A 72,089-nucleotide genomic window follows, 5' to 3' on the forward strand; every position below is an offset into this window, starting at 1 on the left:
GTTAATAAAAAAAACAAAAAAAAAAACATGGTTAATAAGAAGTAGATACAATAAAATAACTTAAATATGATATTTTATTAAAAAAAATATATGATATTAGACCATTCAGTTCGGACATAAAAGAACTTTTTGAATGTTTTTATTTAGTGAAAATAATATATATATATATATATATATATATATATATATATATATAGGGTAATTCTATTTATAATCCTCCATATCTAATAGTTATCCCCATTAATGAGTTAAGACTTAATTTATGTCTTCGTGTATGCATCCTTGAATCTATGAGATGTTAAGACCTTTGAGTATAAGCATATGAATGAAATAAGAGTTATTTGAGCATGATTAGAAATGGTTAAGACATATTATATACACATTATATAGGGTTATTTTATCATTATCTTCGTTAATATTCATCATGGCTATAGAAGGTTTATATGTGGCAGTGGACGATGTTACAGTTGCTTACATGTTTAAAGGCGTTGAGGTTGGTTCTAGTAATTCATTTTTTTCTCATATGTTATGTTGATGATGCGTTACTTGTTGGGGAATGGTCTTGTGATGACATCTCAAACATTATTAGTATGTTGAGATACTTGGTTTCTAGCTTGAAATGGAACTTAGATATATCTAATTCATATGGCATTGGTTTTTAGGTTGATGGCGTGGAGGAGTTTGAAATTTTCACAGGGTGTCAAGCATAAGAATTTGTGTATCTTGGTATTCTGATTGGAAACAATATGGAGAGGTTGCAAAGTTTGCAAGTTGTTATTGATAGATTTTAGAATAAATTGTGTAAATAGAAAGTGAAAATGTTTTCTATTAGTGGTAGATTAATTATTCTAAAATTAGTTTTTGTCCTCTTGCTATTTATTATGTCTTTAGTTTTGTGTCAGACGATATTAATAATTTATTGGGATCTTTACAAGATAGATTTTTCTAAGATGGAGATGAGTTTAATCGGAAAATCCCTTTTGTTAAGTGGAATTTGATCCATGCTTCTAAAGAAAAGGGTGGCCATGACATTGGGAGCTTGAAGGATTTTAACCAAGCGCTTATTCAGAAATGAAGATGATGTTATTTGACTAAAGAAAAAGTTATGTTAGTGAACTTTATCACAGTTATTCATGGTGAATGGGATGCCTTTCAAGTGAGAGAGCATGAATCGCCTCATTTGTTGTATAAGGAATTTTCATGGGTGATACAAAATTTATTCTCACTCGGTTATTTCAATGTGTAGGTGGATGAGGTTGCTTCTGAAACTAGATGTAGCATCTAAACTAGACCTAGGAGTTTAACCCTTTTGATAAGAAATTAAAATTTTGGAAATAAATTAAATTAAAAATAATTAAAATTGAATAAATAATAACTTAATTAATAAATAGTTATTAAAATAAATTTAATGAAGGTTTAAAATATAAATGTTGAGACTTAAAATAAAATAAGTTATTTAGACCGTAGTTGTAAAGGAGTATAGTTAACAGACTAAAACTTTCATATTTTTTAACTTAGAAGTGAGGAATGTATCATAATTTGCCCAAATGTTAAAATAGCTAGAAATTAGGGCTTAAGTGTGAAATTAAATAAGTCATATTAATATATAGTAATTATTGGTGCCCATTTGAGAAAAATATACACTTAAAGGACTAATTGTGGCAATTGAGCAACGTTGTCGCTAGTTAGGTGGTATATTCCTCGATTTGAGTAAAGAATACAATTCTATAGAGGAAAAGAGTAACATATGGCGATTTTGATGAAGAATTAGGTGCTGTTTTTTTTTTTTTTTTAAAGAATGTTTGTAGTATGATGATCGTATCTGTAGACCTCTGTAGTAGAAGAGGTGAACCAAACGTCTGCAGTCTGAAAAAAAAGAGTGTTTGTTTTTTAACATCTGCGGTCTACTAAAATTGTGACAACCCAAGTTGTTCCGTTACATTTCTCCGTTACCGTTAACGGAATATTCTAGTTTATAAAGTTCCGTTAATTGAGGTCGTCAAATTTAATAAACATTCCATTTGTTTACATTTAATATGCCGTTAAGTCGTGATAAAAAGAAATAAAAACACATAACACCAATTTCCATTTATTTGGAAAATGTTAAGTTTTATTGTTACAATCCCTAAATCGGGTGCGACCAAAAGCCCCGTTTAACGACAGTATTGGGTAGAATTCCACTGAGCTCCAACTCCCACCCATATATAAAGGGGAGTAAACTCCATTTGGAGCTTTTCCACCCTCTCTCTCTATACTCTCTCTCTAGACCCGTTTTCGCCCCAAATCCGCAACCAAACGCTTCCAAATCGTAAGTCCACTTACCCTAGCTTATTCTAAACATTATGATTTGTGTTTATAGCCCAAAAATCGTCCAAGAAGGCATGGAATAAGGGGTTTACGGCCCCGGAACACTCTAGGGCCGTAAACCCCTAATATGGTGCCAAACATGCCTTAAAACTCATCCTTAAGCTTAGAAACTATTAGGGGATTTAGCCTAGAAGTGTTTGCTCATTTAAAACAATCAAAATGAGGCATAAAAGAGAGTTTACGGCCCAAGCACATGCTTAGGCCGTAAACACCTCTAAACCTTATCAAAATGCCCCAAAAACACTCCCAAATCACCCTAGGGCTTAACACATGAATTAAGGGCTTATCCTCTTGGGTTTAGATCACTTAAACATAAAAGATTGGGGGTGTAAAATGGTGTTTACGGCCCAGGCTTTTGTCAAGGCCGTAAACACCTCACAAACATGCAAAAGTGCCCCTAACTCACTCCTAAAACACCCTTAGGCTTCATACACAATTTAGGGACTTAGTATTTGGGGTTTGGACCAATTAAACACAACAAAATGAAGGGTCAAAAGGAGTTTACGGCCCAGACATATACTAGGGGCGTAAACACCCTTAAACATCCCCAAAACATTAATCTTGTCCCCCAAATGGCCTTAGACTATTACCAAAATGCTTAGGAAATTACCCTCTACCACTTAAGCCTTTAAAAACACCAAAAGAAGGTATGTATAGGAGCTTACGGCCGTAAGCTCCCTTGCTTATGGCCGTAAACTCCTCAAAGGGGCCATTTCATGCCTTAAACCCATTTACACAATTGATATTTGAGCCTAGCATAAATCTACCATGGATATGAGACACTTTAGCACACTAGATACCCTCACCGTGAGTTTACGGCCGTAAACTCATGGTGAGTAGTCCCTGGGCCGTAAAAGAAGTATTAAGGGTTTACTCTCGGAGAGTAAACTCCGTTCCTAGGTCATACACACCCTTAAACGCTACCCGGGACACCCAAACACTTAACCAAAGTGTTTTCCGCTCCTGCGAGTGCGTATATTTGTTTAATTAGTATTAAATATACTAATTGTATGTGAACATATGTTATCATATGTTAATTAGGTCATTGTGTGTGTTCAAGTCCTTGCGTGACACCGAACGCCCACACGACACCTTCGTCGGACCTACTTACACCAGGTGAGTTCATACCCCTGAATGAACCTTTTAAATGTTTTTACATGTTTTATAGGGGGGAATACAAGTTAAACATGCCGGTTATCATATCAATCACATGTGACTGGTAACCCGCATGCACAAGATTTTACCATACTTTATACTGTTTTACCGAGTAGGACACTATAATGATTTTCTAAAAGGTTTTCATTCGTTTCAAAACTCTTACTTATACTGTTTTGTCTAAATTCATTCTAAACTGATTTATGAAAGATTTCCAAAGGTTTTCAAACACGTTTTTACAAAAGAATACAAATTGTGATTTTCTCTGAATATAAAGGTTTTTCATCAAAGTTTCTCTTTCACGACGTATACTTTTACTTATTAGATACTGTTGCTTCGCTTATACTTATTTTATACTCCTACTTAGTAACGCTTTCACTTATACTTGTAGTCGCTTATACCGATAGACGCTCTTACTTCACTTATTGTCGTCTCTACTTCGTGATACGCTTATACTTATTCGACACTCATACTTCACTTGCGACCGCTTCTACTTCACTTGTTCGACACTCCTACTTCACTTGCGACCGCTCCTACTTCACTTATTAGACACTCCTACTTCACAAGAATCACTTCTACTTGATACACACTCAGTCGTAGTTAGATGTATGTATGTGCTTGTATAGATGCATATAAATAATGATTGAAGGACTTAGGAAGGCTTGTCCGCCCTATTTCCTTTTCTTCGTTGAGATGTGGTTTGGTGGGATCGAATGTCCATCCGAAGGTCGTTTGATTCATTACTTATATTATGTACACAAGCATAGACATACGGGTTTACTTCAGTCAATTCAATTAAGAGTCTCTACTTCTAGTTCAACACTTACATTAGAAACCCACTAGTTAGAAGTCTCTACCCACTATTTGGGATGCATCTTCAGGACACGGCCTTCTCCGTCGTCTAGTTGGTAACCAGAGTCTCTTGTAGGGAGAGCGGACATTGTGTGTATAGATCTATACGGGATTGACAACCCCGCACCCAGACTGCTAGCTACAGTCCCGGCCTACCAAGCCAACGGGTGACAAATGTCACATTTTAGACGCTTGTAGGGCGTCTGGTACTCTAGTCAGTATGGTTACGAGTATCCCGGGTTACCTTATAATTCATTGGCTTTAAGGTAACGGTATTTCTCCGGCAATTTACACTGTATGCTGGTAACTCATGTTCAGAGTCACACTGTTTTGACCTTACAAGACATATCTTTCATTTGATACTGTCTGGGGTCTGTTATCTCTGTTTTGACCTTACAAGACGTATCTTTCATTTGATACTGTCTGGGGTCTGTCTTTCACTGTTTTGACCTTACAAGACGTATCTTTCATTTGATACTGTCTGGGGTCTGTTATCTCTGTTTTGACCTTACAAGACGTATCTTTCATTTGATACTGTCTAGGGTCTGTTATCTCTGTTTTGACCTTACAAGACGTATCTTTCATTTGATACTGTCTGGGGTCTGTCTTTCACTGTTTTTGACCTTACAAAACGTATCTTTCATTTGATACTGTCTGGGGTCTGTCTTTCACTGTTTTGGACCTTACCAGCTGTACCTTTCATTTGGTACCTTCTGGGGTTTGTGTCTCTATTTGTTAGACTGAACCAGGCGTGTCGTTCGTTCGATACTCTCCTGGAGTCTATGATTCCTTTGCCTTAGCCAGCAGTCCTCACTGCTGAGGCATATGTTATTTCCCTGTTGTCTTTTGATTTCTTTAATAATCAAATTCAGTATTTTGATAATGATAGCAATTAAGGGAAAACCACTTTTTATCACATAACACTGACCAGTCTTGGTAGAAGGCTGCTCTGATTAAAGAAAATATAAGATTTTCTGGAAAGAACTCTAATACACTGTAAACACTTAAACTATTACTTTATAAAGTTATTTGAATGAAATGTCACTAAATACTTATGAACTCACCAGCATTTGTAAAAATGCTGATACTCGCTTTTCAAATAACTTGTATTCTCAGGTTAGCATTAGACAGGTACATCTCGGAGCTGTTGATGAAGATAGCTTAGTATTATGTTGTATCTATTCTATTACTTGTATTACTTTGGGGTTTTGTAATGTAACCATGTAAAATTATTACTATTAATGCAATGTTTTGTTGTACTTTGATTACTATAATGCATGTGTTGTGATACTTGACATGACGTCATCCACCCCAGAACGTTTCCGCCGTTCCGGTTTTGGGGTGTGACAAAAATAAACTAAAATCTAAATAAATTTCAAAATGATTGTTTTATATTTTTATGACTTTGTTATAAATAATTAAGGAATCTAGATCAACTTTTATGTATTATTGTATAAAAAATAAAAATAAAAATGATATGAATTAACGTATATATTTGATAAAAACTTGATAAAAACCAACAACTTTGGTTGCAAAGTTATAACTAAACATTATAATTAGTGATCAAAGAATTTGATACATAAATGGATGGAAATAAACTTTGATTTTTCAATTAAATCCATTAAAAACGTACCATAAATATTTTCTCGAGAAATTTACGATACTGTATTAAATAATGTTTTACAAAATTTGGCAAAAAAATATAAGAATATATTATGATTTTTTTTCATATTTATATAAACAACTACGACTATTATTGTAATAAATTTTTATTTATAAATTTGTTAAAAATATCATGTTTGTATCGTCGAACGTTTTTTTAGGTTTTGTAATTTTTTTTCAATTTGTTTATCATTAAAAAAGTTGGAAAAAATATAAATTAAAAAAAAAACTTCAAAAAAAATAAAGATACATATGTTTTTTTAAGCTAGAAGATGTCTGAAGATGTTAGAAGACTCTGGTCCACTTCTGCGCCAAGAAGATGGCGCGCATACATTTTTAGGTCTACAGTCTTCAAAAAAACAAACAGTCTGCGAAGGCTAACGTCTGCGCGTGGTCTGCGCGGCGCAGACAAAGAGGCCACGCAGATCTGCAGACAAAAAACAAACACTACCTTAGTGAAACTGAGAAGAGTTTTGGAAGAATTGAAAGTAAAGTGGTGAGATTGTAGAAGTACAAGCTTGGAAATGTATTTCTCTTCATTGGTTCTTCCCTTTCTTCATTGGTGTTAGAATTAAGGTTTGTATTGCCCACAAAATCGGAGATTTGAACTCAATCATGGAGTATTATTTTTTGTTTAGGGTGTAATCAAACATTGGATCAATTCCTAACATTTCATTTTGCATTTTAGAGTTTGTATCATCCTTTCGATGAAGATTTAGGTATCAAACCCCTAGATCCAAGTAAGATTCCGAGTTTACACCATTGAGATAATAAATTACATATAAATTGGTGTTAGTATTATGTAGAGAATGACTACACTCTTGGCCTTCATTAAATCAATTTCCATTTGATCCTAATAAAGCTTTTGTTGAGATTAGGGATGAGCATTAGGACCGTCACAACTGGAACTGGAACTGGTAACAAGGTCCGGTTACCGGTTCTCCATTTTTATGAAAACCGGAACCGGTGTAACGTGTAACGCCCGTGTTTCTAGGCTAGACATTAATGTTGATGTAACAGTCTAGGTTAACCTTTGTAAACTGTTTTGAAATAATAAAAATGTATTATTTGAGTATTATGTGTTTCATGCTTAATTGTTGTGATTTAAATGAATCAAAAATAGATATGAGTGTTAAAATAAAATATTAGATAAGCCCAATATCTATACTCAAAGAGGTAGTGGTCATGAGAAGGATTTCGGATATATAAAGAATGCCAAAATCCGAGTTATAACGAAGAAGTTAAGATCTGTTGAAGTTTCGCGACAGAACCAGTATGACACCGCGTGACGTAAATAGTGAATTTACGATAGAGCGATATTTAGCCTTAGTGATCTAAACGAAAGTCATAGAATACGTTAAACCGAGAGCGTGCACAAAAAGAACGTCTAAATCTGACTTCATATGAGGAAGTTATGATTTTTCTGAGTTTCGACTTAACGGTATGCAGCCCAAAGTTCGAATATGAGATCGAGTGATTTCTAACCGAAACAATCTAAACGAGAATCAGAGATCTCGTCGATAGTAGTGCAACGGTAGAAAGACAGACGAAAACGGACGTCAGATAAAGAAGCTATAAATTTTTAACGGAGTTTTCCTGTCCCGACCTACTAAAAATAATATAATAAAAATAAAGTCAAAATTAGCCGACATAGTCTAAATGAAAGTTGTAGAGCATAATCTCACCTACGCGTGGATATAAAGAACGTCGAGAACGGAGCCCGTATGTGAAATATATGAATTTATGAAGTTTGGGGTACAAACTTCAACACTTGTCAGTACTCACGTCGTGAGTAAGGTGTTCACGACGTGAATAGGCTGATTGACACCTTCCAGAGCAAAGGGACAGATGACGAACGTCATGAGCAGAGCATGACCAAACTCACGACGTGAATATAGGATTTCCACCCTATAAATAGAAACCGAAGGGCAACCGAATTTGGTTGCTAATTCTCTCATTCTCTCACTCTCTATACCCTCTCTAGCCATCTTTTAACCCCCCCCCCCCCCCCCCGAAGTCCCGGTATCATCTCGAAACCCGAAGCGAGTCCCGAGAAAAAGAGTTTTCGAGCTGAAGCTCTGCCCGCGAGAAGCCCGGTTTTTGGAGAAAACATCCCGGTTTCATCGAAGAATATTACTTTAAGAGTCGTACTGCTGTCCGAGCATCGTCTTATCAAGTTAGTGCATAGTCCCTTTCATAAACACAATTTTAATATAAGTATTGTTTGAATGTATTAAATATATGTTTTGTGTGAGTATACGTTCATTTTCTTCTAACACATAAATACAAAGTATTCTCTATAAAATACGTGTTATGTGTTTATATATTATTTGTTTATTTGAGATAAGTGTTGAATGAATGTTTTATACTGGTTTTAAGCTGTATATGTATTTTCTATCTATAATTATGTTGGGTGAAACATGGGTAGATAGTGGATGTGTCATTAAATAAAATGATGAGAAGCCTCGATGTTGTTGCTGATTCAGTCATCTAACAAAGTTTAGATGACGACCACAGACTCTTCTAGACAGTCTGGTGGAACGATGGCAGGCTCGCCACCTGTAGGTGTTATTGGACTTGGGTGCTCAATTGTTGTACTCCATCCCCCACATGGTTGCCTTGTTTGACATATATTGTTGAGGAACCCCCGAAGCATGTGTTGTCGCCCCGATGAAAATTCCTTAAACTAGGTCCATTGTGATTGTTGTTTAGGGACGTAAAGTGAGGATAACGGGAATCAGTAATTGGGTTATTGTTGATTGATGAAATTAATATAATTATTTATTGTGGGTTGAAATCGCTATATGCTCACCAGGCTCCCAAGCCTGACCCACTCAGTTTTTCTTTGTATTACAAGTAGTCGTTGGATGACTTATCAAGATATTTTGGATTTATAGGCCAGTAGTTGTAAATAACTGTTGCAAGGTTTATAATATGTCGTTTATGCTTTTGGTCTGTATCGAAACATGACATCCCAATATTTTGTTATATAATGAAAATACATTTTTTTAAAGAAATGCTTTGATAAATTTTTATCATATTTTGTTTTGGGAACAAATTCGGCAACTCTTTTAATCAAAGGATTAGTCTGATTTTATTTTAAAAACATAAATTAAACTGGTCTTTCTGGCCGTGAAATTGAGGATGTCACAGCTGGTATCAGAGTATTAGTTGAAGCGAACTAGGAATTTGTAGGATTTCTAGACTTAAACTTAGGATGCTAAGTAAAGATTGTGAGATGAGTGTCTGTTGTATTTTAGACACGAGCACTAGTATATTTTAGGAAAGATGCCTAAAATGCTTTTATGTGCTAAATGTTATATGGTTGCCATGTATTATGTTAATTGTTCGGATCTACGGTTTGTTGCCAACCGGATCTGGAAACATTATGTGTTTAGGATTCTAAATGTAGGATTATGGTATTAGACCTAGCATGTAAACGTTTCGGAGTGAGTTGGATAATTTAAATATCTATCATGAATGAGGATCTAAACTCACCTTATTCGGTGTATAGATCAAGAATGGCAAGAACTAGAAGTGGAGTTGGAAACGTGAACGAAAACAGGAATCAACCACCTGTAATTGAGCAAGAACCTGTTGTAGTAACAACACCTGAGCCAATGACAATGGCTGGTGTACAAGTGATGATTCAAACAATGTTGGATCGTCAAATGGAAGAAGCTAGACATCTGCTTCAGTAAACTCGTGAAGAACTTTCAATGCCGATTGAACAGCCCGAGTTGAATGAAGGGCAGTCAGAAGGAGGTAACTTCAGTGGGATTGTTGGTCAAGCCAACCCACCGATAGTTAGAAAAAATAACCAAGATGGAGGAAATGATGGAATTGGATGCAAGTACAAAGATTTTCTGACTTGCAACCCATCGACCTTCACCGGAAAGGAAGATCCGATCAGAGTCATGGATTGGATCTCGAAGATGGATCTAGCCTTCATGACGTGTGGTTGCAGAGGAAAGTTGCAGACCATGTTCGCAGTACGTCAGTTCATAGGTGTCTCTTTTCGTTGTTAGAACACTCTGGGGAAGACCCTAAGCCCTAATGAGCCACTACAACTGACTTGGGCAGAGTTCTTGGTGCAATTCAAGAGCAAGTTCTGCTCTGCCCAAAATCTGCTGGAGTTGGAGAACAAATTTATGAGATTGAAGAAAGACATCATCTCAGTTGATGAATACACCAATGCCTTTATATACAAAATGGAGTTTGCTTTGCTCATCGTCCCAGACGAGCTGACAAAAGTTGACCGGTACGCAAAAGGACTTCCATGGGAGTACGATGTGCCAGTACGATAGGCACCTACTATGGAGGCAGCTATTTGGGCTGCCAAGTCTGTTGAAGAGATGATCAAGGGGAGGACTGCCAGGGAGGTTGAAGTTGGCGAAAAGAGAAAGTTTGAAGGGACTTCAGGTTCCAACAAGAAAAGTAAATTTTCGAAGTCTAATTCGAAGAAGTTTAGAGGAGGAGGAGGAAGAGGCGAAGTGAAATGGTGTGAAAAGTGCAAGAAAAAGCACTATGGGAAGTGTACTGAGGAGGTGACCTGCTACAAATTTGAAAAAACTAGACAATATGCCAACGAGTTTCCGTCCAACAAGAGGATGTGCTTTGGATGTAATGATGAAGGGCACATTTTGAAAGACTATCTGAAAAAGAAAGAGACAACAAAACCCAACATTCCACCAAAACCAAAGGCGAGAGCCTTTCAGATGACACTTGAAGCTGCGAAAGATGAAGCTGATGTCGCTTCAGGTACCTTTCTCGTAAATAAATTATCTGCCCAAATTTTATTTGATTTTGGAGCCAACTACTCCTTTATTTCGCATGAATTTGGTAGAAAACTAGCTTTGCCTGTCGATAGAGTAGATAATGCTTTATTAGTCGAAGTTGCAAGTGGCAAGTTTGTACCTATTAGCCATCTTATGAAAAACATCTTTATTGACTTGAATAGGAATAAGTTCCACGAGGAATTATTGCCTATTGAACTAAACGGTTTCAACATCGTGCTGGTAATGGATTGGCTTAGCGCCAATGATGCCGAAATATTGTGCAAGAAGAAGATAGTAAAAGTAAACCTGCTAGGGAATGAGTCATTTATGGTGTATGGGGACAAACGCAGAGTAAATTCTGGGATTATTTCTCTAATGAAAACCAGAAAGTGTTTGGCCAAAGGATGTACATCATATTTGGCATTCGTGATTGATGCAAAGAAGCAGAAAAAGGAGATGCAGAGCATTCCTGTGGTGTGTGATTATCCAGAAGTCTTTCCCAAAGATCTTCTTGGATTACTGCCTGATAGACAGGTGGAGTTCAGAATAGACTTGTTACCAGAAACCACGCCAATAGCAAAAGCACCGTATCAATTAGCACCAACGGAGATGAAAGAGCTGATGATGCAACTTCAGGAGTTATTGGACAAAGGTTTCATTAGACCTTGTTCATCACCCTGGGGAGCTCTGGTGTTATTCGTAAAGAAAAAGGACAGGAGTATGAGGATGTGCATTGATTATAGAGAGCTGAATAAGGCAATGATAAAGAATAGATATCCATTGCCAAGGATTGATGACCTGTTCGATCAACTACAAGGTTCAATATATTTTTCAAAGATCGACCTAAGGTCAGGATATCATCAGCTGAAGGTGAGAGAGCAGGATATCGAGAAGACTGCATTCAGAACACGATATGGACACCACGAGTTTTTGGTTATGTCGTTCGGACTAACCAATGCTCCAGCAACATTCATGGATTTAATGAACAAGGTTTGTAAACCGTTCCTTGATAAATCTGTGATAGTGTTCATAGATGACATTCTGATTTACTCGAAAAGCCAAGAGGAGCATGGCAGACACTTATGATAATTGTTGGAAGTCTTGAAGAAGGAGAAGCTGTATGCCAAGTTCGCCAAATGTGATTTTTGTATTCGAGAAGTCTAATTCTTGGGTCACGTGGTCAACCAAGAAGGGATAATGGTTGATCCAGCAAAGATTGAAGCTGTGATGAAGTGGGAACAACCGAAAAGTCCCATGGAGATCTGAAGCTTTCTGGGATTAGCAGGATATTACCGAAGGTTTATCCAAGGCTTTTCTTCGATCGCTACTCCATTGACAACTTTGACCCACAAAGAAACTACTTATACTTGGAGTGATAAGCACAAAGAAGCATTTGAGTTGCTAAAGAAGAAGCTATGTGAAGCACCGATTCTTTCTCTACCCGATGGAGTTGAGGACTTCTCTATCTATAGCGATGCGTCTGGGGTTGGGTTGGGTTGTGTTTTGACCCAAAGAGAAAAGGTGATAGCATATGCGTCTCGACAGCTGAAAGAGCATGAAAAGAACTACCCACTCATGATCTAGAGTTGGCAGCGGTAGTATTTGCTCTAAAGATATGGAGACATTACCTCTATGGCACGAAGTGCAAACTTTTCACTTATCATAAGAGTCTCCAATATCTCTTTAATCAGAAAGAGTTGAATATGAGGCAAATACGCTGGCTAGAGTTACTTAAGGACTACGACTGTGAGATACTTTACCACCCCGGTAAAGCCAATGTTGTTGCTGATGCTCTCAGTCGGAAAGTCAATCTTGAAAGAAAATGGCCAAGAGCGTTGAGAATAGAAGTTATCTCGACAATTGTTGAGAGTATAAAGAAAGCTTAAGAAGACGCTTCTGAGAAGAATAACCGAAAGGGAGAACGTTTGGGCAAAAAGTTAGTGTTCGGTATAAACAGTCACAGACTGAAGGTATTCCAAGATTGAATTTGGGTGCCTAAGTCGGGATGAATAACAAATCTTTTGATGGAAGAAGCTCACAAAACCATGTACCCGATTCATCTCGGTAGCACTAAAATGTATAGGGACCTAAAACCCTACTACTGGTGGCTGACGATAAAGCTTGATATCGCAAAGTATGTGGCCGAGTGTGTGACATGAGCTAGAGTTAAGGCACAACATTAGAAACCATATGAGAGTTTAGAACCTTTACCTGTACCTATGGGTAAATGGGAAGACATCGCTATGAATTTTTTCACTAAACTGCCCAGAACAAAGAACGGTCACGGCATGATTTGGGTGGTCGTGGATCGCTTCACTAAGAGTGCGCACTTCATAGCAGCCAATGAGAAATGGTCTATGGATAAGCTTTCGAATTCTTACGTGAAGGAAATTGTGAGGCTTCATGGTGTTCCCTTAACGATTGTATCAAATCATGACAGCCGTTTCACCTCAAGGTTTTGGAAAAGTTTACAAGAGGAATTGGGTACAAAGTTGTGTTTGAGTATAGCTTACCATCCACAGACTGATGGTCAGAGAAAACGGACGATAAAAACACTTGAAGATATGCTGAGAGCATGTACCCTGGAATTCCAAGGCAACTGGGATGAACATTTGCCTTTGGTAGAATTTTCCTACAATAATAGTTTCCACTCGAGCATTAATATGGCACCTTATCAAGCTTTGTACGGATAGAAGTGTCGTACGCCTTCTTGTTGGATTGAGGCTGGGGAAAAGAAGTTTATGGGACCCGAGATAGTCCATCAGACTGCTAAAAAGCTGAAAATAATTAGGGAGAGACTGTTAGCGGCTTAGGGTCGTCAAAAGAGTTATGCTGACAAAAAGCAAAGACCGAGGACATTTGAAGTTGGGGATTCGGTTTTGCTTAAAGTCTCACCATGGAAGGGACTTATAAGATTTTGTAAAAAGGGAAAGTTAAGTCCAAGATTTATTGGACCGTTTAAAGTTCTTCAAAGGATTGGGAACCAAGCTTACAAGCTAGAACTACCAAAAGAACTGTATGGTATTCATAGCACTTTCCATGTGTGTTATCTGAGGAAGTTCACGGGAGAAGTTCCCGACATAATTCCAATTTCTAAGTTAAGGATTGATGAAAACAAGAGGTTAATTGAAGAACCGAAGGCAATCGTTGACCGTAAGACTAAGAAGTTGCGACGCAAGATGGTCGAATTAGTGATTGTTCGTTGGAAACATATGAATGGGCCAAATCTCACATGGGAAATGGAGAGTGACATGATGAGTCGCTATCCACATTTGTTTGTTGATGTGTGATTCCGGGGATGGAATCATCCTAAGGGGGAGAGAATTGTAACTCCCTTGTTTCTAGGCTAGGCATTAATGTTGATGTAACAGTCTAGGTTAACCTTTGTAAACCGTTTTGAAATAATAAAAATGTATTAGTTGAGTATTATGTGTTTCATGCTTAATTGTTGTGATTTAAATGAATCAAAAATAGATATGAGTGTTAAAATAAAATATTTGATAAGCCCAATATCTATACTCAAAGAGGTAGTGGTCGTGACAAGGATTTCGGATATATAAAGAATGCCGAAATCTGAGTTATAACGAAGAAGTTAAGACCTGTCGAAGTTTCGCGACAGAACCGGTATGACACTGCGTGACGTAAATAGTGAATTTACGATAGAGCGATATTTAGCCTTAGTGATCTAAACGAAAGTCGTAGAATACGTTAAACCAAGAGCGTGCACAAAAAGAACGTCTAAATCTGACTTCGTATGAGGAAGTTATGCTTTTTTCTAAGTTTCAACTTAGCGGTATGCAACCCAAAGTTCGAATATGAGATCGAGTGATTTCTAGCCGAAACAATCTAAACGAGAATCGAAGATCTCGTCATTAGTAGTGCAACGGTAGAAATACAGACGAAAACGGACGTCATATGAAGGACTTATGAATTTTTAACGGAGTTTTACTGTCCCGGCCTACTAAAAATAATATAATAAAAAATAAACTCAAAATTAGCCAACAGAGTCTAAATGAAAGTTGTAGAGCATAATCTCACCTACGCGTGGATATAAAGAACGTTGAAAACGGAGCTCGTATGTGAAAGATATGAATTTATGAAGTTTAGGGCACAAACTTCAACACCTGTCAATACTCACATAGTGAGTAAGGTGTTCACGACGTGAACAGGCTGATTGACACCTTCCAGAGCAAGTGGACAGATGACGAACGCCATGAGCGGAGCATGACCAAACTCACGACGTGAACTAGTGGTTCACGACATGAATATAGGATTTCTACCCTATAAATAGAAACCGAAGGGCAGACGAATTTGGTTGCTAATTCTCTCATTCTCTCACTCTCTATACCCTCTCTAGCCATCTTTTAACCCCCCCCCCCCCCCCCCCCCCCGAACTCCCGGTATCATCCCGACATCGAAGCTACGAAGATCCGGAGAAAAAGAGTTTTCGAGTCGAAGCTCTGCCCGTGAGAAGCCCGGTTTTTATCTGAAAACCACATTGTAATAATATATGAAGTCATGTATCCATAGTCAGAACATGTCATAACAAGGTCATATCAAAGTATAAATTCCATAGATCTCTGGTGCGGAAAATCGTGTGTGTCATACGCTGCTGCCATGCCGAATCCTTTCCCTTCGAGGAAGAAGCACCTGAAACCAAAACTGAAAACCATAAGCACAAAGCTTAGTGAGTATCCCCATCATACCACATACCATATAATCATATAATGCCTAGCATATCTGGGTGCCGGTCTCCCCTTCGGTCTATTTTAACCGGTAACCTGGGACTATTTCACCCTACTACTACCACATAAAACATATAAATCATATACAACCTAGCATATCTAGGTGTTGGCTTCCTCTTCGTTCTCTTTCAACCGGTAACCGAGGAATATTTCACCCCTACCACTACCATATAATAACATAGCATACTAGCACATAAAGCATATCAGATAGTGACATACCAGACAATTATCACTAGACAATCATCTAAGCTATAATCACCTACTAGTGGGCTGACATTGGTGCCTTCAACCTATTCCTACTGGAGGGTAACTCACCTCAATGTCACGTAGTAGCTGAACTGTCCTCGGTGTTGGGATCAACTCCTCTCAAACTCCTACACATAACAATCCCCTTTAATTACTCTTCCATTCTCATAACCCTTATAAGGTTCAACTCATGTCAAAGTCAAAGTCAAGGTCAACACCCTGGTCAAGGTGAACCTTTGGTCAAAGTCAACATCTGATTGACTCAACTCACCGAGTTGGTCATCAACTCGCCGAGTTCCATAATCCATAAGACCCTGAAGCCCTGCTCCTACTCGTCGAGTTCTTTCATAAACTCGTCGAGTTCATCCTCACAACATAGTCGGGACCTTTTACCCACAACTCGCCGAGTTCTCCTTCATACAGAGCCGGGACATTTTGTTCATAACTCGCCGAGTTCCTCCTTGGACTCGTTGAGTTCTTTAATCTTTAAGCCCAAAACATGTCCAAATCGCCGAGTCATCTCCTAGACTCAACGAGTTTACTCAGTAACAAAAAAGGTTAGGGGACCACAACCCAACTCATCGAGTCGTATGAACAATTCGTCGAGTCCCCCATAGTCCAAATCCATACAGTCATTTTTAGTCAGGCTTAATGCACCCAAAACGTTGATCTCGTTCCCTAAGGTCGATATATCACGTAAAGTTTCTAACTTTACGTGCATGCATGGATTATTTAGCTCAAAAGCCCTAAAAGTTGCTCATTTGATGCATGGGACTCCCATGGCCATAAAGTTGGCACCTTTATGCCATGGAGTCCCTTAAAGACTCTGGATCTGAAGTTATTATTCCTAAACATGCTTGCATCCATGAATGGTTCCATAATATGCTCTGAATGGCCCTAAACTATCCCATGAAGAGATCTTGTAAAAAAATAGACAAGGTATAGACTTTATACATCAAATGAACTGGAAATGAAGTTCTTTTGGATCCAAAGCTCCTTCTTTCAACCAAGCACTTCTAGCTTCCACTCCTTAAATAAAACACCAAAGAATCACTCCTTTTCACTCATACACACTCACAAATCTCAAGATCACGAATTAGGGTTTGCTAGACTATGGGAGGCGATGAGGGAGGCCACAATGGGGGTGTTAAGGTCTTTAAATAGGGTGCAAACCTTGAAAATTAGGGTTTCACTTTGGTGGCCTTACTCGTCGAGTCGAGGCTTCTCGACTCGCCGAGTAGACTTCAAGTCTCGCGTCCAAAAATCACATCCCTACTCGACGAGTTTGGGGCCTCCAACTCGTCGAGCCCCTTTGCAAAAATGAATAATTCAATATTAAAATACATACCATGAATCGGGCGTTACAACCGGTTTGACAATTTTCCCGTTTTCTAAAATGTTCATAACTCATTCATATGAAGTCGAAATTATTTGATTTTTTTTCCAATATGTAATTTGGAATTTGGAATTCATTTTTTACTATACAAACATATGTTTTGGTTACATATTGAATCAGACACATGCCCCGAAAGAAAGAATATCGATGCTGCATTTTTCGTTTCAACATTTTTTTGTTTTTTTTTTATTTTGTCCCATTTTTTTTAAATGTGCATAACTCATTCATACGAGGTTAGGATTACTTAATTTTTTTCCAACATGTAATTTGGTGTTTGTACTTCATTTTAGACAATAAAAACACATATTTTGGTTAGATATTGAATCAGTTATAGACCTCAGAAGACAGCATATCAATGCCATGTATTTTCTGTTTCAACATTTTTTTTTGGAATCTATCCTACTTTTAGAATGCGCATAACTCACTCATATGAAGTCGGAATTACTTGATTCTTTTTTCATCATGTAATTTAGTGTTTCTACTTCAATTTAGAATGCAAAAAGTCATAATTCGGTTAAATATTGAAGCATTTACAAGCCCCTGAAGATAGCATATCATCTATAATATTTCAATCGGTTCTAAATTGAAAAATAACCGAAAAACTGGGACCGGAACCGGTGTTAGAACCGACGGTCCGGTTCCCGGTTCTTATAATATAGGAAAACCGATTCCGGTTCTAAAGCTCATCCCTAGTTGAGATATGGAGCTCCAAACTCCATTAATAGAGAAAAAACTCCCTGAACCATGAATTATGAGGTTTTAGACAATTTAAAATGTAATTTCATTGATGCACACTAGATCAAATATAAATTAGAGTATTGGTAATGATTTAGTAATCATGGAGTGAGTCAATTGATGTAAACTCCATTAGATCTAGCTTTGGTGGAATCTCATGAATGGAATATCCAAATCCATTCCATGGATTCCGATGTTTGAAGCTTAATAACTTAATAATATGTTAGATTGTGAATTTACAGTGAGATAATGCGTTCAGATAAGTAATTGGTGATGACTTGATCATTTGAGGCCATTAAGACATTTGGTCAAGTTGGGATGCTCATATAAGCAACCTCAAAGCTCATAGGACATCTCAAATGTCTTAATGAATAATCAATAAGGAAAATATGACTTATTTGTGCATATGAGAAGTGAATAACCTTTATCAAATCCATAATAACCTTTTGGTGAAGTTGGTGACCATTAGAGGTCTAGGGAACATTTTACAAAGCTTTTAGCAAACTTTGCATAAATGGGTGTACAACAAGGGTGACACAGGGCATGTCATAATAGGCATACATGACACAGGGAATATAATGAATGAAGCGGGGTGTGTCACTGTAGTCTAATGTGACAAGGATCATGTCGGGTGTTCTATAAATTGCACTTTTTGTGAAAAACCTAGTAAAGTGACCTCTGATTGCCCTTAAACTTTATTTATAAGCTAATAGGAAGCAAATAACATTATAGGAAGGTCTAAATGATAAAAATCTTAGAGGTGTATTTTGGTCATTTCGGTAATAAGTACTTGGGAATGACAATACGTGGTGTCTAAGCGGTACACAAGCTTAGAGGAAGGAAGAATAGCTTGGAATATATTTTAGGTGAGTAGTATTGAATACATGTTCCATAAACAACGAGAATTGATGCTTTTATAATGTGAACTAGGTGGGGACCCCTGCGTTGCGGGGGTCGGATGCGACAATTTTTACCGTTGTTTGTTCTTTGTAAATGTCATTTGATCAACTATTTGTTTATAGTTTGAGTATTGTTATGAGGCAAATCAAATTAAAAAACATACATTGTCCCATTTTACTATATTGTGGCATATTTGAGTGCATGGGCAAATTGGTCTTTCAAGAAAATTGAAATATGAAAAAAAAAACATTACATAAGGGTAGTTCGGTCACAAACTATTAATGATAAAAAGAAGTTATTTTTTATTGATAAAATCAGTCAATTTTAATAAAAAAAACTTTGCATTCAATTTGAACATAAAAAAACTGTAAATACTGTCCCATTTTACTGCACTGATGCATATTTGAGTGCAAGGGAAAATTGATCTTTCAGCTAAACGTATGGTGTGAATGAGTAGACTACCATATGGTATAAACGTCATTTTGAAGAACGCAAAATTTTGACAGTCTACCTTATTATGTGTCGTAGGCCTATCGATTGGCGTGAAAACCCATGAAATTAGAATATATATATATATATATATATATATATATATATATATATATATATATATATATATATATATATATATATGTAAGTACATTGTTAATTTGGGATAAAGTACCTATAAATCTTATTCATTGAATTTCCATCCAATAAAATACATGAACTGTAAATATCCAAAATAATAGATAGAAATACCGCAAATGAAGCCATGCTTCATAAGCATCTTTCTTTAGTTCATTTACTAATTAACCCTACATAAAAACTCTCATTCGGTCACGATTTATGTATGTATGGATTGAATCCAACAAAGTGTTACTCACCAATAAGGATAAATGTAGAGTAAACTAAATGGAAAATTCGTGCTACCATAAGTTTTTCCTTTAACTACTAAGCAATTTTTTCTTAAAAAAAACCTACAATTATCTTACCTGGTAATTATTCGAACAACATCCAACATCATAATACAGGTATTGCACCTCCACAAATAAATGCTAGCATCTACGTGAGACACATATACATCAAGTAAGCTATAAAAATAACATACACACATAAAAAAAAGTATAGAAACTTTGTTGTTGGAATCAAACCAAGAAAGAAGGGCAGGAAATGGTCTAACATATTCACTAACGGATTCATGAACATCAGAGGGGATGTTTCTCACAAGAACCTAAACAACGAATAAAAACAAATCAATAATATTTTTTCTTCCAATAAAGATAAATTAATAAGCATAATAAAGTAACAGTAATCTGATATGGGCCACACTTTTCAGTAGCAAGAAAATGCAACCTCATGTTATAACATGTCCTAAAAGTAAAGTAGGTGTGCCGCTTGTTAAATCCTCATAAGCAGCCACAAACGCCTCCTGTTATTTATGTATACATTCCACGTAGAAAATTTAGTTAAGAAACCTAATCGAGAGGGAATGTAGGATTTAGATAGTACCTTGGACCCATTCGAGAAGCTGTGAAGGAAGACACAACGGTTTACAGAACCCTAGCTTTTCTTCTTCTTCAGAAATCACATAAAACCACCACAAATAGAAAGAAATTAGAGACAACCAAAAATTAGGGCATAAAAAGAACAACAAAAAAGATAAACTTAGCTGTACACTGCCAGTCTGAATGCAATAATAGTAAAACCCTTTTGAGTTTAGGAACCGGGTCCAAAAATCAACCACAAAGACAAAAACAGGGCAAAAAGAGAATGGATAGTGGTATAACATATTAACATTACATACTTGAGGCGAATTTGTAACTGTTGAGAAACTTTAAAGTCGAATTTTTTATCAAACTAAAAACAAAAAACAAAATATGTGTTAATAGATCTTCAAAACGAAACGAAATTGAACCAACCTTGCAAATAATTAGTTTCATTTCGTCGTGTAAATTTGGAGTAATTCAAAAGATAAAATGAAGTACATACCATCAAGTTTGAAAAACACGTTCTCACTCTCAGCTTTCATTTTTGGATCAATATCAAAACCCATCTACCTTAAGCAAAGCTTCCCTGCAAACATCAAAAAGGTAATTTATATTTCTTGAGTATATGCTAATTACAACAATATTGTGTCTTTCTGTAATTATATTAATATGCACACTAATATAAGATCAATGGTTAATTTCATACAACCTTTCAATTTGAAATGTAGTAGTAGTAGATGTGGCTCCTGCACCCAAAGACTATTGAAAGATTTCCAGGCCTGAATTCCATACCTATCAGTTAAAAAAATGACCAAAAACCCTTGTAATCAGTTAATATACATAAAAAAAATTAAAGTAACAAAATAATAATGTAACAGGTCTAAAATCTCTATTTGGCATTTTAACAAACAATTGGTGGGCATAATTCAATTGAGGTTTTACTGAGCTTTACCTGGAGTGATTCCATATCTTCAATCGGTCAACCTTCAACTGGTAGTAAGTAATCACACAATCAAGTCGACAGAGAAGCAAGGAATCCAAACAACTGTGATTGTTATATGAAAATTAAACAGAAAAAGAAAAATTCTACCTCTATGGCTTTAATTTGAGAAAAATTAGGTTGGAGAAGCACCTGAAGGTGGGGTTGATGAATCGAAGCACCAATGGACCACTTCAACCTTTGTTGTATAAAAAACAATCAACAACCGAAAATCGTATGAACATTAGGATAAAATAAAAGCAGCTGGTCAATTAATCCCAAAACAGAAACCTGATCAAGAATGAACATAACATGTAGACATCACTTTAGAGCTATTCCGAGAACTATGAAGGAAGAAAGAAGGCGGCGGTTGAAGATCAATTGATCTCATCTACCGGCTTCTGAGATGGTGAGAGGACTCAGTTTAACATAGGAAAATCGAAGCGGTGGAAGGAATTGGAAGGCAGAAGACGGATATATATTAGTGACGGTGGATGTTGCTCCTCTTGCTGGCCGGTCATGGTGATCAAAAACCGATCCAAAACTGCTCACCTTCTCTAGCACCTCCGAAGGAAGAAAGAGAACGGAAGGTTTGGATGCTCATCTGAAATTTTGAAGAGTCTCAAACTTGAATCTTCTTATAAGCACTTGGAGAAGAAAGTCGGGTGGCTTCTCTGGTGATAAATCTTTTCCACTTTAGATGAGAAACATCGCACATTTGACGAAATCAGTAGACAAAGATGAAAAGCGATATTGGATAAGGAGGTGGTGGAAGGATCCAGAAGGGATAAATGCAAACGATGATCAACACGTGTGTCCTCAAACTATACGAATATTGACATAAAATGACCCTAAAGACGATTCTAAAAACCTATGGGCCAATTTTGCCAAAAAACCAGCATGTTTACTATTCATTTAAGTGGCCACTTTAATATATATATATATATATATATATATATATATATATATATATATATATATATATATATAGAAGAATTAGTTAAAGAGATTTAAAAAATACTTTCCATGTGTTACTTATGTGCTCAATTACTTATGGATTGCATGACAATTAATTTTTATAAAGGAGTTTAATAAAGAGAAAAAAAAAATTATGAGTTTTAAAAGAGTTCTAGCATGAATAGTTATGCATTCATGTATGATCGAGAAATGACTTGTGTGTCCTTCCAAAGTCCATGGAAAATGAGACTAACATATTCCCCTAGAGGGTAGTGTGGTGTTCTAGACATAACCCACTTATACAAGAGACTAGCTACCTCTTCTAAGGGGCCAATGATTTGATAACTCACCCGTACCCATTAGGAGAATAAGAGAAATGAGAAAAGGCGTGATATAGGGTGATATGTCCTAAATATGTCATAGTCTTCAATGCTATCAAAACAAGAACTATGAGTGAGACTTATAGATGAACGGGATGGGTGTAGTTGCATATTGCATTGAATTCTTCTACTTATGATGTATTTAAATGATTATATCTTGAAACGATTTTAAGGGTTATGAGTAATGTACAATAAATACTTTTAAGTTTTTGTCAAAATATTTTTCGAATTATTTACGCGTTTGAAAAGATTTTAGGAAATTGACCATATGTCAAGCTAATCCTTGACTATAAACATAGTGAAGTCTTGGTATTACTCACTAGGCATTCCTAATGCCTAACCTACTACTTTTTAACATGTATTCATATTCTAGTAGCGTATTAAGGATTAAATGATGCATGGTATTTTAAAGACCACTGGGATGTAGTAGTAGTCGCTTGTGTAATGATATTTGAATTGTTAACCCTCCTCTATATCCTTTTGAAACTTAAGTTATTTTCTATACATAAGGGCTTTTGGGACCGTTTTCAGCAAATGAAGTTCAATTATTTTAAAATGTGCTTTAAATTGTAACAACTCAAAACTTAGCCCAAAATTTTCATTAATAAATTTACCAAAATTAAGATTTCACAACCAAGTGATCAATACATAATTATCCCAAAACACTCAGTATCACAATATCATAGTTCACAAACTGTCCCAATAGTAAATCTCACAGCGAGTGTTTACAATTAGACATTCGCCTTCCTGCGGTCCTCGGAAGTACTTGCTACATATAAATCAAGAACTGTAAGCACAAAGCATACCGAGTTCCCCAAGATACCACATACAAAAAAACATAAATAAATAGCTATGGTTTATCAGCAATCCTAGGGAGTATCAGCAGTCCTAATGGGCTAACAGCACGCCCCGTAGGTTATCAAAAATCCTGGAGACTATCAGCAGTCCCGGTAACAAATAAACATCATAATTTTATCATAATAGCTAGACCCAACTGGTTAGTACCAATACAACTATTGTACCAAACAGGTAAGAATAGGTGAGGAGACTCACCTGATACCGACGACAAGTAAATCTCACACCCGAACTGTCGAATCTAGACTTTGGTTAATCAACAACATAATTAATCCTAATTAATAATTAAGGTCCAAATCCTACTCGTGAGTCCAAATCCTACGACTAAATCTCCTAAGGGAAAAAAAAGACTATTTTCCCTTCTCTTGGTCTAGAAACCCCAAATCTTGACCAAAGTTCAAAATTCAACAAAAGTCAATTGCCTAGCGAGTATGTTGGGCGTAGCACTTCTTACGCGGGGCGTACAACGAAATCAGAATCCATCGGGGGCAGAACCGACTACGTGAGGCACAGCCAGGAGTACACGCGACATACTCTGTCTGCCTCTACTTCCACCAACTTAGTATCTTAATCCCTTAATACAACTAACCTAACCTCAGATATGACTATTCTAAGATGTCTTAATCCATAAAGTTGTTGGCTTTAAGACTTTGCATGGCTAGGAAGGACCTAATGCAACAATTTTAACTTTTAACACACTCTAAGCTACTATACTCATGCATGAACCAAAGGATTGATCAAACAACCATTTTTATGAATCCATAAGTCCTAAAATGCATGAAAGGACAACTATAATTTCCTGGAGTGCTCCAAAATCATAAAGGTCCAATCTTGGAGACAAAAGTTCATAAAAATTCAACCATGAAAATCTAATGAAAAACTTGCCAAGGTGTAGACTTTATACCCGTAAATGATGCACAAAGAGGAAAGGTTTCTGGATCTTCAAGCTTGCTAGCACTCACTCCTTCTTCTCTAGTCTCCTTATTCCACTACAAGTACCAAGAACACTCAAAAACTTGCAAAAGCTGACACAAGTAACACAACTCGTGATTAGGGCTTCGGGGAGGGTTTGGTGGCTGATAAGGATGATCAAATGAAGACATAATGTTCTTTAAATAGGGGAAATCCTTAAAATTAGGGTTTGAATTCTAGGCTAGTACGCCTGGCGTACCACACGTACACCCAACATGCTCGTTGGTCATCTGCGTTCCAAACTGCATGAGTACATTGTGCGTACTCTTAGGTACGCCCTACGTACGAATAATTCGCAAGCCTTTCTCTCCAAGGGACCAAATGTGCCACTTTTTATAAAGATTCAATTATTAATAAAAGTACCTAAAATTAGGATGTTACGTAAATGATTTTTAAACTTAACAACCAAAAGAAGGACTAGATTTCATAGATTATTTTATCTATATAGAGATAAATATAATTATTCCAATGACAAGTGGGTTGATGAGGCTTTGTGTGGGAATTCACGTTGCGAGGTGAGAGTTGGAATTGAAAAAAAGTCAATTATTGGAGATGTCTCTCATTGAGAGTGTCCATCTTAGTGACCGCATTGATAAATGGGTTTGGAGTTTGCCAAATGATGATGTGTTTACAGTTAAATAAGTTGGAAAAAATATTGATGATTCATTGTTACCAAATGAAAATATCTCTACTAGATGGAATCATTTTGTCATGAGGAAAGTAAACATTTTAATTTGGTCAGTCTTGCTTAATCAGCTTCCCACGTGGTCATATTTATTTTAAAAGGGTTTAGTTATTTGTCATTTGTGGTCTAAAAATATGGAAGATCCATAACATCTTTTTTTAGTATGAAATGGTGGCTAGAACTTGGAATGAGATGTTTAGATGATTGGATTTGCACCTTCCACGTTTGGAAAAATGTGAATGTGATCGCTTGGTTTCACTAAATAAGAATGGCTAATAAAAAAAACAACTTTGAAAACAATAATGTTAACAACTTGTTGGGTTTCTTGATTACAAAACTTGATTAATGCCATTACATCGTAACTATTGTTTTTCCCATAGTTTCTCGCTAGTGTGGGTTTATAATAGTGGCGTTCAACAAATAGGCATTGGAATCTAACATAATAAATGAAAATCAATTTTGCCAAATGTCATGTTCTCATTGAATTTGACACATGTTATTTTCTAAGAGTTTTTAAATTATTTCTTTTTCACTTGTCATTTTCTTAAATTTATCATTTTTCTTAAATTTAAAATTCACATTTTAATGAGATCTATATATGTAAAGTAGATCATTCTATTAATTTTCATAATAAATTCTCTACAACCTTTATTACTTACTTTATTTATTATATTCTTTGTATTTATGTAAAATTATTACTTTAAAAAATATGTAATGCTTATAATTTTATATTAAACTTTTTTTATAAACCCGTGTAATACACGGGGCTCACACCTAATGGTATTATATAATATTCTATAAGCCTTTAAATCTAGACGTATGGATTTGTATTAGATTAATTCGAAAATGGTAGGTAACTGTCAACGAACTAAATTTTGGGAGGAAATTTGGCTTGGAGAATTTCCTTTTGATAAAGTGCCTCCTGGGCATGCCAGAAAGCACCAAAGGTGCATGTTGCATTACACGACCATCCTTACCATCCAGCACCCGCTCCGGCTGGAACAAAATATCCCTTGACACCCGGGATCCATCCCGAAACCCACGCGAGAAAGTTGATAGATGAAAAACAGGCACCTGTTAACTCTAGTGAAGGTGCATGCACCACTATCATGGCTAAGCCAATCACAGCTTGGGCAGGGGAAAAAGGTACAATCTACCAATCAACGCCTCTATGCCGATTAGGGTCTGACACTTATATCTCCACGAGCGGGATCTATGCCCAGCATCCAATATAATAGGTCATGTGGCTCTATCGAAGGGGTTGAAAACCTCACTCTCTAAGCCTTACACTATATACTCATCTCCCTCCCTCCCTCTCTCTCTCTCTCTCTCTCTCTCTCTCTTTCTCCCTCTTTCTTGGAGACTGATATAACCGTCAGAGCATTCTCTCGGGACCTCCTCCAAGAGGTCTGCTGATGACCTGTTTTCTGTTGTGATTACAGATCTCTACTGGAATTCATCTAATTAAGCCATTTCCACTATATAGGAGATCCGATATCACATCGTTGGTGTCATCCGTTGTTAAGGCAATGAAACCAAAAGCTCAACGAATAAAACCCTGATCATGACGAACGACAGAGAAGGAGGCACCAATAACACAATGCAAAGTCCCATTAGCGTCACAAAATATCTCAAAAGCATCTACTTTGTTTATACCATTGGGTACTAACTGATTGATGTGAACCTTATATATACAGAGAATCTCTCGAAAGAAATCGGACGTCGGAAGACGATACCCGACGTCAAAGTCTTTCAAATATATGTCGATTTTACCCTCGGGAGGATTAATGAAGCTAGCATGCTCACCGGGAAATGTCACATCGTCCTCCGGCTGAAAGCCATACCTCTCTTGAAGAGCAGCAAATTGATCATGGGTTAGGGAGATGTTGATCAGAGAATCCATAGCAAAAAGAAGAGTAAACGTAGAAAAAACAAAACAAAAGAGAAAGATTAAGGAAAATAGAAGAGTCAAGAACTATAAAAGCATAGATAGGTGGGAGATTTGAAAACCCTGATTATGGCAGCTGATGTCACGACTGGAAACGGCTGCAACGTGCAACTGAAAAGACAACAACTAAATGTAATGGGGCACAACATTAAAGGCTAGCTCCATCCATTACAAATCAGCACTCCCACATCACAACGGATAAGACTAAGGAGACTTGATAATGTGCCTCATGGGCATGCCATAAAGCACTAATGTCGCTATCCACATGGTCCGACCATTCGGCCATCCTTACCATCCAATGCCTATTTTGGCCTGGAATAGAATATCCCTCGATACCCGGGATCCAGCCTAGAAATCGTGCGAGAAAGTCGATAGATGAAAAACATACACCTGTTAACTTTAGTGAAGTTGTACACACCATTATCATGGCTAAGCCAATCACGACTTGGGCAAGGGACAAATGTACGATCTGAGTCACAATAAAGTGCTGAGCGGGAATGTGACAAATACAAATTACGTAATCTGAGTCACAATAAAGAGGAATTTTCTTCATGCTAATTTCATAGTCTCTTAATTGACTTTGTATCCAAATTATTTGAGATGTGCACAAATCAGCTGCAATGTATTCGGCTTCAACGGTTGAAAGAGAAACACACGTCTGCTTTTTTGATTGCCAACTTATGATTTTTCCATCCAAAAACTGAAAACCACCTGTTGTACTTTTTTATTCTAGTCTATATCCTCCAAGATCAACATCTGAAAAAGCCTGTCTTAGAAATTCAAATTTAGTTGGATAACATAGACCAAGAGTTGAAGTTCGCTTAAGATATCAAAAGATATTTTTCACTACAAGCATATGTGGCTCTCGAGAAATGGCTTGATAGCGAGCACAATAGCATACAACAAATATAATGTCTGGTCTACTTGAAGTAAGATACAAAAGTGATCCAATCAATTGTTAATATTGTGTAAGATCTACAACAAGTTTATCAAGAGATGGAGTCAATTTTATTCTGAATGCCATAAGAACTTTCACTTTCAAATCACTTGTCATTCCAAATTTCGTGAGTAATGATTTAGTGTAAGCTTCCTAATTAATAAAAAAACCTTCCTGACTCTATTTTTATATTTAATCAAAGAAAAAAATTTATTGGTCCCATTGAAGTCATTTCAAATTTAGTTTCCATCAATTTTCAAAATTTACTAGTCAAGGAAGGATTAGTGGATCCAAAAAATGATGTCATCTACATAAATCTGAACAATCATAAGATGTTCACCTTCCTTCTTACAAAAAAAGTAGGATTAATAGAACCTTTTTTGAATTTGGATTGTTTAATAAATCTAGTCAGAGTTTCATACCATTCACGTGGAGCTTATTTCAAACCATAGACAACCTTATGTAGAACATAACAATGATCTGGATATTTTTCATTTATAAAACTTGGTGGTTGTTCAACATAAACAATTTCTTTAAGCTCTCTATTTAGAAACGCACACTTCACGTCTATTTGAAAAACTTCAAAGTTTTTATGAGCAACATAGGCTAGGAAGATACGAACAGATTCCAATCCAACAACAATAGAAAATGTTTCTTCATAATCAATTCCTTATTCTTGACAATATCCTTTGACCACTAAACGTGCTTTGTTCCGAATGATATTCCCTTCTTTATCCATCTTATTTCTAAATAGCCATTTAATACTTATAACAGAAGCATCTTTTGGAGTTGGAATCAATCTCCAGACTTTATTTCTCTCAAATTTGTTCAATTCTTCTTGCATTGCTTTGACCCAATCTTCATGATTGAGAGCAACTTTAACAGTTTTAGGTTGAACTTTTGAAATAAAAGAATTAACCATGTAAAAATCCATTTTTGAAAGTAAAGCAGCCTGTTTTTTTTGTTTTTTTTTTTTTTTCTGAGCATGAGTTAAGACTCCTGGAAAGGTATCACCAATGACTTGAGTTTTTGGATAATCTTTTGTCCATTTAGTCAAATATGGATAATTTTGATCATATTCTAGATCGATTTCAGTAATAACTTCTTCAAGTTCCGATTGCACATCAGTGTTATTATTTAATGAACTCCCCCACTAGACGTTTGTGTTCAAATTTGAATTCCCCCCCTCAGCACTTGTATTAGAAGTTGAATTCCCCCCCCCCCCCCCCTGGACAAAATCATCATTGTTTAAATCAGAATTTAAATTAAAATTTTGACTATCATCATGAATTTCAATAATTTCAATTGCATCATCAACTAATTTCAGCAATTCATCTTTTTTGTTATGTTTAGTTTTTACTTCAGATGAAATTGCCTTTACTAACTCATGAAAAAGATTTGAAAAATCTTCATAAAGAGACATAATAGGATTCTTTTTGAAGTTAGAAGATGAAAAAATCTAATCAGATAAAACATTCAAATTTTGTTGAGAATTTTTGACAAATTTATCATCAAATGTGACATAATAACTCTCTTCAATTTTCTTGGATTTCTTGTTAAGAACTCGAAAAGCTTTTGATATCAAAGAATATCCCAGAAAAATTCCTTCATCAGCTTCAACATCAAATTTGTTGTGATGTTCCTTTGAGTTGTAGATAAAGCACGTGGAACCAAAGACATGAAAGAATTTGACGTTAGGTTTTCATTTATTCAGGATTTCATATGAAGTAATAGAAAATCTTTTATTAATAAAATAATGATTTTAGTAAAGCATGCAACTCCAATTGCTTCAGCCCATAAATATAAAAGAAGATTATCAAAAGATAACATCGTCCTCGTAGCTTCACATAGAGAACAATTTTGCCTATCAACTATACCATTCTGTTGTGGAGTATAAGGAGATGAAAAATTATGAGTGATTCTTTTGTTTGTCAAAAAGTCTTCAAATACTTGATTTTTGAATTCCAATCTGTCATCACTTCTGATCTTTCAAATTTGTTTTTGCAATTGTAACTCTATCTGTTTCACAAAATCATCATCATTTTGGTAGTTTTGGAATTCTGTTTAAGAAAGAAAACCCATGTAAACCGTGAAAAGTCATCAACCATAACCAAAATATATTTATTACCACTAATACTTTCAATTGAAGAAGGACCACACAAATCAATATGAATCAATTCAAGTGGCTCAACAATTTTAGTATTTATTAATGAAGAATGACTTTTGCTGCTTTGTTTTCCTTCTCTCGCAAATTGCACACAAATGTTCTTAGTAATATTTAAGAAGTGGAAGACCTCGCACATGATCATCAATAACAAGCTTATTTATATCTTTAAAGTTGAGATGTGAATGCCTCATGTGCCTTAACCAACTGTCTTTCGAACACGGTTTAGAAAGAAAGAAAATTAAAGGTTTCTTTGAATTGGTTTCAGATTTAGGGGATACATTTCACCTTTTCTATTTGATTTTAGAATCACCTTCTATGAAGATTTATCAACAGTTTCTGATCCATCCTCATCAAACGATACTTTGAGACAAGAACCTACAACAAGTTGAGAAACACTTATTAGATTTTATTGAAATCTCTCAACATAAGATACCTTTCGAATTGTAAAATCTCCATTTGTAATTATCCCCTTTGATTTCTCCAGTTGCATTTTTGTCAAACTTCACTTTTCCACCATCTTTCAGATCACGATATTCTCTTAAATCTGATTTCCTTCCAGTCATATGACAAGAATGACCATTATTAATTTACCATTCTGAACCATTTTGGGTCCTAGTGAGAATTTTGCTTTTAAATTCAAAACAGGAAAATTCTTAGATTTATCGATCCAAAAGAATTTCTTAATCACAATATTATTCACTCCTTTTACCTTTTTTGAAAATTTGAGATTTATTGTCACAAAGATTAATTTCAACAAATGAAGTTTTTCTATATGAATTAAATTTTCTTTTTTGTGCCATTTTCTCAAAAAAAAAAATTTCTTCTTCTTGCTACAATTTGGCTTCATATGCTTTCAGATTAGCATCTTGATCCAAAACCTTTTTCTTTGAAACGTCAACAAATTTTGATTGTTCAACATTGATTTTTCCTCTTTTCAAATAATATGAATTTGGTGAAAATTTTGATTTTGGTTTTGAAAATGGAGATGAATGAATATTTTGATTACAAGATTTTGATGAATTAACAACCTTTTGATTTGATTTCTTTGAAACATGATTAACACATTTATCATTAACCACACTTTCTTTTTTACTTCCAAAACTGTTTTCTTACAATCATATTTTTCTTATATGTAGCATTCATTGCTCTTTTCTTTGCTTTAATTTCTTCAACTGATTTTTGATTATTTTCCTTTTCTTTTGAATTATTTTTCACAGCTTCTTCCTTTGTAGCACAGATTGGTACATCTTTTGTGCCACTTGTTTCACCAACTTCATGTGAAACATACACATTATTCAAAGGTTCCGAAATATATTTTCCTTTAACTTTCCAAGAATATTTTTTAGAAAGACCTTTTTGTCTCATCGTCATTGTCAATTGGTGCAGACCAAAAACGATCATTGCAACTCTTTGCATTATCATTATCTACAATTGATTTTAATTCTGATGTATCATTCTTGTTAAGACCCTTTTTCACAAAAAATTGATTAGGAGTCTTTTGAACCTTTGGAAAAACAATTGTTTTTACAGTCAAAGTATCAAATCCTTTATTCACAACATGATTTTCAAATTCCTCGGAATCTTCAAAAATCAAAATTTCTTTTTGGTTCATCAATATTTTTTTACAAAAGAAGAACAATCAATTTCGTCTTCAACAGAAATTTCACTCATTACGTTTTCATCAAAATCAGAAGTATTCTCATTAGAATAATTTTCTTCCAATTTCAGCATTTGGCATAACAAGTTATATTTCTCTTTTGAATTTTGTTTGACTTCTTGTTTGTCCTCTTCAGTTAAAATATTGTTCATCATCAATTTATTTTCTTTTGATTTAATGAATTCGTCAACTTTTTCAAGTCTAATCGTGTAAGAATCATGCAAAGATTCATCTGATGAAATCATAGATTCACATTTAAATTAATCAGAATCAATTTCATCTTCTTTAAATTCAAGAAATGGAAGAATCATTTTATGCAGCTTATCACCAATGTCACAATTAAAATAGAGATGAGTTATATTGTTGTTCAAACGTTTAGCTATTTGATAAAAAATATTACGTTGCTTAGTTAATAGCCTCTTTTCTGTTTTCAAAATTATAATATCATCCTCAATCCTATTGATTTCTATGTTAAGAGCTTCTATTTTCATCCTTATTTCTTCATTCTAAAAGTTTTCCTACTAAAACTATCATCAAGATCAGAGTTGTTAATATGAGATCACTTAAGACATTCATTTAAATTGGAAACTATAACATGCAATTCAATCAATTCGAAATCATAACAATTAACAAGAATATTAAGATATTTAAGAATAGATTGTAGCTTGTTGATCACTTTGTCATATTCTCCAGTCTGCTCTTTGACACTTTTTACTGACAAACAGACTTCTGATTTTGTGCCCTCATATGTGAAATAGTCATGGCTTTCGGAATCTGTATTTCCGACTATCAGACACCTTCCATCAACATAGATATTGTCTTATTTCAAAATGAAACCTTTTCTATGAGTATGCTTCCAAACTTCTTCATCTTCGAAATCGGTTGACAAAAATCAATGCCTTTCTAGTATTCTTCGATTTCCGAAGCTCTTCTATTTTATGAGTATAGTCATCTTCATCTTTAGTTTTCTATTTGTTCTCATGCATCTTCCTCAACATACACTATTTTGTGAAATAGTTTTTACCATGCCAATAGTTACAGTCGTAACTAGAATCTCCAAGCAATTTCTTCTCAAATTTCTCTTCATCTTTTTGAAACTTCTTGTTACCTTCTCCTTTTTGTTTCTCAGATGCAGAGTTCTAATTTGTGAAGGTTCCATCACCATTTTTTCCTTTTTTGAATTTGTTTCCATTGAATTTTGAGTAGTTTTTCTTGAAGAACTTTTTAGGATTGATGACTATGATTGGGTTGACTTCACTTGTGAATTCTTCATCAAATGTGTCAGAATCATAATATGGTTGAATTACCTTGGATGGTTTGGCTTTAGATCCTTCATAAATAAAATTAAAGCTAATGGACCTACATTTAGAACACTTTTTGCTTCTTTCATGACTTCCTTCTCATGAGATTTGAGAATTCCACCCAGCTTGGCAAAAGTGTAGCTCCTAAATTGTTCATGAGCTTTGACAACATAAATAATATTGTAACACCCTAAAAATACGGATAAAATTTGAAACATATGATACTCATATCAAATCAGTCAAAACTGTGTCACAGTAACATATTATCGAAGTACAATTCCCAAAATCTCAAAATGCGGAAATCATAGGGTGACGCGGTGCGATCAGGTCGTGCTCGTCCCCTTTGAACTGTAAGTACCTAGAACATAAACTAAAAACTGTAAGCACAAATTTTAGTGAATTCCCGCAATATACCACATACTAAAAAACATATAGCCAAGCATATTTAGGTGCTTACCTACCCATTCGGTCTATCTCAACCGGATACTATCAAGCATATATGGGTTCTTGCAATCCCCGTCTGTCTATTTCAATCAGATACTGTCAAGCATATTTGGGTGTTTGCAATCCCCTTTCGGTCTATTTCAACTGGATACTGTCAAGCATATCTGGATGCTTGCAATACCCTTCGGTCTATTTCAACCGGATACCGGGTCTATTTCTCCCCCTACTACTACCACATAATATCATAACAGGAATCACAAAGTCATCAATGAAATACAGGCATAACTGACCATTGTCACAAAGACAATCATTACACTACATCATAAACTAGTGGGCCAACATTGGTGCCTTCGAACCACGGATACGGTGAAGGAAAACTCACCTAAGCTGCAGAATCTCTCAAATAAAATATCGGTCTGCTGATCTAAAAAATCCACGCACGCTAGCACCATCAAATACTATCAAATTAATAATTGGACATCAAACCATAATCAAGAATCTAAATTACTTGTCCAATATCTAGGATAAATGACCATTTTACTCTTTTCTTACTTGGCCCAAAACCAAGGATCAACCCATTTGCTCAAAAAGTCTAATTTCCTAAATGACATCCCAAGGACCAATATGGATCATCTTCCTAATTGGTCCCAAAACCATCCGGGACCTAATTCCAATAAAGCTAATAGTCTATCCATGACCCAAAGTCAGAAGTCTAATGGCCGAACAAGGCCCAAACCCTAAAAGGTCCAAAAGTGACATCCTGGGGCGTACACCCTACGTACCAGAAGTGTACCGCCTTCATATTTACCCTCACAACACAATATACAAGCTGTTATGCATGGAATCGACATTACATTGAGCGTACTCCTACGTACGCACAACCTATTCACCAAAGGTCCAATAATCTGAACTATTTTCTTAATGGTTAAGAAAAAACGCATCCAAACACTTATCTGGCCCCCAAATGATGTCTTAACATGTAAAGTTGGCAAATTTAATCATTTGCATGACTTATGGGACCAAATCCTTGTTTCTATCCATATTAAGAACATCAACTCATGCATGCATGAATAAGAACCCTCAAGATAACATTTTTATGACCTAATAACTCAACTAGGACCAAATATGTGGCTCAAAGGTCCTGGAGTAGCTTCTACTCACAAGAACAACAACCTTGGGACCAAAACATGGAATAACCCACCCAAAACTAGATCTATACCATAAAACCATAAAGTTTGAAGCTTTATACCTCCAAAAGGTAGATCAAGGTGCACAAAGCCTGGATCCATAAGCTTCAAGCAATCCCACACTTCTCCAAGAAGCCCCTTCTTCTTCAAAGTGCACCAAAAAGCATGAGAACACACCAAAATCTCAAGAACCACACCAATGGAGGCTAGGGTTTCATTTCTAGGGTTTAATGGGATGGAGGCTGAAGATAGGAGAGTTTGAACAAAAATTAAGGAGTTTAAATAGGGTCCAAGTCCCTATATTAGGGTTTGGGTATGACTGTAGTACGTCCAACATACTTCATAAGGCTTCCACGACCACTCTTCCTAGTACGCCCAACGTACTCTAAGTACTCCTGGCGTACTAGGCTAAGCCTCTAAGACTTCACACTTCCAAAAGCCATAAATTATTCTTTCTAAGCCTGATTTCGACGATCCTTATATCCACGGAAAGGTAACGAAAAGCTCTACACTTCTATCAACTCTTCCTTGCCTAAAAACTTTTCGAACTTAATGTTGGATTAATGTTTAAGTCCATAACTATAATTGGTAAGACTTGACCCGACCCGACATGCTCCATTTGGGTTGCATGGCATCATGCATTTGGATAGACTATAATGAGAGAAATAACACTTATGGTTGGTTAATATATTATAAGTTCAAATATATTAATAAGATTATTTAATTAGTATTGATCAAGAATTAATCTAGGATTAATTAAGTGATCAAAAGAAGACTAATTAAATATATGGGTTGATTGTGGAAATCATCCATACTTATATAGTGGGCTAATGCTCCATGGATTATCTAGTTGGGCTAAAACCCATATGATGCTCCATGGATGCTCCATGGTGTTTTTGTACCCATGGATCATGGAAATGAAAGGCCATGTTAATTAGGGTTTACATGGTGTAACCCTAACTATATATGCATCTTATTCTTGACCAAAATCGACGACTAGAGAGAGTAAAAAAGGGCTAGCCGATTTTCATGAAGTGTGAAGTTCTCTCAAGCCATTCCATTTGTATTTTGGTGTTGTGTGAACCATTTGAGGTGTCACACTTGGGGCACTAGGCACTCAAGCTTCATGAAGACATTCTACATCAAAAAGGTATGTATTCTATCTTGTTATATTCAATGTTTTGTATGCTAGATTAGGATAATACCTTGGATGTTCATATTTGCATGTGTAATAGAGAAAACATAGATCCAAGGTATTTAGGGTTGCATGTACACTTAGGAGTGTTAGAATGCTCAAAACCCAACAGTGGTATCAGAGCGTAGGCTTGTTTTCAATTATACTTGATGCAAATTGCTAAAAAATGCTGAAAAACTCGATTTTCTGGCTTTCTAGGCACTGGACTCGCCGAGTCCACTGATGAAATCGCCGAGTCCATGTGAAAAATCATCCTACTCGTCAAGTATGTTCATGCACTCGACGAATAGGAGCCCTAGACAACATATTTTCGAGGTTTTTGGCTAGAAATGGACTAGGAACATTACCGTAAGTTGTTTTTGAACTTATAAACTTGTTTTTGATGTGGTAATGTTCATGCTAATCCAATTTCAAGGATAATTGTCAATAGATTCATGTTTTGAATTAGTTTAGTGATTAGGCTAATTACATGAAAAAGTTTGATTTGAATTATCTTGTTCTTATGAGTTGCTTAGATTAATAGAAAAGTTAATTGATTATGTGTTTTCAATCCATTTTAATCTAAGAGTTGATTCTAAAATTTGTTTTTGTAACTTGTCCTCAAGTTACATGAAAAGTCACATTTAAGTTTCATAAAACTCATAAAAGTTGGCAAATGTTACAAAAATGAAGAGTCATGTCTAATTGAATGGTTTTATGACTCCATAACTTGTCCTCAAGTTATGGAAGTTCAAGAGTCACTTCATTAAGTAATAAAATGTGTAACCTTAATTAATTCCATAAGTTATAAAATAAAGATAAGTTAATTCTTTTATTAGTTTAAAGTCTTCCATAACTTGTCCTCAAGTTATGGAACTTGAAGACTTTTTGGATTAAAACTACTTTAAACACATAAATTATGGAATTAGTTAGTTTTGAATAGTTTCAAAACTTGCCCTCAAGTTTTGGAATTTGAAAAGTTTTCACTTATGAATACTTTAATTCAAAGTTAGCCCTTAGAATTTTAAAAGTTAAAATTCAACCCTTATACTTTATAATATTATAAGTTAATAATATATATATGTATAAGAGTAAAGTTAGTCTTACCGTTAGTAGGCCTCATTCACGAAGCCGGTCTATAAGGGGGGGGGGGGTATAAGGTTACTGCCTGTAAAATGGCAGTTTAATGGGTGTCCACTCTCACCCACTGCTTCCTTGACTGGCGGAGGGTCGTTAGCCGAACGGGTTTGACAGGACCATAAATCTCCCTTCATTAAAAGTATTAATGATAAATACTATGTAACTAAACTCTTAATAATACCCAATCTTAGTTACTTAGGAAAATGTGAATAAGGTGCTAATCAATGAAATTACACTTTGCACTTTGTTTAAGTCGGTTAGTGGAGCGTGTGTTGTTAACCGGCACACTAACTCGTATTTAACAAGGTAGGCAAAGGGTAACTTAATGTTTATCATAGTATCGATGGAGCGTGTGTGGTTAACCAGCACATCGATTGAGGGGTAAACACTTAAGGGTACCAAGTAATTTGCATGGTTACTTCACACCTTGTTTTGTGATCCTCGGCATCCCAGTCACAAAACCTGAAGGGCACACTCGAGATTGATACATGCCATTGAACAGTTCAATGAATCTCAAAAGATCTAGGAGTTTCAAATCCAATTAAAACCTAATAACACATTTCGTTTATCTTGGTGGAAATTGGTGAATCGTCATTCACCTACTTTCAAATATTTTATAGCTTGGATTACGACATCCCTCTTCTAAGTTATAAAATAGTTTGTTGGGTCCTAGCCTTAATATTTTCATATTGGGTGTTATATTAAGGACTTTAGATCAACTATCTTGAATATCTCCCAAAAGATGCCTGGTTTAGACATCTATGATCTTCCCAAATCTCTTGAAACAAGCTTTCCTAAATGAAGATGATGTCCCATGGAAATCATACTTCTTTCACCTCCTCAAATTATTCTCCCTAACCTACAAGTTCTTGAAAAGTTTAAGGTCACTCAAGCCCTATTGTCAAGGCAAGGTCTAGGTGTTGTCACATCTTGGAGATGTAGTCACATATTGACAAGCCGGGAGAGGTGGGTGTCAAAGTCTTGAGAAAGTTGGTGGTTCAAGCACTTTCTAAGTCACATAGTGAGTTCCTTTGGGACACCTATGAAACAGACTATGACAAGACCCTTAATGATCTTATCTATTTGCTAAGATCAACTTCCTAAAACTTGATGGACATTGACAATGGTGACACTGGAAATCCAGAAAAAGCATTCTCTTCCCAATGGAAAGGGGTCGGCCATAGTCAACTTGGTTGACCAAATGGTAAAGAGAAAAGCTAAGTCTATGATAGTCCCGTGTACCATTACCAAAGGGTCCATATGTTTATATTGCCAAAGGAAGGGTCATTAGTTGCGAAGCTGCCAAATTTACCTAAGGATGTTAAAGTCAATAAGTTTGACTCTACTTCAGGTAAAGTCCACTATCTAACTCTGCTAAGTTTCTATTCTGAGATCCTTGATACATGATGTGACTGGGTCACATGTTGATGTTTTAAGAATCAAAGAAAAGTAAAGAAACTTAAAGAAAGAATATGCTGAATCTGATCGCTTAGATGGATTTCTATCGCATAGTTTGAAGATTGGATTCTTGAGCTACTTCTTAGGAGTTATGAGATATTGCTTAGGAATAGATAACAACAATTTTTCATATGGATTGTAAGGATAAGTTCTTCCGCAAAGTTTTAAAATAATAGGAAAATTTCTGATTTTATTTATTTTAAAATATCCTTACAATGGCATTTGGGAAAAATTGTTGCTTATATGATTCCATTAATAGCAATAGTGGAAATATGAATTTGATTCTTTTCATTTGTGGTAATGTCTAAATTTACCAAATAAGGAAAGATTCTCATTACCCAAGTTTCAATTGGACCGGAACTTGGAATCATGCAAGTTGTATAGCATGATGAATGAGAACTTTCAAGTATTGGAAAATTAAGACTAAGTACTTGTTCACATGGATGTATGTGTCATGTGAAGGACTAAGGGATCGAGTTCACATTCTTGTCAACTGGTCAAGTCCACCACAAAAGATCGATAAGATTATTCGTCATAATATACTGAAGTTCAGTAAATATTGTTATACTTACAAGCTTAAGTGTAATTCCGAGACATTGGAAAAAGATTTCTATGTATGACAGAACGAATAAGAAGAATCAACTTAGGCAGAAAGATAAAAGTTTCTCAAATCTGAAAAGATGGGAGAGTACTTAAGTATTAGTTTTGTGATCATCTTAATGATTAAGAAACCATAGCACAATTATTTCTCTATGGGAATCTTAGTGCATTCTTATGACTAAGAAGAGGAATCTTGAATTGTTGAAATGGTTAAATCAAGAAGATGAGTCATACTTCGTTCCAATACAAGTCTTGTAGTCATACTCCAAGATTGTAACTTGAGTGACATGTCTTAAAGAAGGTTTAAAACACTTGTCAAATGTAAGAGTAAAAGTTTTCGACTCTTGTACATTAGAAATTGGTAAGTTGTGATGTTTTGGATAAAACAAAGACCAACTAAGGCCAATTGTGTGAAGTGTTTGTCTTGATTAGAATCCACACAATCTCTTGAATATCTGACAAGAAAGTCTTATATGTCAAGAGGACAGTGGGAGTCTTAAAAGTCTTGAAAGTCTCAAGAACTAATCAAGAATAAAACCTGAAGTTCTTCACTAGCACACGACTTAAGGTTCATAACCTATCGTGTTGACATATTATGTGCCCATTCCAGTTAAAGTTGGCTTTGCATATGAGTTCTTAGAGTTCTCAATTGGTTGCACAACAACTTGGAAGAAATGGCAGGCCCTTGAGCTACCAGGTGGCAAGAAATTAAGATTGAGTTCAATCCATATGAGTTTAGATTTGTCATTATCCTTGTCTTGTGATTATGGTTTTGACAAATTCATATGGGTAGGAACTCATACACCATAAAAATCTAAGTATCATAAGGTTTTTCTCCGATTCATGAAAAATGATGGTGAGGAAACACTTTCACTAAGTTGATTTTAGCTAGATAGCAATTGTGATATTTGCATTCTCAAAGTCGTTAGTGGAGCGTGTGTGGTTAACTGACACACTAACCTGGACTTGTGAGAAGTGGCAAAAAGGTCTAACCATTATGATTACGACATCCCTCTTCATAATTGTTTAGACACACCTATGAGCTATCTAAGGGAAGGCTTATGATTTTGATAAAGTTTTATCAAAACAATCTAGTATCAGAAATCTGAACTTTGGTAAGAAAGTCAGCTGATTTCTGAGTACATGTCAAAGCTAGTGGGAGCATAAGTGTTATGCTAATAATCATCATGTTAGTGGGTGCATGATAATTATGATAATTGTTGCAAGTTAGCAATGTTATTATAGAAAACAAAAGTTTCAATTGGGAAAGAGTTGTTTTGCTATAATTAAGGGAGAGAAATTATACTTCATCTCATATCTAAAAGCTTAGATTGAGGTTTTAATCGTATTTAGTCAAGGATATATATATATATATATATATATATATATATATATATATATATATATATATATATATATGAATTTCATGTTGGAATGGATCAACATAAGGAAATTCTGTATATGGGTCCATTATTTGCGTTCTAAAATTCGATCATGATTACGACATCCCTTTTCATAATCTGAATTATGAGAACTTGGCAAATTGAAATGGAAATAGTATAACAAAAGTCTAGTTTAGTCTTTATGTGAGACATCATGAATCGTGTCCCATATGCTTCGGATATTGGATCGATTACATGTGCTATATTCACTCTTTCTAAGTTTTTCCAAATGCCTGGGGCATTAAGAAGGGAAAAGCTCTAGAATTGGATGTGACTAAAAAGGATTAAACAATTGTCGAGGACAATCTAAGGGTTACCAAAGATTGGTTGCTCAAGGACAGTTGGAAGTATAGTGATAATTCTGGAAGGACCATATTGACATAATCTGTAAGGAGGCAACTCTTGTTCAGAAGTGATAGTCAAAATGGAATCTGGAAATGTTTCAAAGTTAGAAATTATTTAATCTGTGTAAGATTAGGAAACTTAATGCAAGAAGGATGTTTCCAAGGAGCTGATCTCCTTTGGAATGCTCTGTAATGGTTGTTGTTAGGGCTGGCAATTCTCGACACGACACGCGACACGACACGAAATAAATGGGTTTGGGTTGAGTTTTTCAACCCGCCAACCCGCCAACCCGTTTATTAAACGGGTCATATATGGGTTTCTCAAAAAATAAACGGGTTGACCCGCCAACCCGTTTATATTCTTAATAAAAAAATTATTATATTTTTAAATGTATTTATGTATCAAGTATTAATATTTAATAAGTATTATGTAATATATACCATTTATTCATAGACCATTTGATTGTTTTGACATTATTACTCGTGGTGGATGGTATAAGGTCATAAGTCGTAACCTATAAGGCTAAGTCTGTAACATGTTTCTATGAATGTTTTTAATTTTCATTTGGATGTTTAAGACTTAAATATCTAAAATTTAGACCCACGAACCCAAATATGACCCACGAACCCGCCAACTTGTGAACCCGTATAAATAAATGGGTTGGTGGGTCATATATGGGTTTATGTTCCAAACCCGCCAACCCATGACCTGTATATTTAAATGGGTTGTGTTTGGGTAGTCATATTTTGACCCGCCAACCCGCCAACCCGCGACACGCCAACCCGAACACGACACGATTTCCAGGCCTAGTTGTTGTCAAGTCTTTCTTACTTTGTGCATAATCATTACAAGAGGATCAATGCATATAAGTTTAGAATCTAACAGATTTTAGTAAATGGCTTGAATTTAGAATTCTTGCATTTGCAGTAAGGATTTAGGACTGTGAAAAGAGGAACATTGGAGTTATGTTCAGTTGATCTATTTCACAAAGTAAAGATCATAGACAAACATAGTATGCATACTTGGTGTGTGGCATGACTAGAGTTTAGAAAACATAGTGTACATGCTTGGAGCATGGGACAACTATTGTTTTAAATTCAAGAATAAAGTTGATAGCTGAAACAGTTTACAATGAATAATGTGTAATCATATGGTGATAAATAAAAGGTGTTTTATTTATGTTCATAGGTTTTGATACCATATTGGATTCAATTATTCTTGTGTTTCATTTTGCATGTTTTGACTTCCAGAATAAACTAGGTTATTCTTCCGGAATGACTAAGTTATTCAAACCATCCACAGTCGTTCATATGTTGGAAGTAGATATGAATTAAGACTATCATGGGTTGGCTTGTAGAGGTCTAAGGTGTTGGACAAAGGGCTACAACACTCATGAGGGCTCATAAGTTCTGAGTATTGGATTCAACCCGCGCTCATTGGAATCACTTCATGGATTTTATCACGAGTGATCATGAGACGATAATATCTTATATTCTTCAAACCTAGAGATATGAGTTGTTACTATGAGTTGATAGTACATTGATTGCACGAAAACACATTGGTAACTCGATGTTATAAAACGTGTCTTTGTGTATGATTCAACAAGTAGTAGAACAAGCCATATGAGTCGAAGTTTATCCATTCCTTTTACCTTTGGGATAAAAGTGATATCTGTGGGCCCCTCGATGATTTGATGATGACAAATGGAAGTGCTCGGCCGGGCCAGGACTGATTTGATTTGTTCAATTAGTCAGTCGTCATCAATCGAAAATCGGGAAACAACAAATGGACAGAGAGAATGATTATAATCCATGTCTCAGTCCATATGATATCTAGAATGGAGGAATATATGATCTCTTATCTAATGGACAAGTCATTGACAAAGGTCAGAGTTCATCTACAAGGTCAGAGTTCGACAGAAGCTTTTGAGAGCTACGATTGCCAGTCGATTCTTGAAGTCATACGCAATAATAATTTTAGACTTATCCAAGTAGGAGACTGTTGGATTAATGTCTAATTCCATAACTATAATTGGTAAGACTTGACCCGACCCGACATGGTCCATTTGGGTTGCATGGCATCATGCATTTGGATAGACTATAATAAGAGAAATAACACTTATGGTTGGTTAATATATTATAAGTTCTAATATATTAATAAGATTATTTAATTAGTATTGATCAAGAATTAATCTAGGATTAATTAAGTGATCAAAAGAAGACTAATTAAATATATGGGTTGATTGTGTAAATCATCCATACTTATATAGTGGGCTAATGCTCTGTAACACCGTGAATTTTAAAAAATAATTTTTCGCATAATATAAAAAAAATTTCATTTAATTTTCATAAAACATCAAGTTTAAAACTCCAATCCATATCATAAAAAATCCCAAGATCACATATCATAAAAATCTCATGCGTGTGTACAGGTCAAGCCGGCACCTTCCCACGGTCATCACTAGTACCTGAAACAAACAACACTAACACTGTAAGCACAAAGCTTAGTGAGTTCCCTAATATACCACACATAACACATATTAGCCACTCGAGGCTATAACTTTGTGGGTCCGTAGACCCTACTCTGTGAACCCACTAGCTCTAACTCTGGGAACCTTCCGGTTCCAACTCTATAAACATGCACAACATAAATCACATAGAAATGATGCAGTACAACACATAACATACATATAGCATACAAATACTCTGTCACATAACTCTGATTACCTACTCAAGGTAAAGTATAGTGAGAAGACTCACCTCGTATATCTCGATAACTCGCGAATCCTGGAAATCACTCGTGTTCGATCCTTCGAGCTATAATCCTCCTATAACATCATATATCTCTAATTAACACTTTTACCACTAAGGTTGACTACCCCTATCAAGTCAACACTGGTCAACTCTGGTCAACAGTCAACGGTCAACTTTGACCGGACTCGGCGAGTGCACTAGGGCGACTCGGAGAGTCTATACGTGTTCACTGACTCTCTAGGATCCTCTCCTGACAGGTCGAGTACACCCCCAACTCGACGAGTCCCATCTGGCATGAATCGCGGGGCCACCACGACTCAACTCGTTGAGTCTCAAGAACAACTCGGCGAGTTCCAGCTCGACTCAGTCCACCTGTCAACCCTCTCCAACTCTCCCTGACTCACTGAGTCGACCCTTAACTCGGCAAGACCACTCGCTGAGTGGTTTAGGACAATCTTCATGCTACTCGCCGAGTCTGTTCTTCGGACTCGACGAGTCCATGCCATGCATCAACTCAATCTCGCTTCTGAGGTCAGATCCGCTCCATCAACTCATAGATCTGGCCCTCCCAAGCTCATTCATCACGTAAAGTCAGAGTCTTGGCTACCATGCAACACTTACAAGGCTCCTTTTGAAGAAATGACCTCTAAGATGGCAACCCTAGTCTCCAACCCAAAAGGAAGGACATAAAGCATGGCATTTGGGACTCTCTGGACCTACTAAGGTCCAGATCTAGGTACCATATCCCCATGGGACCTCTCACACTCCAAATACAAGGCAAACAAGGCATGAAGAAACCCTAGATTTGACCATAACAACAAAAACACGAGAATAAGCTCTGAATGATACCTCAAGAAGCTTCCTCTGACGAAATGGAAGTAGATCCAAGCTCCCCAACTCTCCTAGCTTGATTTTCCCCTTCCTTTCTTGGAAATACACACAAAATTGGTGAATAATGGCCTCTTATCTCACTCACAAGAACTCTCAGCTGTTTAGGTGCTCTCAAGGTCAAGGTAGCCGCAATGAAGGGCCATAAGGTCCTTTAAATAGGGATTAGGACCGGAAAATTAGGGTTTCATTAAACAGTGCGGACTCGCCGAGTCCATTCCTTGGACTCGCCGAGTCTAGACGCGAACCCGCGTCCAAATCCGCGATCTTACTCGGCGAGTCTAGGCTCCAACTCGCCGAGTTCTCCTCACAAATTATCAAAATAAATACATGAACAATACCTGGGAATCCGGGCTGTTACAATTCTCCCCCACTAGAACTAGACTTCGCCCTCGAAGTCTCACTCTGCAAATAACTCTGGATGCTGCTCACGCATCTCACGCTCCGGTTCCTAAGTCATCTCGGACCCCTTCCGATGCTGCCACTGAACCAAAACCAGGGGTACCTCCTTTTTCCTCAGAACCTTGATTTTCCGATCTCTGATGGCCACTGGTCTCTCAGCATAATTCAGGCTCGCATCCACCTGAATATCCTCTAATGGAACCACTGCCGACTCGTCGGCTATACACTTCCTTAGTTGCGACACATGGAAAGTGTCGTGAATCTGTCCCAACTCTGCTGGCAAATCCAAACGATAGGCTACCCGGCCTACCCTCGCGATCACATGGAAAGGACCAATATATCGGGGCCCCAACTTGCCCCTCTTCCTGAATCAAATTACCCCTTTCCAAGGAGAGACTTTCAGGAGTATAAGGTCGCCGACCTGAAACTCAAGCTCAGACCGGCGTCTGTCTGCATAACTCTTCTGTCGGCTTTGAGCAGTCAACAACCTCTGTCTGACCTGCTGGATCTGCTCTGACGTCTGAAGCATGATCTCCGTACTGCCCATCACCCGCTGTCCAACCTCTCCCCAACAAATGGGGGTCTGACACCTCCTCCCATACAACAGCTCAAAGGGTGGGATACCAATGCTCGAATGATGGCTGTTGTTGTAGGAAAACTCTGCCAAGGGCAGATATGCATCCTAGCTACCGCCGAAATCCAACACACATGCCCGGAGCATGTCCTCGAGTGTCTGAATCGTCCGCTCACTCTGACCGTCTGTCTGGGGATGATATGCGGTACTAAAATGCAGTCTAGTACCCAACTCCTCATGAAACTTCTTCCAGAATCTGGAAGTGAAGCGCACATCACGGTCTGAAACAATCGAGATCGGCACCCCATGCCGAGATACCACCTCCCTCACATACACCTCTGCCGATTTCTCTGCTGAAGAACTCTCGCTGATAACAAGGAAGTGAGCGCTCTTTGTCAATCTGTCCACAATCACCCAAATTGCATCAACTCCTCTGGAAGTCCTTGGCAATTTGGTGATGAAATCCATAGTGATCTGTTCCCACTTCCATTCAGGAACCTCCAATGGCTGCAACTTACCATGCGGCCTCTGGTGCTCGGCCTTAACCCTACGGCAGGTCAAGCACCTCTCAACAAACAACGCGACATCCCTCTTCATACAGGGCCACCAATACTCCTTTCTCAGATCCAAATACATCTTAGTGCCCCCGGATGGATCGAAAATTTCGACCGATGCGCCTCCTCCATCAAAATGGTACGTGTTCCTCCCACAAACGGTACCCAGATACGCTCCTGAAATGTCATAAGCCCCCGACCATCGGTAACGAACTCTGAAACCAAACCAACAACCCGTTCCCTCTTCTGCATCTCATGTTGCACAGCCTCGGCCTGTGCCCTACGAATGGCGTCCAACACTGGAGCTATCACGGTCAATCTCAAACATACATCCCGCAACGGGGTGCTCTCCGCCCTGCGGCTCAATGCATCGGCTACCACATTAGCCTTGCCTGGGTGGTACAGGATCTCACAATCATAATCCTTGACCACATCCAACCACCTTCTCTGACGAATATTCAGGTTAGGCTGATCCATCAAATAATTCAAACTCTTATGGTCCGTGTATATCGTACACCGAACCCCATACAAGTAGTGACGCCAAATCTTGAGGGCGAACACCACTGCCCCCAACTCTAGATCATGGGTGGGATATCTCGTCTCATGAGGCTTCAGCTGCCTCGATGCATATGCTATCACATGCCCTCTCTGCATCAGCATCGCTCCCAACCCCAAAATCGATGCATCACAGTACACCACAAAGTCCTCTATCCCTTCCGGGAGGGCTAACACCGGGGCTTCGCACAACCTTTGGCGAAGTGTCTCAAAGGAGGCCTGCTGCTCGGGACCCCATGAAAAAGCAACACCCTTCCGGGTCAATCTGGTGAGTGGCACTGCGATCTTCGAGAAATCCTTGATAAACCTCCGATAATACCCTGCCAACCCCAGGAAACTCCTGATCTCGGAGGGTGACCTCGGCACCTCCCAACTCATCACCGCCTCAGCCTTGGCCGGATCGACCAATATCCCTTCCTGGTTAACAAGATGTCCTAAAAACTGGACCTCCCGCAACTAGAAATCACACTTGGAGAATTTGGCACAAAGCCTCTCCGATCTCAGAACTCCGAGAACCTCTCTCAAATGCTCCTCATGCTGCTCTCTAGATCTCGAATATACCAGAATGTCGTCGATAAATACAATCACCGACCGATCCAGCATCGGCCTACACACTCGGTTCATGAGGTCCATGAACACTGTCGGGGTATTGGTGAGCCCGAAAGGCATCACCACAAACTCATAATGCCCATAACGCATCCTGAACGCTGTCTTCTGGACGTCCTCATCTCGCACCCTCACCTGATGATATCCAGACCTCAAGTCGATCTTAGAGAACCAAGATGCTCCCTGCAACTGATCAAACAAATCGTCGATCCTCGGCAACGGGTAATAGTTCTTGACCGTCAGCTTGTTCAACTCCCGGTAATCAATGCACATCCGGTGTGAACCATCCTTCTTCTTGACGAACAGGATAGGCGCCCCCCACGGCAAGCTGCTCAGCCGAATAAACCCCTTTCCCAGCAGCTCCTGAAGCTGCGAGGATAACTCTTGCATCTTTGGAGGTGCAAGACGATAAGTCACCTTAGCGATAGGCGCGGCCCCCGGAACCAAATCGATACTGAACTCCACCTGCCTCATAGGAGGCACAACCGGCAACTCCTCGGGAGATACATCCGGGAACTCACGCACCACCGGAACCTCTTCAACTGAACTCGGCCTCTCGGAATCCACCCGCGTATCCATCACATACGCCACAAAACCCTTACAGCCCTGCTATAGACACTGCCTCGCCCTAGCGGTCGAACAAAACGCTGATCCTGAACGTGTACCCTCGCCGTACACCAAAAGAACTCCCCCACTAGGGTCTCGTATGGTCACCAGCTGTCGCTCGCAGTCGATTACCGCACCGAATCTGCTCAACCAGTCCATGCCCACAATGACACAAACATCACCCATCGAAATAGGAACCAGATCAATCAGGAACTCAACACCGAAAATCTCGACTACGCACCCACGGAGAACCTCCGTGGCATATATCACCCTCTCATCAGCTATGGACACTCTCAGAGGCCGACTCAACGCCTCACGACTAACACTGATATGCTGACTAAAGGCCAAAGATACAAAAGACCGACTCGCACCCGAGTCAAATAACACCAAGACTCCGCCTCCTCCCTGGTTTGGGATCAACGGGCTTGGCCCGCTTGGCTGCCGGCTGAGACTGTGCCGGTCGCCGATCCCTCCCCTGAGACTCCGCCTCCTCCCTAGCCTGAGTCTCTAGCTCAATCTCCCTCTTCTGGGCATTTTCCTGAAGCTCAGCAAATGTCCGGTACGAGGAGTTCGCCGCGAACTCCCGAATGTCTCGCCTCAAGATACTCAGATATCGGCTCATACGTGCCTGCTCAGTGGACACGTGCTCAGGGCAGAACATCGCCCTCTCATGGAACATCCTGGTAATCGCTGTAACCGACTCAGTACTCTGCTTGAGGGTCAGAAACTCCTGGGCCAAATGCTCCCTCTCCACCTGGGGAACGTACTCATCTCGGAACATGGTAGTGAACCTCTCCCAGGTCACTGCCGCAAGCTCAGCAGGCGTAAAGTGCGCCGTCACAAACTTCCACCAGTCCTTCGCTCCCAAGCGAAGTTGGTTCAGCGTGAACCGAACCTTCAAATGCTCAGGAGATGAGCAAGTGAAGAAACACCCCTCTATGTCAGAAATCCACCTCATAGCTGCCACCGGGTCCTGGGTCCCATCAAACTCTGGTGGTTTTGTGTTGCTGAACTCCCGGAACAGCAATGCATCACCACCTTGCGGCCTCGCGGTAGCAATAGCTGCAGTGGCCGCTGCAACAGCAACCTCAGAAAGAGCGGCATAACACTCGTCAAAGGTCTCAATCAGCGTGGTCTTAATAGACCCGAACATCTCTGGTATCTCTGCCCTGATGGCCGCAACCACCTCCTCGTGGATGATCCGGCGGATCTCCTCATCACTGGTATCGTTGCTCTCGGGCATCAAACGTGTCCTCACCATGATCTACCTCTGAAATACAACATACGATAAATTAGAACCCATTCGAGCATACTCACACTCGACAACTCATCCCTCCTTGATCCTTGGTATTCCAAAGATTCTTACTTGGGTCGTACACCGCTCCGGTGCTTTCAGTAGTACGGGCCCAATACTACTGTCCGCACCGTATCAGAATACACCCCAAGTCCTCCTCTTCGTATCCCAAATTCCAAGTACTCTATCATGCATAGGCTACTCTCTAATAGATCTCTCATAAACCCCTCGCTGCTACCTACTCACTCTCAAGCATCTAATAGCAGCTCACCTCCTCTTAGGCTAAGGCATCACAAATCAGGCCACTCTAGTCCTAATAGGAATACCTAGCCTACTCTAGCATGCGAATACATCATATCAGTATCAATATCACATAACATGAGGGTATTTTGGGAAATCACCGTTCGGGTGCGAGCCGATCGTACACACACTCTGCTCTGCATTTTTCCCAAAATCTTTTACTCTTTTTGAAAATACTTCTCAAATCCACAGTTTGAGTTCAAATACGCCCGAAGGTGTACTCGAATCCCTCAAACCAAGGCTCTGATACCAAATTGCAAAACCGTGAATTTTAAAAAATAATTTTTTGCATAATATAAAAACATTTTCATTTAATTTTCATAAAACATCTAGTTTAAAACTCCAATCCATATCATACAAAATCCCAAGATCACATATCATAAAAATCCCAAGCGTGTGTACAGATCAAGTTGGCGCCTTTCCACGGTCATCACTAGTACCTGAAACAAACAACACTAACACTGTAAGCAGAAAGCTTAGTGAGTTCCCCAATATACCACACATAACACATATTAGCCACTCGAGGCTATAATTAACTCTGTGGGTCCGTAGACCCTACTCTGTGAACCCACTGGTTCTAACTCTCAGAACCATCCGGTTCCAACTCTATAAACATGCACAACATAAATCACATAAAAATGATGCAGTACAACACATAACATACATATAGCATACAAATACTCTGTCACATAACTCTGATTACCTACTCAAGGTAAAGTATAGTGAGAAGACTCACCTCGTATATCTCGATAACTCGCGAATCCTGGAAATCACTCGTGTTCGATCCTTCGAGCTATAATCCTCCTATAACATCATATATCTCTAATTAACACTTTTACCACTAAGGTTGACTACCCCTATCAAGTCAACACTGGTCAACTCTGGTCAACAGTCAACGGTCAACTTTGACCGGACTCGGCGAGTGCACTAGGGCGACTCGGAGAGTCTATACGTGTTCACTGACTCTCTAGGATCCTCTCCTGACACGTCGAGTACACCTCCAACTCGACGAGTCCCAGCTGGCATGAATCGCGGGGCCACCACGACTCAACTCGCCGAGTCTCAAGAACAACTCGGTGAGTTCCAGCTCGACTCAGTCCACCTGTCAACCCTCTCTAACTCTCCCTGACTCACTGAGTCGACCCTTAACTCGGCAAGACCACTCGCTGAGTGGTTTAGGACAATCTTCATGCTACTCGCCGAGTCTGTTCTTCGGAATCGACGAGTCCATGCCATGCATCAACTCAATCTCGCTTCTGAGGTCAGATCCGCTCCATCAACTCATAGATCTGGCCCTCCCAAGCTCATTCATCACGTAAAGTCACAGTCTTGGCTACCATGCAACACCTACAAGGCTCCTTTTGAAGAAATGACCTCTAAGATGGCAACCCTAGTCTCCAACCCAAAAGGAAGGACATAAAGCATGTCATTTGGGACTCTCTGGACCTACTAAGGTCCAGATCTAGGTACCATATCCCCATGGGACCTCTCACACTCCAAATACAAGGCAAACAAGGCATGAAGAAACCCTAGATTTGACCATAACAACAAAAACACGAGAATAAGCTCTGAATGATACCTCAAGAAGCTTCCTCTGATGAAATGGAAGTAGATCCAAGCTCCCCAACTCTCCTAGCTTGATTTTCCCCTTCCTTTCTTGCAAATACACACAAAATTGGTGAATAATGGCCTCTTATCTCACTCACAAGAACTCTCAGATGTTTAGGTGCTCTCAAGGTCAAGGTAGCCGCAATGAAGGGCCATAAGGTCCTTTAAATATGGCTTAGGACCAGGAAATTAGGGTTTCATTAAACAGCGCGGACTCGCCGAGTCCATTCCTTGGACTCGCCGAGTCCAGACGCGAACCCGCGTCCAAATCCGTGATCTTACTCGGCGAGTCTAGGCTCCAACTCGCCGAGTTCTCCTAACAAATTATCAAAATAAATAAATGAACAATACCTGGGAATCTGGGCTGTTACATGCTCCATGGATTATCTAGTTGGGCTAAAACCCATATGAGGCTCCATGGATGCTCCATGGTGTTTTTGTACCCATGGATCATGGAAATGAAAGGCCATGTTAATTAGGGTTTACATGGTCTAACCCTAACTATATATGCATCTTATTCTTGACCAAAATCGGCGACTAGAGAGAGTAAAAAAGGGCTAGCCGATTTTCATGAAGTGTGAAGTTCTCTCAAGCCATTCCATTTGTATTTTGGTGTTGTGTGAACCATTTGAGGTGTCACACTTGGGGCACTAGGCACTCAAGCTTCATGAAGACATTCTACATCAAAAAGGTATGTATTCTATCTTGTTATATTCAATGTTTTGTATGCTAGATTAGGATAATACCTTGGATGTTCATATTTGCATATGTAATAGAGAAAACATAGATCCAAGGAATTTAGGGTTGCATGTACACTTAGGAGTGTTAGAATGCTCAAAACCCAACACTTAAATCCAAATCCATAAAAGGACCAAAATGGCACTTTAATGATATACCCTTCGGCTCCAAAGCACAAACCGAACTCCCGGGTCATCCAATCTTCATTTTCCACACTTAAGGGGCTAAGTCTCTTTAGCCTAAAGGCCTTAAGCCTGATGATAACCGATATGCGGGTCACAACACCGAATTACGAAGTGATTCGAAATATGGTATTACAACTTTCTTCCACTTAATTTAGATTTCGTCCTCAAAATCATTCCTTACTACTTCCTCCGCCGCTAGACGATCATGCCTGAATTTCCTACATTCTGTTTACGATTAAAGAATCATCCCCTACCGACGACCGCCTCCTAAGCCTACCACACAAGCCTCGTCTTGGCAGAAATCGCTTATACCTACGAAAGGATGAAGCTTAACATTCTGCCCTCAGCCAAACAGATGGAAGCCTAGCAGTCTCGCATGAAAAATGAAACAAATACCATACTCTTTCCAACTGGAAGACCTCATAACCCACGATAACCATTCAAATAAGAAAGTTCCAGAAAACATGAAACCATCAATATAATCCCCCAAAAGATTATTTCTTAGGACTACTGATTATTCATTCAGCGAACCCACCCCCTAGTCCCTGACTAGGAATACCATTCTACTATGCAGAGGGAATGCTTAGAATATACCGATAGCGAATTACACCAAAGCCCCAATTCGGAGGTTGCGCCTAACAACCTCAAAGATGCGCTGAACTTCCTGAGAAGTCATCACCAACGTGCTAATCCCACAAGCATAAGGATGGTTAGTCCAAAAATTCTCATGCTGCATCAGAATCCCTTGTCATTTCAGGTATACCACAACCGACTAATCGCTCGAGACATTCACATTGGACTACATGGCTCTATATTCCATAACCGGTGCCCAGCGCAAGTAACCGAATACTTGATAGATAGCCCTCAAGCAACCAAAGTTCATAATGCAAATACTCTACAAGCGGCTACAGGTTCACAATCATTATTCCTAATATCCTTTAACTGCCCACATGATCCAAACCAGATGGTCACCGAATCTCCCGACTCCCACAAACCACTAACACCCAAATAAGCCAAGAAAGGTAACGATCTGAGACGTAAGAGTCTCAATCAAAAGACTAGTAGGTCTTACCCAACTAATTCATACAACCTCGGTTCACGATACTAAACCGATCTTGGCACCATCACATCTATAGCCTGAAGATTTGCGACCAACATCACAGGGACCTAAAGATACCCAACCACCAGTCCACTAACTTACAGCAACCCAAAAAACATCCTTCTTAGTGCTATCCGAAGACAACATAGAGATACCCTACTATCATGCACACTTCCTTTCATAGCGCGTACTGATATCAACACAAAACTAGACGAACCTCAACCGTTAACAGAAACATCCTCGTCAACAATCTATGAAAGATCCCACACCATCATTGAAACTGATCAGATTCCACCAATACCTAACTAGTTCGAGAAAACTCCTAAGGTGATCTAGAAATGCTGCCAAAACTTGAGCCTGCTATGCATCAAAACTCCACACCACAGTTGAGGGTAAACATACCCAGAAATCAACGAATAACAAAACATACGGAACTTGACGATAGTTTATGTAACACCGTAAATTTTCAAACAAAATTTTCATTTTTAAAATCACATAAAACTCAATATCACATTTTCTCAAAACCACAATGTATGAATTGTCAAAAACCCATATCAACAAAACAACTGAGAATATCCAAGAATCCTCAAACATAAGCTCGAACAGGTGTGTAAAATCCAGCTGGCGCCTTCCCGTGATCCTGAGAAGTACCTGAAAGACATATCCCACAACGTAGTAAGTACAAAGCTTAGTGAGTTCCCCAAAATACCACACAAAATAATTAGCCTCTCATGGCTATATCTCGATAAGGACCCTCCGGTCATGTATCTCAATGAAGACCCCCCCCCCCCCCCCGGTCTCACAGCTCGGGTCGGACCCTCCAGTCCTGTATCTCAGCGAATACCCTCCGGTCTCACAAGACCAGAATAACTAAATTAGGCACAAGAGTAATATACAACAGAAATCACAAAGACAAAGTGCAGGATATCACATAACTCAGTATAAGCACATAAGACCTTCGATCACACAATGATTACCACTCAGATAAGTATAGTGAGAAGACTCACCTCAGATGATGAACAGATCCTATAAATGTTGCTGCTGCACACCGGTATCTAACACTGAGCCAACCCACAATTAACCCAATTAGGATCTAAGACCAAACCCTCACACATTAAGTCAAAAGATGGTCTATAAATCCGACCCATAAATAACCCAACCTCATTGTGTCCACCAAGGCCCAACCCTAGCTCAATTCCAAAGTAGTAAGCCCAATACGAGCGTCCAAGACAAATATATTGTGACAACCCGAAGTTTGTTCCGTCATTGTAACCCGTTCCGTCAATAAAATTTGTCGTTTTCGAATTGTTTCCGTTTCGTTATTAAATTAAGTCATTAAATTTGAGACTTCTATTATGACTTAATGGGTGTCCAAACACATTAGAAACTCATGATAACGCCCCAATTTAATAATTAGAAGATTTTTAGATTCGACCATATCGGGTTACGGCAACTTGATCGGGTGCGACCAAAAGCCTCGTCTAACGTCAGTACCAAGTAGAATTCCACCGTGTCCCAAACTTGAACCAAATATAAAGCTCAATTGACTTCATTTTGAAGCTTTTGCACCCTCTCTCACTACTCTCTCTCTCTCTCTACAATTCAACCTTAAGTCCAAAATCATCCAATTTAAGCTCCAAATCAACAAGGTAACTATCCTAACTCATAGTATAACCTTTTCAGCTTTCAAATTCGTGTTTAATCTATGAAATAGGACCATAAATATGTGTTTACGGCCCTAGAACACCCATAGGCCATAAACACACATATAAGGGGTTTTTGAGCCCAAAAACCCTCTCAAAACACTTTTGGAGTTTGGAATCGACCTAAGGACTTATTGGAATGGACTTGGAACACCTTGAACTCATCATTTAGGGGGTAAATGAGAGTTTACGGCCCAAGAACATGATTGGACCGTAAACACCAATTCATGGGCAGTAAAATCATTTTAAGGTGTTAAGATGCCACTTAAACACCTCATAAGCCTTGGAATAAAGTCTAGAAGCAACAACAAACGAGTTAGGGGTCTTAAACTTGATATAAACCACCCCCATAGGAGCTTACGGCCGTAAAACCCCCAAGGATAGGTTCCTGGGCCGTAAACTCCTATACCTTAGTCAAATGATGCCCTAAATCCATTCTATGGCTTGTAAAATGACTTAGAATCACATATGATTAATCTAGGGCCACCAAATCATGAAAAGAAAGGGTACTTAGGATCTTACGGCCGTAAACTCCTAGTTCACGGCCGTAAAATCCATTTGGTAGTCCCTTTGGTGGTTTAATCCATTTCTATGCCTTAGATTTGATCCTAGCATCACCCCACTAGTGTTTTAAGGCCATTTAGCAACCAAGAACCCACCACCCATGAGTTTACGGCCGTAAACTCATGGGGATATGGTCTATGGGCTGTAATATCCTTAAGGAGTTTACTCTTGAAGAGAAAACTCCATATCCAATCCTTACACACCCTTAGATGCTACCCGGGTCACTCCAAACACTTGAATTGAAGTGTTTTCGCCCCTCGAAGTGTTAATTCATGTCATTTAGTAAATCAAAGTCTAATTAGATACAAATGTGTATCTCTTCATATTACATAGGAACCTCGCGTGTACTCAAGCCCCGAACTGACGTCTAGCATCCAAACCGACACGTTTCTCGACTGGTGAGTTCATACCCCTACGCCTTTTTCAGTGTTTTTCAATGTTTTCAGGGGGGGGGGGGGGAATACAAGCAAAATATAAATGTTTTCGAAACTTAAAAACTAATGTAATTCTATAAATATCTGGCAAACTTTTAGATACCTTTACCCCTTATGTATAATGCGGAGCATAAGGGATGTTTTATCGAATATAACTACATGGATTTCAGTAAAGGAAACAATCAAACTAATCAAATTATTATGGGAATAATTTGGGATACTCACTTCTCGTTTTATGAGTTCGGATTTCATGCAATGTCAATAGATAAACTATGTCTGATTCAGTTTATCTCTGTTTAATGTAAAGTATATTGCCAGATAGTTTCTTAGTATTCAACTATTTATACTCTATTATGTTACGAAACGATTATTATGTTTGATAACGACCGAGTACACCGTGAATAATTTAATACTAGCTTGTGAGACTCATCTTCATTAAACCCTTCGGGTTATCAATAAATCGTCCCCGAAAGTATAACCAGAGTATCTTGGAGGGAGAGCGTGGAATTTGTGAATAGATCTATTCGGGACTGACAATCCCACACCTTAACTGCTAGCTACAGTTAGGCGGGCATGCCTGGGGTGACAATTTCTGGATATCGTCCGACGCCTGAAGAACGTCAAGGAGGTCTCGGGTCACATTAGCACGGTTATACGACTCACAATACGTATTAAAACATAGTTTATTCACGGATTTTATATCTAACTTTGATCTATAGATTTTATATATACTATAGTATGGGATGATATTCCCATGGTTTTCAATCTATAGTTTTATGTATTAAAACTATCTAGTACGAGATGGTATTCCCATGGTTTTCAATCTATAGTTTTATGTATTAAAACTACCTACTATAGTACGGGATGGTATTCCCATGGTTTTCAATCTATAGTTTTACGTATTAAACTATATACTGTGGTACCGAACGGAATTCAGAAGTTTTAACTAAACTGTCTTTATAAGAAAATATGGGATTTTCTTGGATAACAACTTTTTCAGAAAACTAAAGGAAACATGTTCATTTTCAGAAAACAAAACACTTATGAACTAACCAGCTTTATGTTGATTTTCAAACTGCTTGTATTCTCAGGTCCGCATTAGACAGGTACTCAACAATCCTTTTGGCGAAAATGGAGTTCGTAGAAGACACGTCTTTACTTTTGTTCATATATACATATGTGTAACACTTGTAATACTTTACTTTTAAACAAATGTAAATTCTATTATGTAATGTAATGGTTGTTTACTTCGCTTACTATGTACATTGGTTATGATACTTAACATGAAGTCACCTCCGCCCCGGAACGTTTCCGCCCTAGGTTTCGGGGTGTGACATATATTCCCTTGACGAAAACCCTAAAATTCAAAGAAAGTCAACACCCAGCTTGTACACTGGGCTTATAGCCCTAAACGTTGGGCATACAATTGATCATGCATGCATCGGGGTGGACTTAGCGCTACACTACGCGTAACTGGGGGTATGCACGACGTACACAACAGATTCACTTTTCTTACTCTCCTGGTCTTAATCCATTAATACAATTTCTATAATCTCAATTCTGGCCTAGCTCGAGCCTATTACTTCACAAAGTAGGTGACTTTAAGCCTTAGCATGGTTGGACAAGTTTAAAACTCATAAACTCTAATCCTTTACTCACATAGGTCCACATATTTCATTCATGGAGAGATCTTGACGAGCAAGATCTCATTTTTTATGAATCCAAACAACTAAAAACACCTAAAAGGATAGGTGTTATACTTTGGAGCTCATCAAACTCATAAAGCTTCAAGCTTGGGACATAAAACTCTAAAAATGGACCCAAAACAAGAACTAGCAGAACAATAAGCAAGTTTCAAACTTGATAACTCTGGAAGATGCACCAACAAGAGTAGAACATAGATCCCAAAGCTAGATGCTCAAGCTATTCTCTTTCAAGGCTCCTTCTTCTTCAAAGGCCAAACATAACAAGTCATCACCCCACTAGATCCACATGAGAAAGCCACCAAGATTCAAACTTTGTGATTTCTGGAGCAAGATCCATATGATTAGGGCTTGGATCTACAAGCTCCAAGCCAAGCAATGCTTCCTCAAGGAACTCATTCTTCCACAATATGCACCAAAAAATCACTAAATCACCAAAAAGCTCAAGAATCACTAAAATGGAGGCTAAGGGTTGATTTATAGGGTTTAGAGGGATGGAGGTTGAAGATATTAGGGTTAGGTTATGAGATCAGGAGCTTAAATAGGGTTCAAGACCCTAGAATAAGGTTCTGGTCTAATTGGCGTACGCCCATCGTACATATGGTAAGCCCAACGTACTCCGAAGAACATTCACGACCATCTTGGTCAGTACGCCCAACGTACTGCCTTCTTCACTATTACGCCCCGCGTACTCGGCTAAGCCAGAAACCACAAAACTTACGAAGGCCATAACTTCTTCATTATAAATCTGTTTCCGACGATCCTTATATCCACGGAAAGGTAACAACAAGCTCTACACTTCTATCAACTTTATATCTCTTGAAGCCCACTCGAACTCACATCCAAAATTCAATAAAATCCCAAACCAACACCTTTATCGATACCCTTGGGATCTAAAGCACAACCCGAACCCTTTTCTCACACAATCCACCTTATCCATATCCAAGGCGGCCTAGACCTTTCTCCTTCAAAATCTCAAAACCTTCTCATACTCAGATTACGGCCCACGAGCCTTGAATCGCAAAACAATCCGAAATAGGATTTTACAATTTACGCCTCCATTGAGAATCAACTAACATAATTTGGAACTTTCAAAGAACCTCCATCCTCGATGATGAACAAAAGAACCAACGATCAAGAATGAATTAAAAATTGACCTAATAACCCAATACACTACTTGCACAAAACCCATGAGAGACTAAATACACTAAACTCTGAAGCTAATATATACCGATCAATACTGCCCACCGCAGAAAAGAGATAACAATCTATATAACGAGCTGAGTAATACTTTTGCACTGGATGCTCAACCTGAGCGTCCTAACCGCCTCTTGATCTATTCAGTGACATCCTGAAAGGAACCATTGGCTACAACAAGCTTCCTTTTTGAATATCTTCTTGCAGCGAAGATGAGTCTGACATTTTTGAACACATACATATGACGATAACTTGCTCCGCACCTTCGTCCTAACCAAATCCTGAAACAAGGTTCCACATTCTCGAGCCACAAATCCCTAAGACCCATTCTTTAGAATACATAAACTCCAACATAACAATGATCCTTCAACCAAAATAGTTGGTTCTCCCCCACTTAGGGTTCAAACTACCATCAAATGATGTTGTAGACATACCTCACCACAAACCAGTCTTCCAGATAAGGACCAAGGGAAAAAAAGTTATCATGTATCATAGATGGAAACCTCGAAAACCTCCCAATCATAACCATCTCTATTATCATAATCCCATGCAGATGGACATCCAATAGTTCTTTCCACTCATGACCCCAATTTCTCTATCTAGAAACAAATTAACTACCACACACCTCGCCTAATTCCCAACATAAAATTCACCACGAGCATTACTCTTTATTATAAGAAGAATCATTCTCTCAGTCAGGATACATAAGTGACAACAAAAGTTGCTCTTACTAATTCATTTCCGTTGGTTCCTGAAACAACCAACTAGCACCGAGCCTAACTAATTTCAAGAAACTAGACCCTTGATATCATCTCAAGGCAACTGTACCACAAAACCCTTTTGTGAATTCCTACTCTACCATACCCATCGAAAAATAAAACCAAAATCTTTTAGACTCGTGTTGGGAATACATCCCATCTCAAAAAATCACATGTCTAATCTCACTTCCTTTCGATTGCGGAATGCTAGAAGTATATAAACCATGTCGATGATAGTGACATCCCAATCCATATGCCAATCACTTAATCTCCTGCTGCAATCCTTGAGCCATTCATCACGATCGTTTCCTTCTTGAGTCCTACGACTCAACTGTCACTACTTAAGCAAGGCCCTCTAGACCTTGAAATTAACTACCTTTCACGTTTCTACACCATTGAGGTCCAAACAATCATCTGACCCATCCTCAACCTGGACAGTCATACCTGATAACCAATAAAGGTAGAAATGCACTGCAACAAATCATAGTACCAACCATGCCATCTTCATTAACCGGTTCCTCAGAATCCCCCAAATTTTCCTCAACTCAAGCATGGATCCTATGCTTCTAATAGTACAGACCCAATACTACCTTCCACACCTATCCATACTTTCCTTGAGAATCATCTTGGATCCTCTAAGTAACCAATCCTGTCCACATCCGTCCTATCCATTCTTATACACTCATTCTCAAATGAATACCCATCACCAAACAACATAGGCCAACCCACTACAACACATCCTAGGCTCTCCTAGGTTCTCGATCTCACCCTTCCATCAGCTACTGAAGAGCTCCCAATAATGTCAATTAATTACTTCATAAATACAATCACATAAAAAGAGTCATCCTGACAATAGTTAGAATCAAACGAGAGCTGCACAGTAGTGCCAAATCCGTCACTCTAAGATTATCTAACCTACACAAGATGTGACATAACATAGTCACCTAATAGTTAACTCATGTTATCACTAGTCCCACAAAGCACAAAGCAAGCAGCATTCGTGCAGTAACACTCTAAGTCACAACCAAAAAGAGGACATCTTAATCTCACTTCCTACCAAGAAAGATTTCAAATCTAGAATAGAATCCAATTCCTCTTAGACTACAAGGCATCACATATCAGGGCAACCCATCCACTAAATATTTCTACAACTGAGAGACATGAAACATGTTATGGATCTAACTAAACAAATCAGAAAGATCCAAGTGATAAGCAACCCAGCCCATCCGAGCCAAACACCCTGAAAATGACTGATGTACCTGGGGAAACCACCACACTACTCCCCGCTATCAGCTGCATAAGGAACTCCCCTAACATCCTCTAACGAGGTCACGAATACCATTACATGTCACCGACACCAGATAATTCTTCGAATGAAAGGTTTCCCACTACAACGGTTGGACTCAAACAAGATCTGCGCAATAGAGTTAAAACCTAACCTTCTAAAATTATCTAGTCATAACAATGTGTAACTTAATATACTAGCATACTAGTTAGCAGAGGTTAATGGAACTCCTAAAAACACAAAGCAAGCAACATTCGAACATCGACTAATTGGAACAAGCATAACCTAAATAGGCCATCCTATCACTAACTGATTAGTATTAGCATGCAATTCTACAAGCTCATACAATAGGCATATAAAGGCATATCTCCTAGCATTATATCATGCAAATCCTGAGTAGATCCTTAGCCCTAAATAGCATAAGATTTATAGGTTCACAAATCAAATCATATCATAAAACATGTATTGGTATTTTGGGAAACCTTACTTAAGCTGGACTCATTGAACGTACCACACCCCTTTTCTTTTATTAGAAAATCCTTTAATAAAACTTTTATTTCATAGAAATCTACCAAACCTTAGTTTGAGTTCATACACACCCAAGGGTATTCCTGAATCCCACAAACCAAGGCTCTGATACCAACTTGTAACATCCCAAAAATACAGATAAAATTTTTGTTTTAAATTCATTCAAAACATACGATACTCATATCAAATTAGTCAAAAGTGTATCATAGCAACATAGTATCACAGTAAAATTCCCAAAATCTGAAAATGCAAAACTCATAGGGTGATGCGGTGCGATCAGACCGGGCCCGCCCCTTTCAAACTGGAAGTACCTGAAGAATAAATTGAAAACTGTAAGCACAAAGCTTAGTGAGTTCCCCTAACATATCACGTACTAAATAAACATACAACCAAGCATATCTGGGTGTTTGCCTACCCTTTTGGTATATCTCAACCAGATACTATCAAGCATATAGGGGTGCTTGCAATCCCCTTCGATCTATTTCAACATAATATTGTCAAGTATATCTGGGTGCTTGCAATCCCCTTCAGTCTATTTCAATTGGATACTGTCAAGAATATAAGGGTGCTTGCAATCCTCTTTGGTATATTTCAACCAGATACCAAATCTATTTCACCCCTTACTACTAGCACATAATTGGTGGGGTTTGAGCAGAACAAACAATCCTATGTGTGCATGCAACCCTAAATAATTTGATCTACATTTTCTCTAATTAAACATACAAGTTGAACAACAAAATAGAAAACCCTAACATGCTACTATATATTTTGAAATTCACAACTTAGGGTAAGATTAATCGTACCTTGATCAATATATAGTAATAGCAATCCAAATCCTTTTGTTGTTGAATCCTTGAGAGCAAGCGTCACAAATGTCACGCCTTTAATGGTTCACAACCAACACTAGCAATGAAGAAAGGTAAAAGGAGAAGAGTTAAAAATTTTGGCCAGGTCTTCCAAAGAAAAGGTTGCCATCATATGGTTATACCCTATTTATAGTACAATGAGGAAACCCTAGATAAGCCCAAATCCAAGATTATCTTAAATCGTGTAATTATCCACTTTCTTGATTATCCACTAGGGATTATTCTAGAAACCCTAAGGATCTAAGAAAGCATCCCCACCATATGGATGGTTCTAGATTATCTCTTGTTCAACTACTGAACTATTACAATTCAGTCCCTACACTTTTAACTAATTCTTTTATTCCTGAAATTAATTCCAATTAATTTCTGACTAATAATTAATTAAATATTACTATTTCAAATTAATATATAATTCATATAATATATTAACAAATCATTTATTTCAATTTATTGATCAAATAATAGATTCAACCTCTCTAGCTAAAATCATCTGTCCAGTTGCTAGTTTTGAGGGCAACCCAAAAGGACTGGGTTACTATCAGTTTTAAGTATATACCAATTATAGTTATGGGCTTAGATACCTAATCCAATAGTCCTCCACTTGGATAAGTCTAATAACTATAGTAGCCAGTATATTCTTCTAAAACTAATTAGCAGTTTGTAGCTCCCAAAGCTGTTGTTGAACTCTGACCCATTCAGTTACGTGTCCTAAGATAAGTGATAAAATATTCATCCATTTTAGAAGATATCATATAGACATGAGACATTGATTATAATCAATCTCTCAGTCTAATATTTGTTTCCCTATTTCCGATTTACGACGACTGAAAATAGACTACCAATTGAACACATTAATTCAGTCAAGGATTGGCCAAGCACTTTAGATGTCATCATCAAATCATTGATGGGCCCATATATATCTCTTTTCCCATTAGGGAAAAAGGAACAGATAAACTTCGACTTATATGCTTGCACTATTTACTCATCAAAAATCGTGCACAACAATGCATTTTATAAAATCAAGTTACTGATGCATTTACACATTATCAATGCACAACTGACTTGTAAACAACAATTAATATATCTTTGTTTCAAGAATATAAGATATTATTGTCACATAATTACTCGTGATAAGATCCTTGAAGTAATTCTTTGAGCGTGGATTTATCCAATACTCCAAATCCCCATTTTCCTAGTACTCATGAACATTGTAGCAAACAATTGTTATGTCTAATCCCCATAGACAATCTACAATTCAATTCATGATAGTCTTAATTCGCTACTTACTTTCAAAAGTACGATCGACTATGGATGTTTGAATAATCCAATTATTCGGGAAGTAAAACATGCAAAGTGAAACATAATAATAACGTAACTAACTATGGTCTCAAAACCATTGAATACAAATAAAACTCTTATTATTTAATCACCATATTAATTACACTTTATTGATTGTATAATGTTTTGAGCAATCAATTAAACACTTGAATTAAACATCAGTCATGTCATGCTATAAACATGCATAGTATGTATCTCTATGGTCCTTCCTTTGTGAACATATCGATTAGACACTAATCCAGTGATGCTCATTTCACAATTTCAAATTCTTGTTACTATTAAATATGTTAGAGTTCAAGCTTACATGTAATATCCCTTTTGTGATGTCGAGGCTTCAAAGTCACAGAGACTTTTCCATCAATATTACAAAATGTTCCATTGAAAATTTGTTAATTAAAACAATTCCATGGTAGCAAAGTCTCAAATTCAAGATACAATCCTTGAACACCTTCCTTGCATTACAGTTTCTAACTCGCATGTGGATTACAATAATCATCTCCTATTATGAAACATTTCCATATCCCCATATGGCCATTCATTATGGACAAGAAACTTCTCCACCCAAAATTATGTCAGTATGGTTCGTCCATTATAATACTATACGTCCAACTGTCCATAAGCAACCAATGTTTAGTAAACCTGAGACTGTTCTTGACAGTTGTTTAACAACTTTAGTCACACCACATTCTAGTCCTTTCTCCCTCTCAATGCCTAAAGCATTTGGAAAAACAGAACAAGTGAATATTATAGCATATGAAAATGATCCTATATCCGAGGCATATGGAACTCAATTCATTATGTCTTACATAAAGACTTGATATCTGACCAGTTTCTTTCCATAATATTTCCATATATCGGATTTCCTATGTTGAATCATTTCAACACGATATTCATATATATCCATGACAAAATTATATGCAATCTAAACTTTTAGATTTTAAAATGAAGTAAGAGTGTCCTCTCCCTTATGTCTAATTATAGCGAAATAATTTCCAAAGTTTTCAACTTGCAAACTGAAAACTTTGTTTCCCTTAAATAGTATTGCCAACTTGCAACACTCAACATAACAATTATGCACCCACTAGCTTTGACATGTACCTAGAAATCAAATGGACTTCTAGAAATCAATACTTTTTCGTTTCCTTACTAAAGTGCAGATTTCTGACACGTGATACTTCAATAAGTCTTCGTCTAGACTTCTCAAGCTTATACGCCTTTATTAGATAATATATATGTGCGTGTTTAAACTCTTTCAGAACTTATAGCTATACGTCTTGAACGTTCAAATAGTTCCTTGACATTTCTCACAATTCGAACTATGAAAAGGGATGTTGTAATCATATTTCAAATTTAAGAATGCAATTATCATAACCACTAACCATAATGATATTTATCAAATCTTTAAAATTTACTAGTGAAAGTGTTTCACCATAATCATTTTCATGAATTAGGGCAAAACTTTTTGCCACCTAGATTTTATGGTGTAAATGTTCCCATCCACGTCAATCTTTCATTTTCAACCTACAATCATAAGATAAGGTTTAGGATAAAACCAAATTTAACTTTAGCTTTCATGGACCAAACTTTGCTTATTCTTAATTTCTTTCCCCCTGGTAGCACAAGGGCCTACCAGTGCTTCCGTGTCGTTAAGCAGCTCACCCATATTGATCAATGTACTTTCACTGACCAATGATTTTTGCCTTTTATAGTCAAATGAGAACCATAGAAATTATAAGCATTGCCAACTCATTAGGACGAAGCACAAAAACAAGAATGTGTCAACTTAACACGATAGGTTATTAACCTCAGGTCACGTGCTAGTGATTACTTAAAGGTTTATTCTTGATTGACTCTTGAAACTCTTCAAGATCATTAAAAATTCCACTGAATTCTTGACATATAAGTTTCTTAAACAAATATTCAAAAGTTAGTTTGGATTTTTGACTTGAACCAATTCATGAATTGGTCTTAGTTCATCCATTGTTTTTAACCAAAAGATCACAACCTCCCATTCCAATGTGCTAGAGTAAGAAAAAATTATTACTCCACTTTTCACGAGGTGTTATAAACTTACTAAGGGGTTGTTTGATATGGTATCAAACTGGATCCAAAGAGGGATTAGGTCCATAAAATACCAATTGGCACGTTTGACATTGATTAGAGTTGTAAGGACTCGGTCCAACATTAGTTCGGTCAAAAAAAAGATACGACTAGGTCCTTGTTTTCTACTTGACAGACCGAGAAAACACTTTTCACTGCAGCCCTACATTCTATTACGATCAGGTTTGATTTCATCCCTCCCACGTTTAACTCCCAGCGACGACAACATCATTCAACAACAACAACAACGATCGCAGGAAGGAATCGGTGACCATCCACAACTTCGATCAACAGCAAGCGTCAATCAACATGTTTGTTTTTCTTCTTTTGTCCTTATTTTTTTTTGCATTCATAATCAGGGGAAAAATTGTCCAGAAGTGATAATTTTTCTGCATTCATTAACAACAACAACAGAACTTGATAACTTGTTTCTTTTATAATTCAATTTTGATGATCTTGATTCTTAAAATTTCCATGGGAGCATGCACGTTATTTCTTGATTCTTGAAAACAAGAAGTGAAAAAATTTATTGATTAATTACTATATATCTTCCAAAAACAAAATTGGTGAATCTGAAATTATGATGTGGTGAATATGAAATTATGATAGTGTAATGATAAACAAGCTCTTGAAAAACACAAGTTTTCATGAATTCTAAACTCTAACAACCATATATTAATTAGTAGAGTGACTTTGAAAATTATATATTGTGTAACCACATATCTTTGTGGTATTTTATCTTTTTAGAGCTGTCAAGGTTATATATGAAAAAGGTAAATGAAAAAGTAAAAGTTTTGAAAATAACATGCAAAAAGTGAATGTTGGAAACATGCAATTCGTAGAATAGTAGTGTACAAGTGTATATGTATAACAAATTTGTTTCTTTCCATCTTAATAACATTTTTATTTTATCTGTTAATAATTTTTTATATTTATAAATATGACCTATTTGTGAGTAATTTTGTACATGTGTATATGTATATATATAGTTGTGTATATGTGGGAAAATTTGTGTGTATATGTATATATATTTGTGTTCATGTGTGCAAATATGTGTATGTATTTGCATAACATGTTAAACATTTATTTATTCCATAGACATGGCAGAAAAGAGAAGTAGAGCTAGTTGGTCTTTGGATTTTGTGAACAAAACTTTTCTTGATGCATGTATCCAAGAACTGACAAGTAACGATTTGGAGGGTAGTGGTCTCAAGGGTAGCTCATGGAATACAATAGCTGAAAAACTAAAAAAAAAAATTATGACTTTGTTGTTGACAAAAAACAAATTAAATATCATCATGACTACTTGAAAAGCAAGTATGCAGTTTGGTTGAAATTAAAAAACAAAATTGGGAATCTCTGTAATCCTATCACAAACACGTTTCAAATGAAGGATGAAGAGTGGAAAGCAGAGGTGAAGGTAATCTTTTAATTTAAAACACATTTTTTTTAAAAGTATACTAATAAAATAAATTTTTCAAACAGTTGAAAAAGATGGTTGAGAAATTAAGAAATGCACCCCTCCTTTACCCTGATCTATGCACCTAGTTGTTTGACGGTGCGACCTCGACCGGTGCTGCTAGTTAGGGACCGTCTTCGACACTCCCTCACCCTGCAGAAGTCTTTACTACACAAGATTATGAGAATATCGAGATGGTAGATACACCACCTCAAATGGATATCCAAGCCTCAGCTTCAACAGTACCCCCACCAACAAGTGCATCACATGCAAGTGGAGATTCGTCTGGTTGATCCAAAAACAAAAGAGGAAATCGAAATGCACCCACGGACACACTAGATGATGACATAAGAGAGGTTGGCAATGAAATTATAAAGGCGGCTTAGGCGTTCGCGTAAACTAATAATCTTGACAAGGAGATGGATGAATGTATTGAAAAATTGAAAGGCTTGGAGTGGGGAGATTCTGATCCGAAATACATGACTGCTCTTATGTTGTTTGCTAAAAATGGAGGTAGCAGGAAAATTTGGTTACGCCTCGAGTCTTTGACTTGTGAGTTGTGGGTGTAAAGTGCGGGAAAGAATTTTGGATTACTTGGTTGACTTTAGTATGACTTTAGGATGTTTTTGTCTTGACGCTTTATGGATTTATATTATGGTACATGTTATGGATTATTATGTGTAGGGTTGTTATGTGTTTTGTTTATGATTTTTAAGTTTAGGTTGTTTATGTGTTATGTTTAGGATTGTTATTTGGTATTGACTTTTATGTTATGGATTTTTATGTCATGGATTTTTATGTTATGGAGTTATATGTCATCTATTTTAATGTTATTGATTAATGTTATGGTTTATGTTATAAAATTTATGTGATTTGTATTCAATATGTAACAGGTTACATATGAATAGGAAGGTCAGTTTTTAGGTTTCCTTATACTCTCATGCTATTGGTTGATATAGGTTGGAAAAAGAAAAACAAGAATTGGAAGAATAAAAGCTAACGAATCGGAAGAAACCGGGCATGCATATACACAAGATTTGATATATGGAATGTTTTGATATGATGCGCCTTTCACAAGATGCATTTGTATTATTATGCAATCATTTTACTCAAAGAAATTGGTTGCAACATAGTAGGACAATAAGCTTTGAAGAGAAGATGGCTATATTTTTACATGTTATAGGACATAATGAGCGATTTCGAGCTGTTAAAGAAAGGTTTCACCACTCCATACAAACGATTCATCAATGTTTTCATGAAGTGCTAAAATCAATGATGTGTTTTGTAAGAGAAATTATTGTACCAACATCTTCTAATATAACAAGAAATACCCCGGAATGACATAGACTGCTAAAAAACATATTTCCTGGAGCATTAGGTGCACTAGATGGAACACTTGTACATGCAGTTGTGCTCGTTGATGAACAAACTCGCTATAGGGGAAGAGGAAAAGGTGAATGATATCAAAGTTTAATAGGAATTTGTGATTTTGATATGATATTCACCTTTGTATGGGCTGGATGGGAGGGCGTAGCACACGATTCTAAAGTTTTGAAAGAAGTTGCATTTAATCCGACTTCTGGATTTCCATTCCCTCTAACAGGTTTGTCATTATTCTATAAGTTTTATTATCTATATTATTTATATGATTAATATGTCATCCATCTACAGATAAATAGTACCTTTGTGATGTCGCATACACCAACACCCGTGGATTTATGGCTCCTTACCGCAATATTAGGTATTGGTTAGCCGATTTTCAAAGAAACAAAGCTTTAACTAAGGAAGAAAGGTTCAATCGTGCTCATGCACAACTTAGAAATATCATTGAACGTGCTTATTGTGTACTGAAGGCGATATTTCCAATTTTAAAACGTATGGCTCCATATCCTTTTCGAGTGCAAAGAGACATAGTTATTGCCTGTGTCGCTGTCCATAATGTTATAAAGATATACGATATTCAAGATGACCTATTTACGAACTTTGAACAAAAAACTATGGTTACTCCTAATGTGGGAGGTGGAGGAAGTGAGGGCCAAAACATACAAGGCATAGAATGGGGTTCAGAAGCCGTTGAGTATGTGACTACTTCGCGTGACTAGATTGCTAATCAGTTACTTTCAAATGGTTCACGTTAAATGATATACTTTTTTATTATGTTTGACAGTGTGTATTTGGGTTTTTCATTACACTTTGTATTTGGATTTTAAATTATGTATGTTTATTTTGGATTTTATGTGATAATTTTTATTTTTATAATTATTTTATCCAACACAAAAGGACAACATAAGGATAATATGGTCATTTTATCATTCATCACAATCACTTAGATAAATAATCAAACAACATAAATTCAGTCAGATGTGGACTTAGTCAGCATTTCTAACTAAGTCATCTTCTAACTCAGTCAACTCTAACCCAAACAACAACTATCAAACGACCCCTAAGTAAGCTTCAAGATACGATTTGTAGTAACTAGAGCATGGCTCTAAAACTTGATTGGATACGAAGTATGACACATCTCTTGATTGAACTATTTCAACAATATATGATTCCTCTTCTTAGTCATACAATTGCACCAATATGTTCTTCGAGGATCAATTGTGATACAGTTCCACAATCTTTAAGATGATCACAAAACACGATACTAAAGTACTCTCATTTCCTTTCAGATTGGAGAAACCTTTATTTTCCTTCCTAACATATTCTTTTTATTCATTTTGCTTGTAACGCCCTGTTTCGAATCATTTCCCATTTTGGAGTAGTGATCATGGATTGGGTATTAGCGGGCTTGGGTTGCATGAAGAATTGAGATTTGGACTCATTTGGCGGTGGAAAATGTAATTTGGATGATTCGGGTATTTGGATTGTGTTTTGGAGTCAAAGGGTATTTTGGTAATTTGTCAGCTTGAGGTTTTATGGAAATTGGAGGTTTGTTCAAGAAAAGGTAAGGTAAGTATGGGTTGATTAAAGTGTATGGCATCTCCTTACCTTTTTATGGATATAAGGATCATCGGAATTGGATTTATAACGAAGAAGTTATGGCCTTCGGAGTGCTTAAGGGTTTAAGAGGAAACCCAAGTATGCGGAGCGTACTTAGGGAGTAAGCGGGGTGTACTGATGCGAAGTGAATTATGGTGGGCGTAATGTTGTGTATGATTAGCATACAACGAGAGTCAGATCGGGGTTGTGAGACCTCGTACGTTGGGCGTACGAGCCGTACGAGGGATGGCCTCTTTACAAGCCTAATTTTTGGAGGTGTACCCCATATAAACTCATTAAGTCTTTAGGGATGGCCTCTTTACAAGCCTCCAAGTCCCCCAAAACCCTAGAAATCGTCTCTAAGCCTCCATGGTGGTGTTTTTGAGCTCATTATGTGCATCTTGGTGTTTTTGGGTCATTTCCAAGAAGATGGAGTTTTGTGCAAGGTTGTGGATCAATGAAGAGCTTGTGGATATTGATTATGTTCATTATTTCCAGCTTGTTTGAGGTAAAAAGATTTGATCTTGTTCATTGTTGCCTAAGATCTATGTTGTATGAGTTTTGGTCCCTTTTTGGCCCCAAGAATGAGATCTAGTGGCTTGGTACCACTCCACGAGCTATGAGTTCCATCTCTTGGTGTTTCTGAAGTTCTAGATGCATAAAGTTTCCTCCTTTAGGGTTTGGAATCCCCCATGCATGAGATGGTGCCCATTTTGTGAAAGTATAATGCTTTATCTTGAAGATTGGTTCTTTTGGGGCATGCAAAGTCACCAAGTAATGACTTTATGGTTCTCGACACTTGTAAGGGCTCATATATGTGGTTTGGACTTTTGGACTTAAGAATTAAGACCTTAATGTCGAAATTGGCTTAATGGATTAGTATGTTGGGCATATAAGTTTGTATGCACATCGTAAAAGGCACATTTCATGTACGCTTAACGTACAGCTGAGTACGCCCCGCGTATTCAGTCAGGAGGGTTTTGGCTTTTGGGCTTCGTTTTGGGCTTCCTTTTTGGGCTTGGGTGTTTAAGTTATTAATGGGCCATCTAAGTATAAGTGTTTTGGAATATGAAAATTGGTTAGGCTTAGGGTAAGGCCGATGTAATGGATTTTGGGCCCAATTTGTAAAATTGGGCCATATTCGGGCCTTGGTTGGTTATTTGGCTTTGGGGCATGTCAGGTTGTGAGTTTGGGCCTTAGTCTTGGATCAGGCTAGGTTAGGGGTAAAATGGTCTTTTTACCCCGAGTATGGATTTATGGTCACTATTTGGAATCTAATTGTTAATTGGATGTTGTTTTGATATTGACAGTTCAGGGAATCTGTCAGCTAGCAGCCAGGGATCGTCTGTGTGATTCGACATTGTGAGGTAAGTCTCCTTACTATGTCTAGCAGGTCGAATGCACCAATTCTGGCCCATGGTTTATATGTAAGGATGCTAGATGTCTGTTCGACTCTTGCATGTGTTATATGATGGTATGATTACCGGGCAAGGCCCGATGCTAGGCAGGGCCTGATGAGGATATCATATGTTAGTTATCAGTATGTGTTTTTATGCTTACCGGGCGAGGCCCAATGTCGAGCGGGGCTCGATGACTGTATTGGTTGCTTTAGTCTTTGTGATTATTACATGTGCAAGTAAGGTTATATGTTTATATGATTATATGGTTATATGATTATGTGTGTATCGGATTGGACCGAATGTCAGGTGGGGCCTGGCGATTGACATATCTTTCATCCGAGTGGGGGTCGATGCCGGGCAATGCCGAGCCCTAGTGGGACTCGAGACCGGGTGAGGCCCGATGGAGGGCGGGGGCCCAGACCCAATATTTGATTTATGTATGTGTGGTATGTGGTATCTTGGGGAACTCACTAAGGTGTGTGCTTATGGTTTTCAGTTTATGTTTTAGGTGCTTCGATTTTCAAATCGAAGAGCTCGCGATGATTGTAGAGCACACAACACATGTTTCTGCATTCTGTGATTTACTCTGATTGGATGATGTTTTGATAAATCTTAATGACCTTGGTTTTAGGGAAATGTTATGTAGTAACGATTTATTAATCTAAAAACAAAAATTT

The 72,089-nt window shown here is 37.5% G+C and overlaps 1 long non-coding RNA gene across 7 annotated transcripts; it reads right to left on the reverse strand.

The window, feature by feature from the left end:
- Positions 1-19,536: 19,536 nt before the first annotated feature.
- Positions 19,537-22,026, reverse strand: LOC145097392 (uncharacterized). 7 transcript variants are annotated; one of them, XR_013704351.1, is made up of 7 exons: positions 21,576-22,026; positions 21,396-21,483; positions 21,258-21,295; positions 21,015-21,097; positions 20,808-20,891; positions 20,328-20,393; positions 20,057-20,247 (listed from the first exon to the last, which is right to left on the reverse strand). It is a non-coding gene; the product is annotated as an uncharacterized LOC145097392 (long non-coding RNA). The 7 variants fall into 7 exon arrangements; XR_013704350.1 differs by having other exon boundaries at positions 20,328-20,675; XR_013704353.1 differs by adding an exon at positions 19,537-20,049 and having other exon boundaries at positions 20,148-20,247; positions 20,328-20,891; positions 21,258-21,483.
- Positions 22,027-72,089: the final 50,063 nt, after the last annotated feature.

Source organism: Lactuca serriola, chromosome 4 (assembly GCF_051521515.1).
Source record: "Lactuca serriola cultivar US96UC23 chromosome 4, Lser_US96UC23_V15, whole genome shotgun sequence".
NCBI classification, from domain to species: domain Eukaryota; kingdom Viridiplantae; phylum Streptophyta; class Magnoliopsida; order Asterales; family Asteraceae; genus Lactuca; species Lactuca serriola.